At 50.0% G+C, this 70,151-nt stretch overlaps 2 protein-coding genes and 1 non-coding gene across 5 annotated transcripts; all 3 read left to right on the plus strand.

Moving 5' to 3' along the window:
• Positions 1 to 3,693: 3,693 nt before the first annotated feature.
• NT5C1A (5'-nucleotidase, cytosolic IA) lies at positions 3,694 to 16,394 on the plus strand. Its single transcript, XM_006219431.4, has 6 exons — positions 3,694 to 3,819; positions 10,519 to 10,686; positions 11,146 to 11,275; positions 12,808 to 12,930; positions 14,273 to 14,457; positions 16,029 to 16,394. Exons 1-6 carry the CDS (start codon positions 3,694 to 3,696, stop codon positions 16,392 to 16,394), a joined length of 1,098 nt encoding a protein of 365 aa, XP_006219493.1.
• Positions 16,395 to 36,085: 19,691 nt separating this feature from the next.
• On the plus strand, positions 36,086 to 50,111 carry HEYL (hes related family bHLH transcription factor with YRPW motif like). 3 transcript variants are annotated; one of them, XM_072974702.1, is made up of 6 exons: positions 36,086 to 36,635; positions 42,603 to 42,669; positions 43,647 to 43,730; positions 44,991 to 45,072; positions 47,512 to 47,587; positions 47,663 to 50,111. In XM_072974702.1, the coding sequence occupies exons 1-6, from the start codon at positions 36,556 to 36,558 to the stop codon at positions 48,186 to 48,188; spliced, it is 915 nt and encodes a 304-aa protein (XP_072830803.1). In that variant the 5' UTR covers positions 36,086 to 36,555; the 3' UTR covers positions 48,189 to 50,111. The 3 variants fall into 3 exon arrangements, with proteins under 3 accessions (XP_072830803.1, XP_072830804.1, XP_072830805.1); XM_072974703.1 differs by having other exon boundaries at positions 36,092 to 36,635; positions 42,607 to 42,669; positions 47,512 to 50,111; XM_072974704.1 differs by having other exon boundaries at positions 36,146 to 36,635; positions 47,512 to 50,111.
• A 2,794-nt stretch (positions 50,112 to 52,905) lies between these two features.
• On the plus strand, positions 52,906 to 53,027 carry LOC116283020 (small nucleolar RNA SNORA26). Its single transcript, XR_004192565.1, has one exon. It is a non-coding gene; the product is annotated as a small nucleolar RNA SNORA26 (small nucleolar RNA).
• Positions 53,028 to 70,151: the final 17,124 nt, after the last annotated feature.

Here is a 70,151-nt window from a genome sequence, read left to right on the forward strand (position 1 = left end):
GGCACTGCTTCCTGCAGAGAGTTGAGGGCAGCAGCAGCTGGAGATGCCTGTTTCCTCCTGAAACGCTCAATTACTTTTACAAAGGTTTTCTCAAGGACGCTTGGAGGGGGCCAGCCCCCTTGGCAGGAAGCAATTAGGACACAGGAAGGAGGCTGACCTGGCCTCAGGGCAACCATGAACCTAACGAGGTGACTCAGAACCCAGAGAACTGGGGGCTGCTATTTCCAGCTGAAGCCACACTCAGGGGAGGGGGAGTCGTGTTCCTGCCTATCTTGAGGCTCCAGGTCAGTCCACCTCCTTCTTTCAGGCTTGTCCTCTGTGCCATCTGCCCCTGAGGAACCAGAGTGATCTTCCTAAAGCACAAATCTGACCATGTCAACTCTCCCAAGACTCCCCTCTTCCTCAGCGCAATAAGCCCCTTTAAAGTCCCTCATGGCCCTGCATGATCTGGCACCTGCTGACTGCAGAAGTCTGCTCTGTCTTGCACTTGAGTCACCCTGAATTGCCCTCCATTTCCCTGAAGGATCTCTTAGGCTTCTGTGCTTGTGCACAAACCATTGCCTCTCCCTGGGCCAGCCAGTCCCCTGTCTCAGTGATCTCCTTCTCTCTGAAGCCCTCCTAGACCTCAAACAGTTGGCCCCATGTGTGTACACAGTCCATCACAGTTATCAAACAGCTTCCCAGGTGATTCTCAGTCAGCTGAGCCGAACACACATTTAAGTCTCTGGTTTTTGTTTTTGTTTTTGTTTTCTAAAAAGAGAATGATAAGGCAGGAACTTGAACTCGTCTCCTAACTTCATGGCCACAGCTTATTGTGCTTTCTCATTCATGGGAGTGAATCCAAATCAGAGTATGAATAAGGAGGTAACAAACCCAGAGCTCTCGGTTTCAGAGGACGGAGGGTCTCTCCTGGGAGGCCATGAAGGAGGCAAGCAAAGGATGAAGGGAGGCTTCATGTAGGAGGTGGCTTCCACCCCTGGACTTGCTGAAGACTAGCCAACAGGGCTGTCTAGGCTGTCTAGCCCTCTGCAGATGGGCTTCTCCCACACTCTTTCACCTGCCACAGGGAAAGATGGGTTCTCAGCTCACATTGTCCCAAATTAATAACCCCAAAGGAGAAAGAGCCAAATCTCCCAGCACCCCTATATAAGAGTGTGGGAAAGAGGCCCAGTTGAGGCCACATGCCCATCCCTGGCTCAATCACTGGGTCCAGGGAAATAGGGTTCTACAACGGGGCAGATCTAGACACCAGAGAGGCAGGGAGGCAGGGCTTGTTACTAGAAGAAGAGGGTGGGAAAGGTTGCCAGTCAAGCAAATCCAATAGCCACCAACTTTATGAGAGTCATTTGTTGAAGCGATGTGGAGACTCTCACGGAAATTTAGAGATGGGCACTGTAGCCAGACTTTATCTAGGACTTGGGAAACTGTCAGGACCAACAGCAGCTCCCTCTCATGGCAGCACAGTTTTTCTCTCTTGAGGTCTCTGCTGCCCTCTGCACATCTTTCCCATCTTTGTCTGTTGATGGGCTCGTTCGGCTCACAGAGTTTCTACCCCCTCTTAGCTTTATGTTGCATATACCTGCAGGTTGCTACAGCTCATCCAGGTCTCTTGGAAGCCAACTGTATTTCACAGCCTCCTTAGTGCCTGTTCCCATGGTTGACTTCCCAGTCCTGGTTTCCCAATTCGAAATTCCCGAGAAAGAGGAATCTGATCGGCTCATCATCTTTTCAAACCAGGCTACACAGGTCAAAGGTCACTGGACAGCATGGAGATGGTTCACCTTTGTGTCAGATGCTCACACCCATCCAAATAATGACTCTATATACATTCTCACTGGGTGACCTCTTCCTCTGCCTCCTCAATGAGGCACCTGAGAATAACTGAACCCTCCTACAGTTTCATTATTTATTGCTGTGTAACAAGCCACCCCAAAACTTAATGTTTAAAACAACAAAAATGCATCATTTTTCATGATTCTGTGGGATTAGCTGGGCTCAGCTGGGTGGTTTTAGTGCTTCATGTGCTGTTGGCTGGGATCACTTACCCAGTTGCATCCCACTGGGAACTGGGCTGGGGCTGGGACAGTAAGATGGCCTCATTTATATGTCTGGTAATTGATGCTGACAGTCGCCTGGGAAACCACTGTTCTCCACTGGCTTCTTACCCTCCGGGGTCTCTCTGCCTCACCATGTGGCCTTTCCAGGGGGACAGTCTAGACTTCTTTACATAGTAGCTGGCTCCCAAGAGGGCAAAAATGAAATCTAAAAGGCCTCTTAAGGCTTAAGCTTGGAAACTGCATAGCATTACTTCTACAGCATTCTATTATAACCAAAGCAAGTCAAAGGAAGACACTGGGTCAACTCAGATTCACCTCCACTTCTGGATGGGAGGTGTCCAAGTCACACTGCCAAAGGGTAGGCAGGATTGGAGAGAGTTTGGGGCCATCTATGGAAACAATCTACCAAGCCTGGAGAAGTGCAAGTCTAAATGCACTCCCCCAATTCTAAAACTTTTTATTATTATTATTTCCCCTTTCCTCCCAAATAAGGTTTGGTTAGTTCCTCCCAGGACACAGTGGAGGCTAGGCAGATCTTCCCACTCTGTACCCCAATCCCAGTGAGATATCCTCCAGGCTAAGCCAGTATTTTCTCCTGCTGCTCCCACCTACCTGTGCACACTTCTAGGCACACACAGAGATGCCCCATGTGGGCTTCATGGCCTGTACCTTGGAATAGGTGGCATTAGTGCCTGCACTCCAGACTTTAAGCCAAAGAGGACAATGCCCTAGAACTCCAAGATGGTGGTCCGAGATTCTTTAGTTTCCCTGCTCTTTTTCTACCTACCTTCAGTTTAGCCACTTCATGGCCTGTAAACTAACCATGCTTAGCAGGTGGGACCTGGGAGTGCGCGCCACCTATTGGCCATCAAGGGGCCAGCAGGAACGAGGATTCAGAGTCCTCGAGAGTCCCTGAGGGTCTCTCTGGTCTGGGTCCCCCGCCACGCGGAGGGGAGTCTGCTCTTGCCACCGACTTTAAGGGCCCCTCCACCTTGGTGGGGAAGAGTTGCCCGGCTGGGCCCTCCCCTGTGCCCCCGGCTAGAAGCAGGCTCTTGCTAGTGGATGGAGCTGTCCATTCAGCTCTTTCCCCTCAGCGAATGGACTAGGGTCTGAAGGAAGGGGACGCCGCTCAGTCTCAGGGTCCTGGGATCAGAGGGGAAAGACGAGGGGTAGCTTTTGTTTTGGGAGCAGGGGCGGTGGCGGCTAGCTTTTCATTTTCTCCTTTGGAGATCACCACCCTGGGGAAAAATTTGTCAAGCTTCCTCTCTCTCGGTGCCCTGGAGGGCCTGCTAAGAACACGATCCCCGCAATCTCGAGTCCACTGCAGCCCGCAGGTCGGGCTTCAGGCCCCCTCCTCCTGCGAGCCCCCATTCACTTCGAGCGTGGGCGGGTCGGAGCTCAGCTGTTCCGAAATACACACCCACCGGCAACAGCAGCAACACACCGGCGAACGACACGGCGAGTTGAGCACCCCAGCGCCCCCCCACCCCGCCCTCCGGCCGGCCCGCACGCGCACTCTCCCCGCCGCTGCCCGCCCCCTTCTCACTGCCGGGACGCGCCTCCCTCCCGCAGACCAGCCCCGCTGCTCCGCCGTCCGCCGACTCCTGCTCCGGCCCGGCCGAGTCAGAGCCGGAGCATGGAACCCGAGGAGCCCCGGGAGACCCGAGAGGCCGGGCCGGGCGCAGAGAGCACCGCGGCCCCGCGCTGGGAGGAAGCCAAGACTTTCTACGACAACCTCGCGCCCAAGAAGAAACCCAAATCGGTAAAGGCAGAGCATGGGTATGGGGGAAGGCTGGTGGGATGATCACCGGGAGAGGGGTCGTCAGCCCTCTGGAGAGGGACCCGTGGTGCCCCTCCGAGAAGGGCACCTCTGCAGCACAAGAATACACCAGGCCGTTGGCGCTGGCTTGGGTTTATTCTGGGAGCTCCGCTCGGGTGTTTTTTCCCCCGGGGTTCGGGTTCCACGCCAGATCCCCCTCCCCCACACTGTCATCAGGGCCCAGCTCCGGGCCGCGGCCCAGCCCCTCCCCGCTCGGGCAGCCTGGAGCGCACGGACAGCACTTGTTGGCAAAGCCGGTCCGCTGCGCCTGCGGGAGCGCCCTGGGCTCAGGTAACCCGACTCTGAAGACCCGGCTCCTTGCTGTGCGCTCCGATGTCTGCCATCCGGGCACCAGGCTTCGGACCCGAGCATCTGCGTTTGGGGACTCGGAGTCCTACCCTCCCCATATCTTAAGGAAAAAACAAAAACAAAAGCAAAAAACAACTGCACTGGGATCTGCGCTCAGGGCTCTGCGTCCCTGGTTCTGGGTTCCCAACGCTGGACTATATGCTCCAGCTCCGGGCTCTGCTCCCCTCGTAGGCTCGCTGACATCAACGTTTCCGCCACCCGCGTGGTCGTCTCAGTCCTCCGGTACTCACACAGAGCAGAAATCTCCTGTCCCCATTGGACAAGTTCATGATGCCCTGGTTGGTCCCTGGGCCTTGCTCACTCCAGCTTCCCAGATCTCAGAGCCTGGGATAGGGACGGAGGATAGAAGCTGGCTCTGAGCATCCTCCATTGACCTTAAAGCATCCTGCTGCTTCTGTCAAAGACCCTTCCCATGAGGCCCACCTTGTCAACAGTCATTCCCTGCAACATCTGCAGGCCTGCTTAGCACTGGGGATTGAGAGATGAATTAGGCTGAGTCCCTGCCTCAGGAGCTCACAGAGACCCTGGACGTGGAGAGTGCTCAGGTGAAAGAGAGTGCTAGTGGGAGCTTAAGGGAGGGAGTGGCTGTCAACTAAGGAAGGCTTTTAAAGGTGGTGTTTGAGCTGACCTTAAAGCCTGAATAGGCAGGCTTTCCAAGGCAGAGAGGGAAACAGGATGGGTAAAAGGCACGATGATGTCTTTGAAACTGAGTGAGAGAATGCAGGATCTTTAGGAGAAGGGCTGGAGAGAATGCCGGTGACCCACAGAAGGCCTTGAGTGCCACGGTAAGGAGTCTGGACCTTATTCAGTAGGGTCACAGGTCTTAAAACTAGGCTCCATGAAGCCCCATGTTTCAGGGGGTCTGCACACATGTGAAGTCAATTCATTTTCTTTCTTCCCCAAACTATTTTAAAAAATTATTTATTTATTTAGTGGGGGGTTTTCTTGGGGGGGGAGGTAATTAGGTTATTCATTTAACTTTTTTTTTTATAGAGGTACTGGGAATTGAATCCAGGATCTCACGCATACTAAGCATGTGCTCTACCACTGAGCTATATCTTCCCCCCTCAAACTATGTTTTAACAAGTAAAAATATGTAATAAAACTCAACTCACTCAAAGGTGTTATTGGACATTTTAGCACCTTGGAGACTTCTAACATATTAACTAATGCTACAAGTTGATTTTTTATTTTATTAGCAAACCTCAGTATAAAGCTTTTCCTGTGATTTATTTTAATAGAAGAGTAGTATCTTGAGATTGCCGAAAATTGTTGCTGTGTCTCCTGAAACTTGTAGTTTAAAATAGAACAAAACAAAAAACCTCTTACCATTTGCAACCACTTATTGGTGTGAATCAGGGTGTTCTCGATGCTATGCAAAAACCAACAAACGCAGAAACAAATTGACTAGACGATGAAGCTTAAATCTGCCCTGGCCTCCTAAACCCCTAGTTTCAAATTTGTTATCACCCAAACAACTGTGTTGTTTTCTTTGGTTGACATTACAATAAACATATTGTAAACATGTAATACATTTGAATTTGTAAAGTAAATTTATACCAGTAAAATATAGTACTATATGGTTTACATATTGGGGTTCCCCTCAGTTCATTTGCATAAAATGTCAACCTACTTTAAAAAATATATGAAAACTATTATGGAGCTATTGTAAGATTTTTCAGCAAAGGATTAACTTGGTCCATTTTACCAAGGGTGTGTGGTGGATGAATGGGTTGGAGAGGGCGCATCTGGCAGCAGGCAGATCAATGAAGAGGCTGGTCCCTGCCTGAGAAGGAAGCTGGGCTAATGTCACCACCTGGGGGATGGAAAGGAGGGTTTGGATGATGGGGACGAGGGTGGTGAGTGGAGCACAGGAATCTGTTTCCTCCCCAAGCACCAAGGAACCTGGGGGCTCGGGCCCAATCATCAGTTATGACCGCTCGGTCCGCCCCTGACCCTGGCTGTTCTCTGGAAGGCAAGGAGACTGGCGGCTGCCCAGCCCCTACTCCTTCCTGCAGTAACCCCTCCCCCCACAGGCTATTTCAGGGTCTTTGGGCCTCCTGGGCCCCATTAGGGCCTGGCCTAGGGTTATTCTCATCCCCAGGAGCCTGAGTGAAATATTTAGCCTCTGAAGGCCTATAAGAGGCCCTCACCTCAAGAGGTCAGGTGACTTTTTCAGTCTAGACCTGTCTGGTTCCTCTCTCCTCCAGCAGCCCTTCTCCCTTTAAGTCCTTCTAGAAATAATAGCTTTTGGCTATGCTCCTATCTTGGGCCCAATACTAGAATCATGTCAGCCTAAATGAGAGCTCCCCAGGCAGGCTGGGTGGGGCTAGACTGCCCTCCATTATCCTTCCACCCCTGTCCCCTAAACCAGAATAATACCTGGGCCCCCCAACCCAGCCAAGTGGAAGCAGAGAGAGCTGGCAGGACCCTGGCTCCCTGGAGCCCAGTGTTCCCAGGCTGAGTCCCTGGTCCGGGGTAAGTGGCTTTCTGACCAAAGACTCAGTCTGGCATCTGGGCTTCTTTCTGATTTCTGAGGAACTGGTGGCCCCATCTGCAGTGAGGTCCAAGGGGGTCTCTAAGTGCCTGGCTTCTCCCCAGTTCTGACCAGCCCCTTTCGCCTGTTCTTCGCCTCTGCCTGGAGCCAGGACAGGCCTCTCCTCTCTCCCAGCTGGGATCCGTATTTCCCACAGCAGCTGACTCCCTCCATGCCCTTAGACTCCTCTTCACTCGTACAGTGTCAGAGCAGGCTGAGCGGGGAAGCAGGGTCCTTCCTGAGGACCTCCATTCTTGGGGGAAATGTGAGCCCTGCCCTTAGAACCTCAGTCTGAGGACATGGTGCCCCTCACCATTTTTCCCAAATCTGGAAAGGAAGGGCCATGTGTAGGGGGAGTGTCCCAGGGCACTACCTGAAGTAGCAGGGGTTGAGGTCTTCTGGGAGTGATTGGAGGGGTATATGGTGGTGGTGGGGGTTCTACTGTGTAGACAGAGACCAGACTAGAGGCCGGAGACTTGAGATCCTATCCTGGCTTTGCCTTGACTTTCCTGTATGACCTAGAGTAATACTCAGCCCCTCTCTGGGCCTATTTCCCCATCTGTAAACAGGAAAGTGGAGACTCCTGGGACCAAGGCAGCTGGGATAGTTTTCTCACAATGGCCAGAGGTGGGATGGGATGGGGTCTGGGCAGGTCAGCCAGAGAAGGCCCAGAACGAGGCAGTGTGGCAGGGACTGTGGGACAGAAAGTGAGAAGCGAGACCTTGGCTGGCTGCCTGGGCTGGAGCGGCCGGCTTGGGAACCTGCCTGAAGGGGTTGGGAGGGTAGTTGGCTCTCTGTCCTTGAAGAGGTGATGGGCCTGTCCCTGGGGCAATAACCCAGGGGAGCGAGGCAAGCTCAGCTCCTGCTCTGAAGGCCAACAGGCTTCCTGGGTTTATAAGAGTGGGTCTGCCCACTCCTCCAACCATACCCTTAGCATCCCTGGCCATCCCTCTACACCCCTTTTCTTTAACTTTCCCTTGCTTTCTTCCTCCTCACAGTGGCTGAGGGGGTTGGATGGTACCCAGCCCAAGGATACACAGACACATGGGGGTGCTTGGCAGCTGGGAGAGGCACTTGGGCTGAGCCCCAGAGGACAGACACCTGTTCTGCCAATGCCTTATCCTCACCCTGCTGGCCCTACACACCATCTTGATTGGAGTAAACGTCAAATGCGAACTGAGGTCTGCCTCATGAACTTGGGGACTCTTTGGTCTTCCATTCTTACTTTGAAATTCTAAAGTTTCATTAGCCACTAGCCATTCATAGATACTAAAATTTAAATTGATTAAAATTAAATACAATTAAAAATTCAGTTCCTTTGTCTCACTGGGTCACATTTAAGTAGCTCCCTAGTCACATGCAGCCACATGGAGAGACGGAGAGCACCAGGCATTTCTGTTATCACAGAAAGGTCTGTTGGACTGTGATCTTCAAAAGGATGCACAAATCTCTGCCTTGGGGGTACATCACAAGCCCCATAGGGGCAGGGATCACACCTGTATGGTTTCCTGCCATGTCCCCAGCATAGTGCCTGTCACGTAATAATCACTCAATGTTGTCAACTGATCAGGACCCAGGCTTGACTCTAGAGAGGCAATGGGGTTGAGTGTATGGTCCGCAGGTCTCTCAGGAGCAGGCCTGAATGTGAGGTCCATTTTTGAGTCCTGCCCCCAACTTGAGCCCATTTCCTCATCTGTAAAGTGGGAACCGTGGTCCCAGGGCTGCTCAAGTCACAGACATGTGGTGGGACTCCGAGTGTCTGTGAGGCCCTTGGGGACCCGCATTCTGGTCTTCCCCAGGGATTATGAAGAGTCCAGCTGCTGCCAGTGTTGGCGTTCCCCTCTCCTCATTCCACTGGAGGTGCTGAAGGAGTTCTGAGTGCCCCCTGGGGCCCTGAAAGGCCTTCTACAATCTAGCACCTGCCTACTCTTCCAAACTCAACTGTACTTATATCCCCAAAGCTCTGCTCACCTTTGTGAAGGCCCAGTGCATGTGCACACCCCCTCATGCCTTCCTTCATCCTGCTGCTCCTTCAAGGCTCTGCTGAAATGCCTCCCTCTCCCATGACAACTTCCTCTGAGCCCTGGACATTGAGACTTTGCTTTCACTTGTGTTCTAGCACTCATTTCAGTCCCCTTTGCCTCTCTGCTTACCCATCTTTCTCCTCTATCAGCCTGTGACTCTGAGGTCAAGAGCCAAGTCTCTACCAGGACCATTCCCAGGCAGAGCCCAGGTGCTGAGCACAAAGAACCAATGAATGTTTGTCAAATTTGCATCAATGAAAACAATATTCTCTGAGCACGTACTGTATATATCAAGCAATTGAACAGTTGAGGGCACTGCAGTGGAGTTTCTAGTTCATGTTAAATTTGTTATGGCAAATACTGTTTCTCATTAAAATACATTATTTAAAATGTTCAGAGACATTAACTATTTACTGAGCACTTACTATGTACTAGACAGAGTTCTGAGCACTAGAGATACAATAAATGAACAGGATCGTCCTGGTGCCTGCTCCCTGAGAGCTTAAGCCTGGCCCCTGCCTCCAGAACTCTGTCTGGAAATACAAGTAGTTAAGTAAACCATTATAATTTAGTGTTAAATTTTACTAAAAAAGAAATCCAAAGGAAAGGTAGCAAGCCCATGACTACAGGTAAGAGAAGGCTTCCTAGGGATGGCATTAGTTTGAGACCTGAAGGTTGGCTAGAAGTTAGGTGGATGGAGAGTCAGGGAAAGAGCAGATCACGTAGAGGAAACGTCATGTGTAGAAGCTCAGAGAAGGAGGGGAGGGTGTGCTTAGACGTGAGAAAGTTCAGATAGAGCAAAGTGGGTTAATAGGAAGGGGAGAGTGGAGAGAGAGGTAGGGGTCTGTTATAAAGGGCTTCCTGTTTCATACTCAAGGCTGCCGACCAAAGTGTGAGAAGAGTGGGCACCATTGAAAGAGGGTAAGAAGGGGCATGATCAGATCTGAGCTTGAGAAAAATCCCCTGACAACTATAGAGACCCCAGATTGGTGGGGATGAGAGATGGTGATGGACTGGACCATGGTAGGGAAGACAGAAAGAAGTGGATGCATTCTAATGGAGTTGATAGGTTTTGGTGATTGAATGATGGGGGAAGGGAGTTGAGGAGGAAGGAAGACTTGAGGTTGAATTCTGGGCCTCTGGCCTAGGTGATGAGTGGATGGTGAGCATAAGGAAGTGGGGAGGGAAGCAGGTTTGGGGGTGGAGAGAATGCTGGGACTTCAGCCTTGGGCATGATGAGTTTGAGTTTCTGTTAGTCAACTGGGGCAGTTAGATATATGAGTCCGGAGCTCAGGAGAAAGATCGGTGCTGGAGACAGATGTTCTTACATAATGGTCATGTTTCTAGGAACATTTCTTCCTCAGGACGTGTAGCTCTCATTTTATAATGGAAACCATCTTGAGCATCAGTCATACTTTGGGTGTATACACTATGTTCATTTTCCTGTTATGTCCAGACGGCCCAGGAGATTGCAAACGCCCCAGGGGCATGTGCCTCCTGTCAGATTGTCCTCCTCAGTAGGGAGCCATCATCTTCCTCATTTCCCAGCTGGGGCCTCCACAAAGGGTCCTGATCTAGGTCTGTCTCTGCCCAAGGTGGAGCTCCTTAGGCCAGAGGCTGGATCTGGGTCTTCTCCCTGTCCCCAGTCCCCAGAGAGACTGGCACATGAGACCTGCCTCCTGAGGGATGGCCCTTTCCCCTGCACCCCTGCAGCCCAAGCCTCAGAATGCGGTCACCATTGCCGTGTCCTCCCGAGCCTTGTTCCGCATGGACGAGGAGCAGCGGATCTACACGGAGCAGGGCGTGGAGGAGTATGTGCGCTACCAGCTGGAACATGAGAACGAGCCCTTCAGCCCCGGGCCGGCCTTCCCCTTCGTGAAGGTGAGGCGCCGTTCCACCACTGGCCACACAGCGCCTTCGTGGGCATTAGATTAAAGCGCCCCCACGGGTGTTTGAGTAAGGACAGGGGGTCCCCTCTGAGTAGATGCCCCAGGAGCACAGCTTGGTGAGGGGGCAGCCATCGTGGGAAGACAGGGTCACCCCACCCTCTGGATTGATGCAGCCCCACGCCAGGGGACCAGCTTGGTATATGGAACATGGGCTGGATTTTGGCTCCCACTCACTCATTTAGTGCCGCAGCCCTGGGCAATAATTAACTCACACGACGGCAGAGATTAGGAGATAGTTCGTGTCCACTGATCTTACCCCGAGCCTGGCCCCTGACCTCCCCTCTTGTCCCCGCTGTTGGATCCCAGCTTACCCTTCCTCCCCAACCCTGGATCCCAACTCCAGGCATCAGTCCCTGGGGGTCTGAGCTGGAGGGTCCACTCTTCCATCCAGGCTCTGGAGGCTGTGAACAAGCGGCTGCGGGAGCTGTACCCCGAGAGTGAGGATGTCTTTGACATCGTCCTTGTGACCAACAACCACGCTCAAGTGGGGGTCCGTCTCATCAACAGCATCAACCACTACGGTGAGCATGCGGGTCTGGCCATGGCATGGCCCCTGCCGGACTCCCCGAGCGGGGTCCTCACCTCTGCAGGATGCAGGTATACCCACGAACCTCAAGCCCAGCCAGATGCTAGTAAACTGGCTCTTTCAAGAAAAACAAACAAACAAACAAACCAAAGAGCCCTGATTGTAGCACTGCTATCTTCAGGGTGTAAATATTCCAACCATAGCTGATGTCAAGCTACCCACAATTGAACACTAACTGGCTCCAAAAGTCCCTGGAAGTTTAACATCTGGCTCTTGCAAGCTAGTGCAAGAACTGATATTTTTAACTTTCTTTCGGATATTTCATTGTTAGTGTAAAGAAATGCAACAGATTTTTGTGTGTTAATCTTGTACCCTGAATTCATTCATCAGTTCTAATAGCTTTTGTGTGGAATCTTTAGGGTTTTCTGTATAGGGTAATATGTCATCTGCATATGATGACAATTTTACCTCTTCCCTTCCAATCTGAATACCTTCTATCTCTTTTTCTTGTCTGATTGCTGTGGTTAGGACTTCCAATACTAGGTTGAATAGAAGTGGTGAGAGTGGGCATCCTTGTCTTGTCCCAGACCTTAGCAGGAAGGCTCTCAGCTTTTCACTGTTGAGTATTATGTTGGCTGTGGGTTTGTCATAAATAGCTTTTATTATGTTGAGCTATATTCCCTCTACACACACTTTGGTGAGAGTCTTTATCATCAATGGATGTTGAATTTTATCAGATGTTTTTTCTGCATCTATTGGGATGATCATGCGGTTTTTGTCTTTGCTTTTGTTGATGTGGTGTATCACATTGATTAAGTTGTGTATGAACCATCCTTGTGACCCTGGGATGAATCCAACCTGACTATGGTGTATGATCTTTTTTATGGGTTGTAAGATTTGGTTTGCCAGTTGGCATGTTTTAATCCTAATTGCTGGCAACAGGGATGATATTCAAAATATTTAACCCCCTTGTGACATAGGTGCCGAGGAATCAGGACAGGCACCACCTATGGTCCTGGGGCAGGGTCCTGACGGGCTCCCGCTGTGCCCTTCTATTGTGGATCCTCCTGAGTGAAGAGCTGGGGTAGAAATAGGGTGACTCAGTGGGCTCAGAGAAGCAGCCATTTACCAACAAACTACATTTTACAGCCTGCACAGACATGGATACGAGGTGACTATCAGTCCAGGCTGGGAGAGAATCCGGTTGGTCCAGCTTGGGTCAGGTGCCTGCCCCTGTCCAATTAGCCATGGCCAGGAGGGACCACAAGTCATGACTGGGGACTCACTTTTGTAGTACTGTGATTCCCTGACAAGGGGATATTACTGGGAGCCAGGCAGTCCCTCCAGAGTATAAGGGATGGAGGGGCTCAGAGAGGGAGAATGCTGGCCTAAAACCACTCAGAGAATCACTCTGCTGCCCCACCAACACTCAGAACCAAGATGGCGTCCATCGGACACGGAGAAACCACTCTGAGGTGCTGTGGGTTGACCCAGGCATCACCTGGGTACTCTCTACCTCCTCCCCAGATCTGTTCATTGAGAGGTTCTGCATGACAGGCGGGAACAGCCCCATCTGCTACCTCAAGGCCTACCACACCAACCTCTACTTGTCGGCTGATGCAGAAAAAGTGCAGGAAGCCATTGATGAAGGTGAGTCAAACTGGGGAAGGAGAGTGGGGAGTCTGGCAAAGGGATTCCAGAGATGGGAGGCCTGGTCCTAAATCTCTGAGCAGGTGCTAGGGGTTGCCATAGTAACTGGAAGGGGGGTACCTTCCTTAATTCCTGCAACCTGCCCTATAAATTCTGAGAACCCCAAGATGAATGCTACTGGCAGGTTTCTTTATCAACCAACAATATATTCACTTTTCTCTTCCTCTTTCATGAGGTCTTCTGACTAGAAGCCTGGCCTTTCTCCCCGCTGATGCCTTATTTCCCTGAGCTGCTTGGGGCTCCAAGGGGCTCTCCTTCTTATTCTTCTTCTTTTTTTTTTTTTTTTTTGGAGCGGGAGGTAATTAGGATGTATTTATCTATTTATGTATTTTAATGGAAGTACTAGAGAGTACTCGTGCATCCTAAGCATGCACTCTACCACTGAGCTATATCCTCCCAGCTCCAAGAGGTTTTCTCTAACCAGGAACCAGAAGCCATTTCCCTAGACAGATATGCCCTCTGGTCAGGGCCTTGGCACTGGCCTGCATGTGTGCCTCTATATGTCTATAGTTTAAGCTCAGGCTAGGGAGCAGGGGATGGTCAGGAGGGAGGTCCAGCCCAGGGTCAGGTGGTTCTGGTTTATATTCGCTTGGTTCAGAGCTGAGGAGGTGCCTAGCCTGATGCCTAGGGCTTGGGCCTAATTATAGCACCCTTAGGCTAGCGAGGTTTCTGTGAGGCTGGCCACCGTTCATTTTATCTTGGTGCAGAGAAAGTGAGTGACTTGCCAGAATCAACAGCAAGAGATTAACTGAGGACCAGCCAAGGTTGGGGCTCTTTCCTGGCTCCTCTGTAGATCTACATTGAGGGCCCGTGAGGAACTCCTGGAAGGACAGCAGTGGCCATGGGGACCCTTCCTTCCAGCTGGGACTGACATTCAACTGGTCCATAACAGCATAACCTCCCTAGATATTAAGCTATTGAAATTCCTCCGTACTGATTGTTAAATAGCTCCTGCCCTGAGTGCTTTGAGTGCCCCTCTGTTCCCTGGGATTCCCTCCCCTCCCAGATCTTCCCTCAAAGCAGCAACTAAACAGGAAACCCTGGCATAGGCCTGGGCCCTCAGAGCCTTACTCAAAGCAAAAGCCACTGCCCATTCTTGTTGGTCAATTTTGAAATATTCTGAATATTAGCCCTCATTAGCCTGGCCCTGAGTCCTGGGTGAGGTAGGTGGGGCAAGGACAGCCTGAGATAGCCCTCTCTTGGCCCGCAGGCAGCTGAGGCGCATGTCTGGGGACCCCATTACCTATATGGAGGCAGACAATGCTTGCCTCTCTCTGCCCAGGGATTGCAGCCGCCACCATCTTCAGCCCCAGCAGGGACGTGGCTGTATCCCAGAGTCAGCTGCGCGTGGCCTTCGACGGAGATGCTGTGCTCTTCTCGGATGAGTCGGAGCGCATCGTGAAGGCCCATGGGCTGGACAGGTTCTTTGAGCATGAGAAAGCCCACGAGAACAAACCTTTGGCCCAGGTGCTACACACACTTCCGGGACCCCTTGGGTGGAGCAAGATTTCTCCTCAGAACCTGCCCTTGGCTGGAACCTGCAGTCCAGAACCAAACCCCAAATTGGACCCAGAATCCAGCCAGGTCCCCTCCTTAGACCTCCAGCCCTCCTCCCTCTCACCTGACCCCTCAGTGAGCTTCTACCCTGACTTTGAGCCCCCATCCCCCTCACTGCAGTCCTACCTGCCTCCTCTGTGAAGCCCCCATCCTCTCTCTAAGCTCGCATCCTCTCTCAAAGCCTCCACCCTCTTTCTGAGGTCTCCATCACTTCTCTAAAGTCCCCATCCCTTTCTGAAGGCCTCACCCTCTCTTTCTGAAGCTGCCATCCTCTCTGGAACCCTGCCCACTCTCTGGGATTTCCCCCACCACTCTGAGAGCGTTCCCACCCTCTCAAGAAGCCCGTGTTTCCCTCACTGGAGAAAAGGAAGGGCTGAGCTGGCACACCTTATCGGGGCAGGGAGACCAGCTGGTGTGGGGGCCGGGAGAGCCCTCTGTTTTGGGCAACACCAGCACTTCCCACTTCCTGCCATCCATCCTTTGGCCGGAGGCGCAGGGACCCTCGCTCCCCCTCAAACTGCTCGGAGTCTCCCTGAGAGCAGAATACATCCTAGCCTGGTGGAAATTCCCTGAGGTGGGACCTGCTGGGATTCTCCAGCCCTCCTGGGAGCCCTATCTGTGCTTTTAACAAAAATCTCGGTGCTCAGTAACCCAGAGCCCCTCTCTGCCAGAACTCAGCTGGCTTCACGTGTGACCCCTCAGTATTCATTTCACTTCTCTCATTGGCTCCCTCCGAAATCCTTGGGAACCCAGAGCAAAACAGTTTTTCCACCAAGTGGTAGGCAGAGCCCCAGGGGATTGTTGCTGGCTCCAGGTCACCCAGCAAGTGAGGGGTCTCCAAGATTAGAAGCCCACACTTCCTGATTTCCAGCTGCCATTACTGTGTTCTTCCTCATCACCTGGTTCTTTAGTCACATGACCTCATGACGCTTCATTGTTCCGGGCACCATAGAAAGTAAATCCTTTCCCTGGCCCTGCAGAGCTGGAGCACGACACCCTGAGCCACCTGTGTGCCCCCAGGGCAAGCTCGATACTCGGCAGTGACACATTGGTCTATCTGTCCCAGTTGTTTGCAGCTGGAGTCCATTCTGATGGAAGGGCGCCCAAGCCAGAGTCACTAAATATTTTTAATATCCTCCCTGCTGACGAACACAAAGGCCACAGTTACAGAGCTGCAGGGCAGTCACCCATGGACCTGTCCTGGTGGGCTGCTGTAGTAACAGTGGCCCTGGTATGGTTATTCTGACACAGGCATACCCAGTCACAGCTGTATGACACCCAGACCGTCCCAAGTGCCTACATTCTCATGGATGCACAATGGGGCCCAAATAGGCATAGCAGACCTGAGAGGTGAAGGGATCCGGAGAAGTTCCCTCATCCTACACAGCAAGACACTAGCACTTTGGGGAGGAGCCCAGCTGGAGAGGGGGGACATGTTTGGGAGAATGGTGAGTTCATGGTGTTCCTTTGCCTTCCCGTAGGGCCCCTTAAAGGGTTTTCTGGAAGCACTGGGTAGGCTGCAGAAGAAGTTCTACTCCAAAGGCCTGCGGCTGGAGTGTCCCATCCGCACCTACTTGGTGACGGCTCGCAGTGCAGCCAGTTCTGGGGCCCGGGCTCTCAAGACCCTGCGCAGCTGGGGCCTGGAGACGGATGAGGCCCTGTTCCTGGCGGGAGCACCCAAGGGCCCCCTCCTGGAGAAGATCCGCCCACACATCTTCTTTGATGACCAGATGTTCCATGTGGCTGGGGCTCAGGAGATGGGCACAGTGGCCGCCCATGTGCCTTACGGCGTGGCACAGACACCCCGGCGGACTGCACCTCCAAAGCAAGCCCCATCTGCCCAGTAACTGGGCCACCAGCTTCACTGGCCCACGTTGCTCCCTGTCTTCCATGTCACCACCCTGCCCTCCTGCATGTCTGCCCTCATCCCTGGGATTGAGGTACTTGTAGGAAAGTATGCAGACAGGGCCAGCATTCTCACCGGCCCTCCTTTTGGGCAAACACTGTGCCATGCTCCTGGCGAGGGAAATAGACAGCAGAGTGGCTGGGTTGCAGGGGGAAGCTGATGGGGCTGATGAGACTGAGAGTGGGAGGGGCAGAGCAGCCAAGATGCTTCAAAACAGGCTTGGGCTCAAACTAGCTCAGTGTGATGCAAGAACACTGCTTTGAGAGATAAGGGATCTAGCTTCTAAGCTCCGTCCTGGCATTGACTGCATGACTTCCCTTCATGGGCCTCAGTTTCTCCATCTTTTAGGTAGGTTTTCAACTCTTCTTTAGCTAAAGAAGCTTGGTTTTATAAGGTCACACTCTTTGAAGGAAGCATTCTGTGCCAGGGCTGCTACTGGGAGATGTGACACCTTTTACACAAATTCCAGAAGTATGCTGTCTCTAGAATGAATCATGAAAAGACAGGCCTTTGTCTGGGCTGACCCAGACCACGCTGGGGTACACAGCTTGCTTAGCAGGATGTAGGCAGGATTTCAGCCCCCACTGGCTCCTCAGCCCAGAGGCCTTTGTCAAATGGGCAAGATGCACAATCATCCACAGCAGCCGTACCTATAATTTTACGCATTTGGAGACCCCTGGACAAGATGACCTATCCGCTTCCTGCGATCCCCTAATCTGAGTCATCAAGATCAGATTTCTGGTGCAGGGTTAGTGAACGGAGCGAAGGAGTGACTTTAACCTGCCCGCAAACTCTCTTCCGGCCAGCAGGGGGCACTGCAGGCTCTCCCTGGGAAGGAGCTGTAGTGGGCCTGCGCAGCACTTCCTGTAATTTTTGCTTTTTAGCCAAAGTTCAGTTGTTCCTGCCTGCCAAACCCCTCACCTCAACCCTCACTCCCTCAATTATTGCATCCTGCTGGGCTGCCAGGCAGCCCCTGCTAGAGGGGGAGAGGTGGAGAATTGGTGTTTACTGTCGTGAGCTCAAATGCAGGGAAGACAGTTCAGTGGCTGAGGTGGGATATGGCCCAGGCTGAGCCGGAGGGAAGGCCTGCATGGAGTGATGCAGGACGTGTGCGGAGGTCTGGTCTGGGGCAGTGACCAGATAGAGAGGAAGGAGCTGAAAGGTGCACTAGCAAGATTCTCCAGCTACAGGACTGTGAGCGGAGGTAATGAGCTCTCCGTCACTAGGAGGCTGCGCAGGGGACTCCAGGATGAGGTGACCTCCCCCTGCGGTGCACTAATGAACTAACTCTCCGTCCTTGCAGGAGCCCCTGCAGCCTCTTTGTCACCACTTCCAAGGGAGCACTCTCACTGCTTGGTGAGTCAGCCTCCTCCTTTGCTGACCAGCCTGGCTCTCTCCGGAGGAGGGTGGGAGCTCCAATGGCTGGTCCCTCAGGAAGACCCAGAGGGGTGAGCAGACGCAGTGATGGGGACTGATCGCCCTGCTCCCTGAGGCGGGGTGTGTGTGTGTGTGTGTGTGTGTGTGTGGAATCCTACCTGTAAGCAAGCACTTTATGAAGAAAGCCAAAGGTATTGTCAATGAAAAATTAATCAGTCGGTCTAAGAAAGAAATGGAAAAATCTTATTTGAGCCAAATTTGAAGATGATAACCTGGGAAGCATCTCAGAAAGCTCTGAGAACTGTCCTGCCGGTTAGAAATCAAGGCACAGTTTTAAAAGTTTTTTGAGAGACAGGGCTGTACATCCAATGATGTATTATTGACAGTTTACATAATCCAACTCTAAGCATCATCCTGGCGTGTCATGTGACCCCTTACAAGATCAAGAAGGAATGTTATCTTTTAAGGAGTTGTCCTGTTCATGCTGGGAGAATGTTGCTCTTTATGGCTGAGCAGGCATTCCTGCTGGTGGGGAGGTTTGGTCAAAAATGCATAATGCAGACACGTAAGGCACAGTGTTGGGGAAGAGGAGGCCAAAAGGCAGAGAAAACATTTTTATGTTTAAATTTTTCTTGTCTCATCATAAAATATGAAATTTACTTTGCAGTATCATCAGAGGGGGCAGGAGCCTGGAGGTGTGTGCAGGAGAGCTGGAACGCTTGTTGGGTCAGGAAAGGGGGTGACAGGCCACCTGGGGTCTGACCTTTGTCCTTGTGAGGACTCAGCCCAAGGTTTGATTGGGCAAAGGTTCTGGGCAGTGTAATGCCGGGTAATAGTGTCAGAAAGATAATCCAGAAGGAAAAACAAAGTGAGAAGACTGAGATGGTTCTGGAAATGAACAACAGTTTGGGTCAGAAGAGTCTGGGCTGGGCTTTCCCTGTCAGTGCTGGAGCCGCCAAGGGGCAGGTCCAGAGGAGGAAAGCAAGACTGCGTGGGTGGCTGGGCAGAGGCGGCACTGCTGTTATCAGGGGAGGGCATGTGATGAGGACATCTTTGCACAAGGTCATTCCCATCCACAGCCAGGAGCCTTCTGGCAAGAAAGGAGGCCTCAGGGCAGAACCAAAGCTCCCAGCCCAGCCAGATATACTGAATTTCCTAAGAAAATCCTGGAGGAAACAAAGAGGAAGTGAGAGAGGGAACTTAATCCCAGTCACCCTTGATTTTGGCTGAGCCACACAAAGGCCTTCTGCCTCCCCTCCCCCTGGGGTCAGAATCACCCCTGGGCTGAGCCTCCAGGGCTCACAGAGCCAGCTGGTAGCCATAAGATGCCTGCAAGACTAGGCACAGCCAAGGCTCACTGCATGGCATCAGGCTGCATGACTGGCATGGACAGGAGCCCTGGTAGGGCAGCACCAGATGTCACCTCGTTAAGATGAACCCCAGGGATTCTGAGACCAAGAGGTCCTGCCCCCAGGGCCTGGCGATAAACACTGCTGATTCTTCCGGGTCTCTCAGGAAGCAGGAAAATATGATGTGAGAAGCAGCAAGATACAAGTCGTGGATTTCACTGGAACATCATTAATAGACCTGGACAGCCCTGGGCAAGGAGAGACTCTATGGTCCAAATTCTATTATTGAAACCATAAAAGAGCATTTCAGGCCTGGAAGACAGCTCTCAGTGGCTGGAATAAAAGTCCAGAAGTCCTGGGGGCAGGCTTAGGCAACTGCCAGACACACCTTCGGATTGTTTGAAGTGGTCAGGAGACATCCTGGGGACAAGAGTGTTGTTTATAGTATCACCAGGCAAATTATAAAGCCAAGTGAGCACTTAAGCCACAGACCCAACCGTGGCCTGCAGCGCCAGGGCAGAGGCCCGGCTCCTGACACGCTGAACCAGAAGCATCGCAGCACAACGAGCCCTGCAGAACAAACACGTCCCAGGAGATGCTTGCCAACAAAGTCCCAGGCCCAATGGAAACTGCCACTTAGGAAAACAGAAGCCCGGTTACTAGGCGCTGGGACTGCTAAGGTCCCTACGAAACAGCCCCCCCCTTCCTGAGATCCCAATCAGAATGAGGGGGATGCAGCGGAAAACACCAGAAGTCAAAGCCAACAAGAAGTTTAAATCCAAGATGAATCCAGCGTTCATGATATTCAACTGGCGTGCACCAGTCCAGCCGAACTGGTGATTAAAATACTGAAATGCTGCCATATGGTTGTCAACAGCGCTGGCCTGAGCCCCTGAGATCCCCTCTCCCCACCCCTGCCACGGTCTCAGCTGCCCCCTGGTCGCTCCATCTTCCCACGATCCAGCAAAAAGGGCCTCTGGGAGGTTGTGCCAGCATGATGGTCAGTGTCCACTCACTTTGGTCTAAAGGTGAAGTTAGTTGTCCAAATTCATACAACTAGTAAGTGGCAGCGGGAAGACTCAAGCTCATGTCTGTCTGACTCTGGGACTCAGGCTCGTAACTGTTTTGCCGTATGACCCATACACGTGCGTAGAAAACAGCAAGAGAAGCTTCAGAGCAAAGGCATTCACCTGACAGTCTGTTAACATGTTGACCCCCTGCATGTTAAAATGCTGTGATAGACTTGAGTGGGTACATCTTTACTATAGCTTCCTAAATTGCTAAGAGGAATTTAAATTAGGGCCAAACATTTGCATAGCCGAAGCACCTCTTGACAACCTCAAGTTCTGTGGAACCCAGTTTGTATTGGGCTAACACTGGATTTGGCAAACTACGGTTCCTTAAGCCCAGTCTAGTCCACCACCTGCTCTGTAAAGTAACTTATTGGAATACAGCCATACCCATTTGCTTACGTATGTCTTTGACTTTTGATCTACAGCAACAGAGTTGAATTGTTTCAACAGAGGCCAAGGAGCTGAAAATATTTCTCTGGCTCTTTGTGGAAAGAGTTTGCCAACCCCTGGGTTAAGGCATACATCCCTGGCCTGCTCCTCAGTGGAACAGACCAGCCTATGTTCATCCACGCATTTGGAGGTAGAGGCTGGCTGGGGTGCAGAGCAGGCAGCAGGAGGGTGCTTCGTGCCCACTGGCAGGCATCTTCAGGGGTTGCAGGCACTAACTGAGAACCTTGATGCTAAACACAGCAGACCCTTGGCATCTGAGGACTGAAGATTTCAAGTTTTGACTATCTTTGAGTGACTCATGGCCGGTTGTAATATGAAATGTTGATGCACACGTTTGACTGGGGTGTGCTCTCCCAAGCTTCTGGGTGAGGGGCCAGGAGCAGGACCCCTGGCTAGGGCTGAGCCCAGCTGGCTGTCCAGCATCTGCTCAGCATGGCTCTGTTTTTGTCAGCTCGTCGTTGCCCTCATGGGGCCTCTTGGAAACTGATAAGTGCCCTTAGATGGACGGACCTTAGCTGAATATTAGTTTTGGATGAACTGAAGTGACTTAAGTACTCAGATCTAACAAGTCATCCATATACTCTGTGGAAGCAAGAACATACTCTTCACGAAGGTGGTCCCAGCGAGGATTTTAGCTGGCCCAGAAGTTATTGATCAAGTCAGAGGTGAAACTCTGGTGCAAGTTGGAATGGCAGTTTTCTTGTGGTATGAAGGTGTGAGCAACAAACACACATACCCTCATGATGGAATTGTGGGTCAGGAGAAATCTGCAGGTTTAGGGACTGGCAACTGTGGCAGTAGTCCTACCTACAGCATGATTGCTGGCACTGTCCCACTGTGACACTCTTCTAGGCTAAGCCTAGATTTGGCTTCAGAATTCTTCTCAACCCAGCATTTCAGGCAGCACTGCTGGTGGCTTGGAGTTGGCATGAAAGATGGAACACCTATTTTGCCATCCCTATTGGAGTTGGATATTGCTTTCCAAGGGGCATGCAAGGCTCTGAATGTTCATTCTCTGATGCTCTGATGCAACTCTGAGGATGCCAGGGTCTCACCCCACTCAAGCAGAACACAAAGAGGAGAGAGAATGGCATTCTATGCTGGCAGCTTCCTTAGAAGGGGTGCCTGAGAAGCAGTGTCCAAGGTTTCACCTGGTCTTCAAAGTACAAATACCCTTTCCACCACTAGGTGGCACTGCAGGCCAACACTCAGTTGCTGGTGATAGTTCATGGTTTTATTCACTGGTTACTTTTCTCTCCTTCCACGTTCCTTGGTGCTGTCCTGGACTCTTGCAGGTAGCTTAGCCAAAAGGGACTTCAGGTGCTCCAAAAATGTTTGCTCAGCAGACCTGGGTGACGAGCTGATTGCTGTTACCAACAACCACTGTGACTGCATGTATGGACACACACGTATGAGTGTGCAACAGAATAAAAACTGCATGTATGTTTATGTGGGTGTGTGTAATGGGGCAGATAACTCTGCTGATGACTCTGTGTGTGTGTGTGTGTGTGTGTGTACAGGATGGTTATCTCTGTTAACTATAGGTTCTGGGCCCCACATACTGGCTGCCAGCCCTGCTTCCAGGGACTAGTTCTGGCCCTTCCCATCATCTCATGGGCATTTGCACATGTGCAGCATGTGGGCCTCTGAGGCCAGGCCCCTTATCTATCTCTCCAGCTTCTAGCCTCTGGCCAAACAAGGTCTTGACTCCTAAACCTCTGCCTTCCACTCCTTATCTCTGCGGCCTTGGGGACAAAGTGGTAGAATTGGGGTTACCCCTTTTGGCTGCACTTGCCTCACCATCTCCATTTGTTTCTTCCTTCTCCTTGACAGTCGCAAGGCCAACACGTACAGTTGGGCAGATTGTGCACTGCATAAATGCAGGTGGAGCCATTCATATCATGAGTGGTACCTCTTAAACACGTGTAAAACCTGCCAACTGTATGCAGCTGCCCTGATCATCTCATGGCCATGGCTAGGGAAGCTGCTTTCTTCCCTTTCCTCCTGGCCCAGGCCAGCCTAGACGGGGAGTACTTCCTTTGCTTGGACGTTCTAGTCTGGCCCTTGGCCTTGATCAGGAAGTATCTTCCTGATAGGACATCCCCAACACTTTGGGACTCAAGTTATGAAAGTGAAATATGGCTGGTGAATTTTCAGTTACTGTGAAACAAACCAAAACTCTACAGATGGGGTCACTGACTCCCACACTCCAGGCGAGCAGGTGAATACACCTTCATGGGCCAGAATTAGGGCAAAGCCCTCAAGACTAGGCTTGTAGCTGCACCAGGTAGAAAATCAAGAGGTCACCATAGACTGGAGGCCTGGGTCACAAATCCCCACACCTCTAAAGATCAGGCAGGAACCTTCAGTGAGCAAAGAGGATAAGGCAAGGTGTGTGTGAAACGGTGAACACATATGCTGTCGTCTGACACGGTTGCTGCCGTGTGGGAGTGTGGGCTGCTCTCTCTGGATATTCCACACCATTTTTCAAGAGAAGCTAGAAATTTTGACTTTCAAATGTTGGCAGCTATTTTGAATTAGAAAACACTGTGCAGGCCAAGGAAAACATATTCTGCAGGCTAAATCTGGCCTTGGAGTTTCCAGTTTGCACCCTCCAGCCCAGGCCCAGTGAATTGGGTGTTTTAGAACTGAGTAACTGAAAGTGTAAGGAAGTTAAACTTAGACTCAGAGAATTTTAGGTCTTCAAGAGACTTTAGAGATAACCTAATTTGTCTCTTGTATGTTTAATTTTTTTAATTTAAAAATTTTGTTTTGCAACACCTTTAAATTTTAATGAAAAGGTAACCTATTTTTAATTACAAATTCAATTAAAATTTCAAGAAAAAAGATGTATCTATATACTGACTTTACATACTTACAGAAAAACTGGACTTTGAAGCCCTAATGTTTCAAAAGTATTCATTTTCCTCCATACAAACCTAGTATTACTCGGCAACAGTACTACTGATTTTAAAAATAGAGACTGGATACACTTTCCAGATGCAATGCATTATCTGTCATTTGTACAACTCACCAAGGTTGTTTTCATTCTCAGCACCTGTCCGTGCTGTGTTTTAAACTATGTACACACAAATTTCTTTATTAACTTAACAGCATACATATCATAAATTTCTAGTTTCTACATAAGAGCATCTTGGTACCCACAATTTAGAATAAGATTTTTAAATGAAGCTTCTATACATAGTGTGCTTGTATCTGTCTGTCAGAAGCCCTGTTTTAGACCATCTGCTTTATGATAGCTCTACTTCTGTCTTTTGCAAACATGGGCTGCCCTGGTCTTCCTTATAACCTAACTTCTCTGCTTTCCATGGTAAACCGCTAAGTGCCTCCTTAAATGGTTGGAGCCTGTGCTTCTTTGTCTGTGGGACTTCCCTTCTCTGAGGATGAGGCTGCTCATGCTTTCCCCAGCTTGGCCCCTCCATGGTCCGCCAACAGCCCTCCGCGGGCCCCGGCTCTGTCTGGCTCTGCATCCCTCACCCAGTCACTTGATAAAGGGTGCTACGAGCTTGTCCGTGTGGATCCCTCTGACTGCTCATGCTTGTTCTGTACCCAAGGTTATAGTGGCCTTTCACTTCTTAAAAGCCATTTGAATAAATAGAAGCCCTTTAAAATAAGCTAATGTGGCCTTGTTCTTCCCCTTCACAATTGTATTCACAAACTGTATTAGGGTCCCTTCAAGAAATGCCAGTGGGGACACATGGAGTGAGCAGACCTGGGATCAGTTCCATCCATGGGTGCCAGTGTCTCTCTGTAGACCCTCCCCACCCACAGGAAGACCACCTTCAGAGATTCTTTTATGGGCAGTAGCCTGAGCCCATCAGAAGACAAGATTCTTCATCAGAGCTCTTGGTGTGGACTCAATGTCCCCATCTGGAACTATCTGGTTGGGGGTTGGGGGGGAGAATAGAGTGGGAGGAAAAAGAGGAGCTAAGAAATCAGGGGAGGTGGAGGAGGAAGCGGGTACCTCAGACTCCAGCCTCAGCCCTCACATCATCCTTCCTTCTGCACCTCAGCCCCATTCCACAGCCCACCCAGCCCAGGGCCAATACCTCTGTTCTATTCTGTCCACCACCTTCATTCCTCCTGAGGTCCCCTTCACCTCTGTCTGCTGAGGTCCCCTCCAGGCATCTCAAACACAACTTCCTCAGCTAGGCCCCCTCAAAGCCATATATCATGAGAGACCGATCACATCCTCCCTTGAACAATATTTAGGTCTACGATTCTTTCTCCCACAGCCCAATGGAGTATCTCCAGCTTTATTTCGGTGTCCCCCAGCCTCAGTGGCTGTCAATCATTCCTGTAATTGAATGATTGAATTCGGGACTAATAGGATGGGGCCAGCTGTTAGCAGCCAATGTCATTTCTGAACTGATTGTGAAGTATTTTGAATACATCTCCTAAAAAGGAAACCAGAGGCATGGAAGTCTTATGATGTATTAGTTATCTATTGCTATGTAACAAATTACCCCAACACTTAGCTGCTTAAAGCAACAAACATTTATTATCTCACAGCCTCTGTGGGGCAAGAATCCAGGAGCAGCTTAGCCAGGTGGTTCTGGCTCAGAGTGTCTCATGAGGTTGTCATCAAGCTGCCATCTGGGGCTGCAGTCATCTGAAGATTGGACTGGGGCTGGAGGATCTGCTTCCAAGAAGGCACATTCACATGGCTATTGGCAGGTAGCTTCAGTTCCTTGTCACAGGGTAGCCTGAGCTTCCCCCAGAGTAATCCAAGAGAGAGCAAGACAGACTTGCTTTAAAAAACTGTCTTTTCTGATCTAGCCTCGGAAGTGACATATTCTCGCTTCTGCCATATTTTATTGATCACAAAGACCAACCTGATACGGTGTGAGAGGGGACTACCCAAGGCTGTGAAACGCCAGGAAGTGGAGATAACCGAAGCCCATCTTGGAGGTTGGCTCCCACATATTACTATACCCCCATCAGCCTGGTATCACTGGGGGTTTATTTTAATCAATCCTTTGTCTCTAGACCCAAATGCAAATAACAACAACAACAACAACAATAATAATAATAAAAAGAAAACTAAAAAAAAAAAAGACTACCTCCATGATTCTGCAACCCAAAGGCCCCCACTTTCCACCCAGTCACCAGGGATAAGGAGAAATGTGACTCCTCGCCTGCTCCCTTCCTTATACCTCCCATCCAGCAGATTCTTCTGGGGGCCTGGGGTCACCTACTTGGGAACGTCATGGAAACTTTGTGTTCTGAGATGTCATGGTCTCACTGTGAAGTTTTTATTATGTCTGTAAGGCCAGCGGTACCAGGGCTGCTTACACTGGTTTGTAGCCAGTGGACCATGTCTAAGGTGAAGGAAAGAGCAGGGGTGGTGGCCCGACACCCTTTCCTGTCCGGACCTTGGATGAACGGACTGAACCCTCTGGTGCCATAACTGAATATTGTATTTTCTGACATGACCAAATCTTGGACTGAATTTGAGAGCAAAAACCCTGTAACAGAGTGGGGATGTGACTGTGACTTAGAGCAGAAAAAAAAGGAGCAACAGGACAGAGGTGGGGACTTTCTCCTCCTCTGTGCCCTCCCTTTTTCACTTGCAAAGCTCTTCCAGGACCTGAGAGCTATGCTTTTTCTTTCTTTGTCTTTTTTTTTTTTTGCTTTTGCTTATTGTTGGCCAGTTTTACTTGCCCACAAATCATTTTTAAAAATTTGTATTTTTAAAATCAGGTAACTCAAGAAATAAAATTACAAATTCACATCATAACAGTGAAGAGAATAGACTGTTCTAAACACATAATCCAAATCAATTCATTCCATCCTCCCAATCACTCTAGGAAGCACCTACCATTGTTATCCTCATTTTACAGATGAGGAAACTGAGGACCAGAGAGGTAAGCTAACTCACATGGGGTCCACGGTAAGTCACAGAGCTTGATTTAAACTCACTATGTCTGGGGGAACGTGATAGCTCAGTGATAGAGCACATGAAGTGTGAGGTCCTGGGTTCAGTCCCCACTACCTCCATTAGAAAATAATTTTAAAAAATAGAATTATAAACTCAAGTTGTCTGGCTCCAGACTGTGTATCTTACGTGCTACGGTACTGACTCTCTCGTGTATATTTTAAGATTAAACACACATAAGAAACTATGAACTGACATTGCTAGTTTAAGGTACGCCCCCCTGAACCGCAGGGGTGGTACAAATAATTTTCTGCCGTTTGGGTTACTCCAAGGGAAAAGCTTGAGGAGTGGCCTTTAATGGGTACTTCATAAGAAGCAGAACCGTCTTTCCAGAGATAAAACTACTGGTTCCCCTTGGCCCATTGTTTTTGGATCTGGGCAGAAGAGGCATGGGTGAGATGTTTTCATCCACGTCTTGAAAAAATGAAAACAAAGTCTTAAAGACAGGGAGCAGCGTGTCCAAGGGCACACACCAGTAAATGCAAAAAGGAAATGGAATGCCAGGCAGTTGCTCCAAATTCAGTGCCGTTCCCTCTGAAATGCTGCAATTTCACCCAACTTCATCTGAATCTTCATGCTTTCATTCATCTCGCAAAGTCCTCCTTAGAAGCCCTGTGAAGATCCAAAGGGTTTAAAGCTCGCCCCAATGTTGGGATGGTGCAGCTACAGCTGGGCATGTGAACCTGTCACCTGCTCGCCGGGCTGGGTGACCTGCAAAGCATGAACCAACCCTCTGTAGCTGCTGGGAGGATATATCACTCGTATCTGCCTTCAAGGCAACTGGTTGCAGCAGGGAGGGAAATAGCTCAGTGGTAAAGTGCATGCTTAGCATGCACATGGTCCTTGGTTCAATCCACAGTCCCTCCATTAAAACAGAGAGAGACAGAGAGACAGAGGACTGGCTGCAAGGAGTGTATTGGCCCCTTCAGCTGCTGCACCTGCGGGCCTGCAGATAGTACGCGTTCCCGGGCTGCTCCCCGTCACTGACTGGGCATGGTGGGGATACTAGAGCCAGACTCTTTCTGCCCTACGTGGGGCTCCTCTAAAGGACAGCCTTTACCCTGGGCCTGAACAAGACTTTCTCAGAACTGCATCGCCGTCTGAGGCTCTTCCTACCCAACCCTCCCTTCGCGGATGTCAGACCTCCATCATGGTCAGAAGGCTCTTCCTGCCTCCTCCCTTCATCCTTATGAGTGGTTTCCTCAGTAAATCTCTTGCATTTCTGACTTATCCTAGCATCTGTCTCCTCGAAGGCCTGAATGACACACCCTCTGTGGACCACAGGCCCTGCGCCACCACCCATCTGCCCCTCAGGATAGCTTTAAGTCCTATGGTCTTAAAATTCTCCATCATTAACTAAGTGGTAGAATAGAAGTGTGGTTTCCCTTCACCACCAGGGAATATGGTGGAATCCAATTCCTGCCACAGCCAGAGGTGAGGAACAGCTGCTTTCCCAGTCTGGGGCTCCCGCCTGACCCGTGCCCTGCCTCAACCCTATCATCACTTCCCAGCCACCACCCAGGAGGGATGCTGGCGTAGGAAAAAACGCCTCAGGGCTTTGGGCTGGGGTAGGAGCCCTGGTGTCTAATCCAGTCTCTACTGCTAGCTTTGCTTCTCTGGGCTTCAGGTTTCCCCATCTGTATAGTGGGACTTCAGCTTGGCTGGCCTGGGTTGGGGAAGGGGGACAGTGGCTGTTTTCTGGTGGGACTAAGCTACTTCTGCCTGTGAAGACCAGCCTAGAGGGTACAGGCGGGAAGCTCTACCTGGTAGTACCAGGGCAGGGGCCAGGCCTAGAGCCATGTCCTGATTGTGCTCTGATACCACAGGTTTTGGGGTGCTATGCCTGGATTCCTGCGGGTGGCTTTCCACCCCAGGAAGGACAGCTCCCCGAGGAGCCACAATCGGAAGGTAAGCAGACAGTAGTGGTGTGGAGAGGTCTAGCTGCCATGCAGGGCACCACGGAAGTACATGGAGGCAGCACCAGCACCCAAGGGAGACTGGACAAGATTCCTGGAGAGGGACTTTTATGCTGGGCTTTGAAGGCTGAGTATGAGCTTTCCAGATATAAAAGGAAAAGGCTTTTAAGATGAACAGAAGACAAAGACTCAGAAGCATAAACCTAAGTTATCTGTTCTAGAACATATGAGAAATGGCAGGACTGGAGTGGAAGTCAGGGAAGGGATGAGAGAGTGAGTTGTGTCCAGACCATGAAGGGCCTCCAGCAAGGCTGGGATTCTACCACTTGTATATTATACTTAGAAGGTAGACGCTTGTCTTACCTCCATTGTACAGATGAGGACACTGTGGCCCCAGAGATGTTGAGGGGCTCTGACAGGAACGCACTGGGCAGTGTCAGGGCCCAGTCAGGCTTGGGAGCCAGAGGCCAAGTCTCCCAGTCCTTATGGGGTTGGCAATACCAAAGATCAGTCTCCCCACTCCCACCCCGTCACGGCCACCTGACTTCAGGGAGCTTGGTGTCCTCAGTCCCTCCCCACCTCCAGTCCCAGTGTCCCTGTCCTGCTGACATCATGTACACATGGAAGAGAACTCTGTGGAGATCCCAGAAAGGCCAGAGTGTGGGAACCGGCACAGATGCTGCTGGCGCTGCCTGAGGGCTGCGACTCCTCGGGAGCCTCTGGGCGCTGGACTCTGGAATGCGGCCGGGCCTGCGGCTTCCTCTGTTGCAGGCACCCCCCCCCCCCGGGGCCTGGGAAAGCTGGGAAGGCTCTGATCACCCAGCTGGCCATCCTGGCCCCAGGCAGCCTCTGCGGAGCTTTGGGCAGTCGGCACAGCGGCTTGGGGAGCGTATGGGCATCAAGACAGCTGAGCCAGCCCAGCCTGTCTGCTCTCAGGGATCCCGAGCTGAGGCCGCTGGACCCCCATAAGTAGAGCAAGACCCTGGTGTACCCTGCAGCCCAAGGATGGGGAAGGGAACCAAAGCAATACTGTTCACCACCTTCCCTGGAAAAGGAGCTGTGGAGTGTGTGAGTGAGTGTATGTGTTGCTGGCAGACAGACAGACACAGACAGATGGTCCCACCCCGCCCCCCACCCCTGCTGGCCCCAGGGGTGGCTGCACACCGCCTGTTCTGCACATGTGGCTCCCAGCAGCTGTACATTCCGTCAGGGACCAGCTGTGGCGGCAGCTGGGGAGGTGGGGAGTGAGCACTGATGGGTCCCAGGGGAGCAGGGGAGGAGGGCAAGGGAAGGACAGGAAGAGCCTGGGAGGAGCTGGGGTCAGGGAGTGGGTGAGGCCAGGAGGCTCAGATTGTTCTCAGGATGGAATGGCAAGCAGGAAAGTGGTGATGGGGATGCCTGACATCTTGCCTGGAGGCCCTGTAGATGTGGGCTTTGGCAAAGAGAGCCTGGGGGAGACCCAGGGCTGGCCCGCAACACCCGGCTAGGACTTGGCACATAGGTGGACCAACTTGAGTGTAAGGAGAAGGACAGTACAGTTGGATATGTGGATCTGAAGCTCAGAAAAAAGTGGTCTGCATTAGAGACACGAATTTGGAAATCATTGGCTTATAGGTAAAGGTATAAAGCCATGGGTGTGGATGACTTACCGAGGGATAAAATGCATAGAGACAGAGGCTGAGCACAAGGCTAACATTACCAAGCACTCACTCTAAACACCAGGCACTGTTCTATGCATCTTACCTCATCTAATCCTCACAACAAGCCTATGGACATGTGAACTTGTACAATTTTAGTCGACTTCAAGTACACATCTTGCTGAACATGAGATACAAGAATAACCACCCTCCACCCCATTCCTTCCTAGCACATGTAAGAACATGGGGGTTTTATCAGAGCTGGACTTCATAAAATTTTGCTTAAATATCTAGACTTTAAATCAGTGTTATCAATTTCAAAAAAAATTCCAAAAATAAATGCCTTGAAGATAAACATAATTCAAAAAAAAAAAAACAAGCCTATGGAGTGAGCAGCTGTTATCATCCCATTTTAAAGAGAAGGCTAAGGCACAGGAAGTCCTCTCTTATCCTGGCTCACCTCTCACCTCACTGTGTGGCCCTAGGGATGTTTCTGCCCCTCTCTGCGTCTCAGTGTCCACAGACACAAGGAGAGGGGCAAGGGCCTCAGAGGGAGGGCTGAGTGGTACCCAGATACTCCAGCTACTCTCCCACCCACTACCTCTCCCCAAGGCCCATTGTGACCCTGGTGTTTTCCTGGGGAGCTGGATCCTGCCTCCTCCACTTAGAAGGCAGAAGCCTTCAGGAGCCCCCCAGCTCCCCTCCCCATCACTAGTCACTTGGCCAATATTTACCAAGCACCTACTATGTGCCAGACACTGTGGAGAGCCAAGGTGAGCAAACAGCCTGGTTTTAGCCTTTATGTCCCAGAGACAGACATAAATTATTGCACAGTTAATAACTGTGAGCCGCTGCCCTGAGCATCTCTTTGATGACCATCCTCCCCTCCGGGACTCTCGATACCTCTACCATCTGGCAGTTAGAGGCTCAGCGTCTAGCCCAGCAAAAGGTTCTCGAACCATGTTCCAGCATATGGCCCACGTGCAACCCAACCATTGGAGCCCAGGCTATGTCAGTCTAGTAGTCTGAACACCAGTCCTGAGAGAAGACAGGGGCTGACACAGTGTGTGATCAGGGATTGAGAAAGTGTCACTAGAGCTGAGACCTGCCCCTGAAAATCTTCCCCTGCTCTCTCCACTCTGGGGCAGGGGGCAGGGGAAGTGGAGAGGGTAGAGGTCCTTTCTCTGTCTCCCTCCCTTTGGACTGAGGCTAGTTGCCCTCTGCATCTCTCTGGCCCCCTCTCCATCAGCAAGCAAACTCCTCCTAAGGACCTGCCGGCCTCTGGAGTTGCCTGTGCTGCCCTCTCTTATCAACCTGCCCCTTCTTTAAACCTGCTTCTGTATCCTCCACAGAACTTCCGGATCCGTGAGGTATGGCTCCTGCCTCTGCCTCCTCTATTTTGGCCAAAGCCTCTGTGACCTCGTATTTGCACATCTTCTTCTTAGAGCCCCTGGACTGGCCACCGAGCCTTTGTTTTCAGCCCTCTCTGACCTTGGCCCCAGATGCTCATTGTTGTTCAATCTTCTTCCTCCTCTCAGAGTTTCTCTGGCTGTTGCTCCCAGGGTTCTATGCTAGGTTCTCCTCCTTCTTGTTCTGCACTAGCTCCTTGAGACGTCTCATGTACTCCGTGGCTTCAGCTACCAGCCCCCAAATCTCTACTCCAGCCCAGATGTCTCCTCAGGTTCTCCTCCTAGGTGTCCCATGGGTCTTGTGAACAGCATGACCACACTGAACTTCTCACTTTCTCCTGTGTTTCCCATTGGTGCCCACCACCTTCACCACTCAATCACTCAGACAGGAGCCCAGCATCATGGGAATCTGTTCTGTCTTCTTCCCCCTCTAAACCAGTCTTATTGTCGGGCCTACCATAGGAGGCTTCTGATTGGTCCACCCCAGTCTAATGCATGATGCAGTGGTTACCAGCAAGAATTCTGGTGCCAACCTGCCTGGGTAGATTCCCAGCTCTACCACTTGCTAGCTGTGTGATCTTGGATAAAATACTTAACTTGCTTATGTCCTAGTGAAATGGGATTAACATAATAGTAGCTTCTTTCATAGTGTTGTTGTAAGGTTTAAATGAGTTAATATATGTCCAATAGTATAGTGCCTGGCACATGGTGAGTGGACGAAAAATGCATTTTATTATGGTTATTATTATCATTTATTTATTTCACAACAATTTTAGATGCTTACTATGTGCTAGACAATTTACTATGTACTAAGGGACAGAATAATGAACAACACAAAGGATTCCCACCCCCAAGAACTTTACAGTCAGAGTGGAAGCCTTTCCGTAAAAGTCCCACGGAGGGATGGTTTCCTGCTACTTGAGCCATGTCCTACTCAATTCCATCTTAAAACAAAACAAAAGCAAAAAGCAAACAAACCCTGAGTCCACATCTCCCTCCAGCTATTGCCCTCGCTTACTTTCCCATCAGAGTCAAGCTGCTCAAATGAGTTTATTCTACCAGCAAGAGTTTATTGCACACCTACTACATGCCAGGCACTGTGCTTGGTGCTGGAGGGTCAGCACAGAACAGCAGAGATAAGTCTCTACCCTCCAGGAGCTTGTCTTCTGCTGGAGGACATACTACCAGTTGTATAAACAGACATATCAACTTATATGATAAAACGTCAGTGAGATTAATAGATGCCATCAAGTAAGATGATGTGAGTCAGGGGACACAGAGTGACTGAGGTATCAGTTCCCTCTTTGGAAAGGGGCCAGGAGAGTCCTCTCTGAGGATGTAACATTTGAGCCAAGACCTGAATGGAGTGAGCTAATATGAGATGATCGGGGGAACAGGATTCCAGGTAGACGGAACAACAGACGTGAAGTCCTGCAGCAGCAACAAGCATGAAGTATCAGAGGAAGTGCAAGAAGGGCTCTCGTGGCTGAGTGAGCAAGGCAGAGGCAAGGCCCAGAGCTTGGGTGGCCATACACCCGGACGCCCCGGACTGTCCTGGCATAGTTTGTACTGTGGCCTCCTTTCACTCTCTAAGGCATCCCTGGCTTAGATGATAAATGATATGGTCACCCAATGTACAGGCCATGGTAAGCTGTTGGCATTTTGTTCTGAATGCAATGGGATGCTTATGGATGGTTTTGAGCAGGATGAGACATGGCCTGACTGACATTTTAAATGATCTTGACCAAGGACTTGAAACAATCCCTGGCCCCTGTGATACCGCCTCTTGGCTCTCCTCCACCTCCCAGCTGTTCCTGCTCAGTCTCCTCAGGCAGCTCTCTCTCTCTCTCTCTCTTCTGCTCAACATCGAAATCTTGGAATGTCTCTAGACCAGTGGTTCTCCACCAAGGGAGATTTCTTCCTCCAGGCACATTTGCTATTATCTAGAGTCATTTTTCTTTTTAAAAAAATTTTTGGCGGGGAAGGTAATTAGGTTTAACTACTTACTTATTTTTAGAGGAGGTACTGGGGATTGAACCCAGGACCTTATGCACGCTAAGCATGTGCACTACCACTGAACTGTATACCCTCCCCCGACTAGAGACATTTTTCATTGTCATGACTGGGGCAGGTATTACAGGCAGGAGCCAGGGTTGCTAAGCCTTCTACACTGCACAGAACAGCCCCACACAATAAAGAATTTTCCAGCCCCACATGTCAGTGGGACTGAGGTCCAGAAACCCTGTACTACATTAGCACTGTCCAATAAAAATATAATGGGAGTGGCATATACAATTAAATACTTTCTAGCAGCCACATTAAAAAAAACTAAAAAGAAAACAAGTGAAGTTAGTTTTAATATTTTATTTAATCCTATGTGTAAAAAGTATTATCATTTCAACATGTTATCAATATCAACAATATGAATGAGATTTCCTTCCTTCCTTTCTTTTTTTAATTTTATTTTTTATTGAAGTATAGTTGATTTATAATGTTAGTTTCAGGTGTACAGCAAAGTGGTTCAGTTACACATATGCATACATACTTTTTTTTCAGATTCTTTTCCATTATAGCTTATTATGAGAAATTGAATATATTTCCCTGCGCTATGGTTTCTTCCTTCCTGCAGGCCTTTCTTTCTTTCATCTCACACTTACTACACAAAGCAATTTGGACCAGACACATTTCAAGTGCTTAGTAGCCGCATGTGTCTCATGGCTGCTGTATTGATGGCACAGCTCTAAGCTCAGTACTAGATAATGTAATATATTAATAGCCTGATGTTTAAGAGCTGTATAGGAAATAAAGCCTCATGGTTTGGCTCTGGAAACAAACTGAGTTATGGAATTCCAGCTCTTCCATTTACCCTTTGTCCATCTTGGGTTGTTTTTGTTTTTGTTTTTGTTTTTGGGGGTAATAGATTTGTTTACTTAGTTATTGGAGGCACTGGGGATTGAACCCAGGACCTTGTGCATGCTAGGCACACACTCTACCACTGAGCTAGACCTTCCACCCTGCTACCCTCTGTCCCTCTTGACTAGAGTTACTCCACCTCTCTGTTCCTTAGTTTCCCACTTGTAAAGTAGGGATGATAATACTATTACTACTTTATAGAGTTGTTGAGGATGAAGTGAGTTAACACTTAACAAAACAGTTTCAGGTGTTATAATAAGTGTTTGCCAAATGTTAACCCCTCCTCTGTCTCTATCCACATTTTCCAAGTAATCCCTCTACCCCTATAGCATTAAGTGCCACCTATTACCTAATGACTTCCAACTTTATATATCCAACTTAGCCCCTTTTTCTGAGCTTCAGACCCCCTTTTCATCTGTGCACTCCATTTTGATGACCTGGGGCATCCCACATGAACATACCTATAGCAGAGCCCTTCACCTTCCCTTGCAAATCTGCTCCACTGCCAGTCCCTGTGACCTGAGTCGTTACATAGGGCGGATCTCTAGGTGGCAAGGTTGATTTCTGCCTTTCCATGGAATGTGTGGTGCATGGATTGCACAATTTCTGTGTTGGTTGAGGTTTCCACTCCACTAGTTCGTGCTCACAGAAGTTATGTAAGCGCTGAGGGCATCTGGAAGAAGAGTCCATAGGTGTGGCTGGGGTGACCACCAGGGCCTCCTGAGGAAGCAGAGGCTGCAGGTTCTGACTGCACATGCCAGCCACATGTGTCTGTCTGCATATGTGTATTCAGCCACATGGTAGTGTCTGTGGACATGTGCGGAAGAGGGCACAGGACTGTTCCTTCCCACCACCATTATCCAGTGTCCCCAAGCAGGTCTTGTTGTGGGGGTGAAAGTGCAATTATTCTCAGATGACCAATTCCATTGTCCCAAGTGAGGAGGTGGCTTCCTCTGCGTCCTGATGGGTGAGTCAAAGGGAAAGACTTCGCTGGTGTCTGGCCCACCACATCAATCTGCTTTCCCATCTCCCCCTCCCTGCTCATGAAGTCCACCTTCTAGGATGCCCCCCTTCCATTTCCTTCTGAGCCTTGGGGGGCCCCTCTGAGGTTGTGGCCCACAAGGATGATAAATGAATCTGAGACTCTTCCTTGAGTCTCCTTCCCTAGGGGCAGGGCAGCTGGAGGCCCTACTGAGCGAACAGTTTGGTTTATTGTTGGGGAGGGGGTCTGAGGAAGAGAGGCTGGAGGATGTCTCCCCACGCCCTTTTGAGGCCCTGCCACAGCCTCAGGAATGGGCCCTCTCCGGAAGCTCTTGGCCTCCCAGAACAGCTCTGCCTCTGGTGAACTGGGACTCAATTCCCAGTAACACCCACCACACCCACCACACCCACCACCAAGACAGGTCCTCAGGCAACTTGGCCAGAGCTGGTCCTGCTCAGGTGGTGCAGCTACAACTTCGGCCATCCCTTTGGGGGAGGGCAGCTCCCTCTCATACACATTCCACTTACTCTCCACCCTTTTGGGAGAAGCTGGAGGATTCTTGCTGAGGATGAGGCCATTGCCACCACCACCAACCTCCCCAAAGCGGACGTGTCTGCCGTCCCCAGAACCCCAGGAGGCTGGAGCTGTGGGTGGACCTCTGTAGAAGCTGGGGCATCGTGGAGCCGCGCCTCCACAGGCTGGCAGCGCCCCGGGGCGAACCAGGGACAGTAGGGGACCCCCGGCTTCCCCGGAGGCCTCCAAGGGCACCTGCCCAAGGCCACCCAGCGCGTGGCGGCCAAGATGGCCAGCAGAGCCGGACCTCCCAGCCGTCGGCGGGGGCGGCGACCGCCCGGGGCCTTCCCACGGCTCGGCCAGCGCGTCACGGCGGGGGCGAGGGGGCGCCCGGGGCTGCGGCGCAGGAAAGGGCCCTGGGAAAGGGCGGCGGCGGCGCCCCCGGGGCGGGGCCGGGGCGGGGCCCGACTTCCCGGCTCGCCGCCCGCAGCGCCCGGCGGAGACCCGCGCAGCCCGCGCTCGCCATGAAGCGGCCCCGGGAGCCGATCGGCTCCGACAGCGAATCCGAAGGACCCATTGACGTGGGCCGCGAGGGCGAGCTGAGGTAAGGCGGGCTGGGGGCACGGGACGCGCCGGGGCGAGCGGGCTGGGGAGCGGCCAGACGGGCGGCGAGCGCGGAGCTTATACTTGGGGCGGCCCGGGAGACGCAGGTGTGGCGCCACGGTTACGCACACGAGTGCCGGGGATCCGGTGCGCTCTCGGCCCTTTAGGGCTCGGGATGCTGGGATGGAGGAAGAGTTCAGGTCGAAGTCTGAGGTCCAACTGGCGATCTCTTTCCGTCCAAGTGCCAGGTGAGGCTACCGGAGAGGACTTTTCCGTGAAAATCTTAGGAAACCCCCATGGACTGTTGGAATCCCACCCTCTTGGCTGGACTATACTGACTATTCAGAGTAACCATACTCTCTTAATTTTACCCTAGCACTTTTCATATCGTCACACACACACACACACACACACACACACACACACACACACACGAGGCGGGGGGTGGGGAAGACTTCCAGGGGAAGAACATCTTCCTTGAGCAAATTGCACTTGAGAATTAAGGTTTTAGTATTGCAGAAAATAGTAGCTGATTTGCCCATGGTCAGTGCAGGGTCCTAGTCTCCAATTCCAGTGCACTTTCCACTGAACCACCCTGTTGCCAATGTCTTTCAGCCCTTGATACATTTTCTGACCCTGTTTCAAACCTGTGGAATAAACTGGATTTATATAGTTCTGCTACTTCCCAGTTCTGTGAATAATCAAAGCTTCAGTTTCCTCATCTGCAAAACGGGTCTAAATAAGAGAACCGATCTCATAGGATTATTAGGAAAATCAAATGAGGTAACCTGTGTCAAGGGTTTAGCACAGAGCTTAGCACATTAGTGTCAGGGACCCAGAACACTTAAAAAAGCAGCAGGGACTGACTAGGAGTCTGCAGGCCTGGGTCCCTGCCCCAAGTCTGCCACCAGCTCACTGTGACCTTGGGCTACTGCTTTCCCTTTGTGAGCCAGTCTCCTCATCAGTAAAATAAAAGACAGTGAGTGGGAAAGGGAGGCCTATCTGGTCTCTCCTGGCTCATTCAAACTTGACTCTAGAATAGATTTGGAAGGGGGATTCAGTTCATTCTTAGGGGTGTTTTTGAGGGTATTTCATAATTTCAGTGATCTCCAGTTTTCTGAGACCAGGGGGTCCTGCCTCAATCACAAGCCCAAGTAAACTGCCACCTGCTTCCAGTTATTTCTGCTTTATAATAGGAGGTAATGTCCAGTGCATTAGGTTTGGGGGTATACAGTACAATTTCCTGTGCAACTTATTAGCCTTTTAAAATTATTTAGCAGAAACTGCTATTTAGAGAATCAATTCCTTGAGTCTGTGCCTGCTAGGAGCAGGGGAAGGGCCCAACACCATGTGGTGGTGGTAGTGTCTCAAATTCAGTGTCATTGGGTCTTCATGAATCAGAGGCATGAAATTGGTGTCAGAGAGCTAGGCTGATCAGAGCTGGCTTCTGTCCTCCAAGAATTTGCAGCCTGGTCAGTGACCTGCCAGATCACACAAAAACCATGGACAAAATGGAAAATGGAAGGAGAGACCGACTGTGGGCTGTGAGAGAGCAACCTAAGGAGGGACAGATCACTCACAACCAAATGTGGCAAGGAAGGCTTCCTGAAGGTGGTGGCATTTGGACTATGGCATAAAGGATCAGTGGGCAGTCTTTTTCCTATACTACATTTTGTCCTTTCAACCAACCCAGAGCCCATTTTTTGAAGACTATCTAGATTCTTAGACAAGCAGACCCCCCACCCCCGCTAAGAAGAGAGAAAGCAGTTGGACATCTGGCAGAAGCTGACTTATTAGACCCCTCTTTGTAGCACTCACCAAAGTGCCCTCCCCCCAGCAAATATCAATGCTTCAATTCAGGGAGCGCTGAATGCTGCCTGCTGTGGCCCAGACCCTGGGCTGGGCGTGGGGGGCCCAGATGTATCCTGCTCAGCCTCTGCCCTCAGGGATCTCTCACAGAAGAGCTTCATGCACAAAGAAAGCCAGATAAACAGTGGCAGGGGCCACGGGACTGAAGCAGCCAGCCTCCCCAGGGTCAGAGGCAGGGCGCAAATCCCCCACACTCAGAGATGTAAAAATAAAGAGCAGGGTGCCGCTGTCACTGTGGGCATCTGCCTGGTGGTGGTATCCGGCCCCACATGTGGGAATCACCCTCAGAGCTTCTATCTAACCCAGCCCCCTGACACATGTGGGTCTGAACTGAGAATATAGCATCTCCCATCCCCCTCTGCAAAAATTTAATGAGCATCTGCTACATATCAGGCATTGGGTCAGGGTCGGCGGGTCGTTCCTGGTACCCTTTGAAGTCAGAGAGACCTGAGCGTAACTCTTACTACCATTAACTTGGACACGTAACTACCTCAGTTTTCTCCTCTGCAAAATGGGGATGTTAATAAAAGCCTCACAGGGTAAGGCTTTGATGAGGTAATGGACCTAAGGCACACAGCTCCCTGCTTTGGCACAAGGTAACTTCCAATTAATGCTGCTCCTTAAGGGGTCCCCATTCGGTAGAGGGTGCTATGTTCTTGAGGCAGCATGGTCTAATGAAAAGCCAGAAGTCTGAAGACTGACTTTGTGTCTCTATCACTCCAGCTATAAAATGATTATTTTTCCTAAATGGGAAATGGCCCCAATACTACCCTCACAGGGCTATTGCACAATAAATGGGACAAGTGAACACAGAAGTGCTGTCTAGAGCAAAAAGTACTGGCTATGAAATATACCATGACGGGACAATGACGATATGGGGTGCACTGGGGAGAGCACTGGATTAAAAGCCAGTAGACTTGGCTCCAGTTCTGGAATTTCCTCTAATTTGCTGTGTGGCCTGAAGCAGATCCTTCCCCCTCTCTGAGTTTCCTTATTTTACCAGTGGGCTCAGTGCTCTCTGAGAGCCCTTCATTGGAGACATTGTGATTCTGCCTCTGGATGATGGGAAATGAGTGGGGTCACCTGCCAGGGCTTCATGGGGGAGTTCCCAAAAAGGAACTGAGGGTGAGCGCTGAGGGTGGTCAGGACTGGCCGCCAGACCACCTAGAAAGCTGCCCCTCCCCCCAGGAGACCACCCCAGAATTCTGGCTAGGGACCCCTCGAGGCCCATGGAACAGATCCTGGGGGTCAACATATCTTCCCTGGGTCCTTGAAAATCTGCCTTATTTTCAGACTCTCAGACAAGAAGCTCTCACACCTCCTTCCAGTGTTAGGGCCAGATCACAGCCTGGGAGCGAGCAAGGTCTGGCTGAGCTCTTGGGAGCTTTAAGGTTGGGGGGACTGGAGGGCTATTCAGACAGACAGGAAATAGGAATTAGGAGGGAAAACAATGCTGACTTTGGAGCCAGAAGACACGGATTCCCATGCTGGCTTTGCTCCTCAGCAGCTGCGTAGGCTGGGCAAGCTGCCTTAGCCCCCCCAGTGCTCAGCATCCTCATCTGTGAAATGGGGCTTTCCCTCAAAGGAGGGAAATGTATGTAGCAATGCCAAGGAAGCTGTGAAGTGAGGTTTGCCTGTGGGATGTGGGAGTGGAGGAAGAGGGACAATACTGCAGAGAACCAGGAGAGTGGGTAAAGGGATAGCCAGACTGCTGTGCCCTGAAAAGGGTGTGTCAGTCTTCGACAGATGGTCCCTGAGGAGGGATCAGACTGAGAGGCAGTGACGTGGGCAGTGCTAACCCAATACCCCTAGAGAGGCCTTATCCAGCCTAGGGGGACAAAGGCCGTGTTTCTTAGTCTACCTTGGCTCTTGTGGCTTGTCCAGAGTGAAGCTTTGTAAACAAGCTGCCCTACAGATGTCAGGATCTGGCCGTCTGAGCCCTAGACCTAGCTTGCCGAGCCGTCCCTCCCAGTAACTTTCGCAGACCCTTACATTCTTGTCCAGATGTTTGGATGGAGACATCCTTTTACAGATGTAGCTGGAAAAAGCCAGGGGCATAGCAGTAGGTTTGACAAATGTTGATCTGGTCTCCCCAGCAATCTTCTCTCTTTGAGCAGTTGATCAAAATGATCCAAACTCTACTGCCAGCAGGGTCATCATGTGGGCTGGGACCCTCCGGGTGAGCCAAGCCACATATACCTCTGTTCCACAAAGGGCTAAGCCACAGATTCTATGGCATTACCTCTGTGTTCTCTGTCATGTTCCAAGCACTTGCTGAGTACTGGGTACAACTGTGAGTGAGACAGATATGGTTCATGGCCTCATGGAGCTTACAGCCTTGATGGAGAAATAGACATTAATCAAATAATCATATAAATATAAAACAACAGATGGGCATAAATGCTATGAATGCAGGATGTCAGGAGAGTGTAGAGCACGGGTTGTCTGGTGGGAGGGGTGACGTCAGAAAAGACTCCCCCAGGAAGGTGACATCTGAGTTGAGATCTGAAGGGTGGTAGAAGTTACTACGCAAAGGGGCTGGGGTTTAGGGGGCGGGGAGAGGATGCTAGGCTAGGGGAGCAGTATGTGCACCACAGGAAGGACTCAGTGCATTCCCAGGCTGGAGCACACAAAACAAAAAAGAGTTGAGTCTAGGAGGTGACAGAGGCCAGCTGGGTTACCTGAAAGATGGTGGCTTTGATCCTAAAAGCATTGGAAAGCCCTTGATGAGTTTTAAGAGAGTGACATGATCAGATTTGCATTTAGATGATCACTCTGCCTGCTTGTAGGAGGTAGACCCAGCAACAGACTCCTGCAGTGGATGGTCCAGCCATGTGGACTTGGTCCTGAGATGGACAGTGGAGATAAAAGGGACAGATTGGAGGTGTATTTTCGACTTGGAATGGGCAGGTTTTGATGGGGTGGGTGAGGACAGAGGAGGAATCAAAGATGGTGGCCGAGTGTCCACCTTGTAGAAGTGGGAGATGGGTGCCTTCGCTGAGATGGAAACTCAGGGCGAAGAGGAGACATATTCCATGGAGGCAAGCTCCTGGGTTCCTGTTCTGATGTGTGACATTTTGCTTTCTGAAATAGCAGGGGAGTCACCTTGTCTAAAGTTGTTTGTGGCTGAGGTGTCTCCAGTGGGAGCTGGGCTCTGGTCCAGCTCGGAGACTGCGTGGGGCCTCTGGCATGTTGGTCAAACGTATGTTCCTCAGTGCAACCCAGCGAATCCCCTCCACTTCGAGAGCCTCTGAAGCAGGAAACCATTAAGAGGGCGAAGCAGTTGGGTTGAAGAGGATTTCAGTCTGTCTGGGCAGGAAAAGCCCCGGTGGGCTGAACTTCTTCCTTGCGATGGGAACTCCCAGGGTGCGAGCAAATATCCATTTTTCAGGCCCGCGGAGTGCAATGGAGCGGAGGCCCGGCATGCGCGGCGGGGCTGGGGCCTTCTGGGGAGGCCGGGCCGTGTCTCGAGAGTCCGCGAGGGGCCTGTGACCCAGATGCCGCCTCCCCCTCGCCCCGGCCGCGCAGCGTGGGAGGAGGCGGCAGCTGCAGGCCGGGTGGAGGGCGGGCGGCCGGCGCGCCCGGCCCGTGGGAAGCGGCGGCATCTGTTCTTTCCACGCTCGTTCCCAGCGGCTCCCTCTGAAACCCAACCCGCCCGCCCGGCCCCGCCGCCGCCCGTGCCCTCGCCTGCCCCGCCCGCGGGATCGGGTTGCAGGAGCCGAGCGGCCGGGCTGCGGTTCCCCCGACGCCCGCGAGGGTCGCAGCGAGGGCGAGGGCGAGGGCGAGGGGCAGGGAGCGAGGGGCATGGGGCTGGGCCGAGCAGGTCAGGTCCGGGCAAGAGCCAAGCCCCCGACCCGTGGCCCTCGCCGCCGGCGACTCTAGGGCAGGAAACCCAGTGTAGGGGAAGACGTGTGCCCGGGAGAAATGAGCCTCCGGGGAGAAGGGGAGATAGGGCATCCCCACCCACGCCTGCCCTGCGCCTCTTCCCGGCCTACTGGGAGGGGGGCAGTGCCTGCCCACAGTCCAGCCTCCGAGGTCAGCCCAGGCCAGGGAGGTGGTCCTTGAGCTCTGAGAAATCAGCCTTTCTCTTCCTCTCCAGCCAGATGGCCCGGCCTCTGTCCACTCCCAGTCCTTCGCAGATGCAAGCCAGGAAGAAACGCAGAGGGGTGAGTGTCTCAACAGAGTTGCCTGACAGAGGTTTTCCCTGAGTACCCAGGGGCCTGGCCCAGAGAACCCTGGTCAGAAACACCACCTGGAAACTACAGTGCCTCAGTTCAAGTCCCGGCTCCGCCAGTAGCTAGCAGGGTGACTTTGGGCAAGCCGCTGAACTTCTCTGTCTTCTCTGTCCTTGTCTCATCTGTGTAACTGAAATAATGATGGTACCTACCTCAAACGGTTATTTCAAGATTAAGTGAATTAATATAATGCACTTGGAACAATACCTGGCACAATTAGGCACCAGCCTCCCCCTGCTTCTCTCTGAGCCCAGAGCTTTCATTCTTTCTCAGTGTGCTGAGGGGTGGGGAAAGGGGACAGAAGACGGAGGCACCTCTCCTTTCTCTTGGCTCCACATTCTCCCATGATATAGCTATACTTCTGCACTGAGACCCAGGATCTGACAGAGACCAGCCCTGCCCCTCACTAACCAAGAGACCTTAGCAAACCACTTCCATCCAGCCCTCTTTCTCTTTATCAGTAAAATGGGGGTTGTGATTTCTGTCCTGCTACCAGTATTGTGAGGTGAGAATGAGCTAGTGGGTATGAAAGTCCTTCCTAGCTGGAGAAAGTAATGCCTAGGACTCCTAGATTTCATGACCCAGCAACTGAAGGGGTCTACGTGGCCTAGCAGGGTTTTCAGGGCCTGCTCCAGTGCTGTTCTCATTGGTTGGTGCCCTGCTGTACCAGTGGCTGAGCATTTTGAACAGCATCCCTCAGATCAAGATGAAAGATCTGAGTTCTAGTCCCAGCCTTGCAACTTCTTTGCTGTGTGACCTTAAGCAAATCACTGTCCCTCTCTGAGCCTCCTCCATAATGTAAGAATGGATTTATCTACCTCACAGAAATATTGTGAAGGAAAATATGAGTCAGTGTCCATCAAGCGTGTTGGAAACTGTGATGAAGTGTGTACATCATTGTGTTTTAGATCATAGAGAAACGGCGCCGAGACCGCATTAACAGCAGCCTTTCTGAACTGCGGCGCTTGGTTCCTACTGCCTTTGAGAAGCAGGTATGTGACATTGCTGATTGTGCATTGTGATAAGGTTCACCTTTCGAGGCATCATCTCTTAATGATTGGTGGCAGCTGCCTTAAGTTCTGTGATGTCATTTACTGATATCTGTCCATGGACAGGAATAAGGGAATGGAATTTTATATTTATGGAGGTGGCTCGGGGGTTGCAGCTTTATGTCCATCATCCCGTGGAATTGAATCCTCAGAATGTCCCTGAAGGGGAGGGATTATTATGCCCATTGCACAGGTAAGGAAACTGAAGCACAGAGAGGTGAAGTAACTTAACACCAGATCACACAACTAGTAAATAGCAGAGTGAAGTGGAACACAGACTCTGTGATCCTACAGTGCCTTCTCCCTCTGCGCTACTGACATTTCCAGAACTATTTGAGAGTAGAACAGGCTCCTTGGGGAGTGAGCTCTCTGTCACTGAACATTCTGGGATGGAAGGACTCTAGTGGGGTGTTAGTTGAATCAAGCAGACAACCTCAAAGATTGTCACCGTGTGTGCCAAGGCACGGTCAAGGGGCCTGTGCTTTCCTGTATGCTGGGGGGAATGAGTCAGTCACTCCACAGACATTCACTGAAACCTTCACAAGCCCAGCCATGAACTAGACCTGGTACCTACCTTCAAGGGACTCACGTGGAGAGTCCAATCCTCAGGTTTCACCTGGAAGACCAGGTGATGCTGAAGGCTTTGGAAACATTCCCCAAGAGAGAGAATGCAGAGAAAGCAAGTGCTTTGGGGTAAGACAGTGAGCTCAATCTTGTGTGGGAGTGTGTGTGTGAGTGTGAAGGTGGATTCCTGGTAAAGCTAGTCTAGGAGGCAAGTGGGTGTGCAGGAGTGACATTCTAGTGATGGTGCATGAAGCCACAGAGGTAGAGGAGTCTCCCCGGGGAGAGTGCACAAAGTGAGAAAAGTGAGCCGTCACCCCCTGGAAACACCACTGTTTTAACTGGCAGTTAGAGCCACAAGCAAGGTAGAAGAAGAACCCAGAAAAAGCGTTGTCATGGAAGGCAGGGGAGGAGGGCTTTCAGGAAGGATGGTCAGTAGTGTGGTGGACAGGCGGGCTGAAATGAGAACTGAAGAGGATCTATTAGATCTGGAGGCCTTGATCAAAGCAGAAGGCCAATTTCAAGCCGTGGTGGAGCAGGAGGAGGAGAAAATTGAGGCAGCGAGTGCGCATCGGCATGTGGAGGAGGTGAGCGGTAGAGGTCCACTGAAGGCCGTCACTCTTTTATCTTCTGTACACACAGGGCTCCTCCAAGCTGGAGAAAGCCGAGGTCCTGCAGATGACAGTAGATCACTTGAAGATGCTCCACGCCACCGGCGGGACAGGTACTGATGCTCTATTCTCTTAGACTCATTTGTACAGCCAATATTTGGGGGCTGGGCCTGGGAATACATTGGTGAGCAAAGTAGACGTGGTCCCTGCCCTCATGGAGCTCACTGTCTACAGAGGGGCTGAAGCAGATCCAGGAGGAACATTTGCAAAGCTTGCCTCTGCTCTTGGCATTGCCCTCTCCTCTTTCATTGTCTCCGTGTGTCCTGGCCCTTTCCTTAATTCCACTCCTTCCACTACTGGTCCCCCCGCCCCCAGGGCCTCCTTAAGCATCAGCCTGAATGAGCTTGTTCCCACTGGGACCCCAGTTCCAGGCAGGGTGGGGCCTGCCTGAGAATTTTAGCCACAGCAGTTCACTGGTGTGCTGACCCACTGGGCTAGGCTTCTGGGCTGTTGCGTCCTTGGCAGTGCTGGGAGGCTGTGTCGCGCTCACAGTTGAAAACTAGTCACAGGATTGTAGTAGGATGCAAATGGAGCTCATTCTGTTATTTTGAGCGAGTCCATTACAATAAAGTCACGGAACTGTGGCTTTTAAAAGACTTCTGGACAAACGGAAATTTTGTCTGCCTGAAGCCTTTCTGTGTGTTTTGGCGATTTCACAATTGGGAAACCGTGAAAGCTCCACAGACATTGGCCACAAAGACTTAAATCCTCAAACCTTGTCTTGCCGCCCCTCCAGGGGATAGTAGCATTTTAAGTGGCCCACCCTGGTGCCTGTCAAGCCTCAGTGGGCAGCAGTGTCATGTGGGGACAGGCAGCGTCGTGGGTCACGTCCCAGAGATCCTGAAGCAGTAGGTGTGGACTGGAGTGTGAGTGTTTAGCAAGCATGCCCGGTGACCCTGATATAGGTGGTCACTCCAAGAACTTCTGCCAAAAGTATGCACCGCCGACAGTGAAAACTTCTGTCTCTAATCAACCAATGAGGGAGAGGTTTCATGCTACATTTATATTTCTCCAATTAAAAGAAAAATAGTGACTAATATTTGGGCAGCATTTTATAGTTTTCAAAATGCTTCCACGAATGTTATCTCATTTGATTCTCACGAGAGCCTCGAGGGTGGGGGTTGTCCTCACCATTTTCTGGCTAAGGGCTGGTGGGAAGACAGAGAACTGTGGCTTGGAGCCCTGGCTTTGGCTTCGAACCCTGGCTTTACTACTTACTAGCTTTCTGTCCTTGGACAAATGGTTTATTCTCAGACAAATTATTTATTCTCAAATGATTTAACCTCTTTATTCCTTGGTTTCCTGATCTCTAAAATGGGAATAACAATAGGTTTTTATGAGGTTTAAATTGGCTAATGCAAATTAAGTGCTTAGGAAGAACTCAGCAATTGTTAATTAACAACCAGTGACAGAAAAGTGATGGGATTTGCTCAAAGTTGCACAACTAAATATACAGTGGAGCCAGGCCTCACCAGGAAGGAGGCCTGACTCCAAACATCGTCTCCTACCAAGCTGTCCCTCTGTGGGGCCTCAGCCATGAACCGGGGACCTGATATTTACTGCCATGATCATGAGGCCAGTGCTCACTGAGGCCCTTCTATCTTTGCCCAGAAGGTTGCTGAGAAAGGGGCAGATGCGGAGAGGCAGTGAGAGTGTGACTACTTCTGCGGGCAGTCCCCGGGTCATCCCACACCGAAATCAGGTCAGAAACAGGGTCCTGGGCCTGAGCACAGTCGCTGAGGACCGGAGTAGGATCCTGCTTTCTGGACTGCCCTTTGGGCTGGGGAACAAACTCGAATGCCCATGGGGACCTAGCCAGTCATATAAACGATAGCTAACTTTTCACTTCTTGAGCATTTCTGTGCACCATTTCATTTTGCCCCCAAGCCCCTATGTGGCAGGTACTTTTGGGGGGGGGCAGGTACTTTTATATACCCATTTCACAGCTAGGGAAATTGAGGCATGTCCATATTCAGGGAGCTAGTGAAGTCTATGGTCAAGCAGCTGGCCTCCAAGGTGACCTCATGCTTCACCGCTACGCTCTGGCCTCCTCTCCAAGGGGTCTACCAGCTCTAATGGCTGCTGCCACCACCTCCCAGCATCTGCCCCCATCAGCAGGCAGGGTTGTCCTACACTTCCATGTGAGCAGCCATTTCATACCTGGCAAGGGTCTACTTAAGTGCAGTTATCTTGGCCACAGAGTTTCTTTTTTGAGTTTATCATGAATTGTGATGAAACCCATATTTTACATTTTATAATGCTTTATAGTTTAGTGAGCTCATTTGATCCTCATAGCCCACCTCCTCACCCCCAGGTAGGAATGATTATTCCCACTTTGCAGATGGGGAGACTGGGGCTCAGAGAGGTGAAGTGATGTGCCCAAGGTCACATAGGGGTGAGTGGGGAAGGCAGGTCCAGAACTCAGACAGTCTGACTCCAGGCTCAGTGCTTGTCCCCCACCTGGCATGCCCTCATCACGCCTCACTTTGCAGGATTCTTTGATGCCCGAGCTCTGGCAGTCGACTTCAGGAGCATCGGTTTTCGGGAGTGCCTCACCGAGGTCATCAGGTACCTGGGGGTCCTGGAAGGGCCCAGCAGCCGTGCGGACCCTGTGAGGATTCGCCTTCTTTCCCACCTCAACAGCTATGCAGCCGAGATGGAGCCTTCACCCACGCCCGCTGGCCCCCTGGCCTTCCCTGCCTGGCCCTGGTCCTTCTTCCATAGCTGTCCAGGGCTGCCTGCCCCAAGCAACCAGCTCGCCATCCTCGGAAGAGTGCCCGGCCCCATCCTCCCCAGCGCCTCCTCTCTTGCTTACCCCATCCCAGCCTTCCGAACCACTCCCTTGCGCAGAGCCACTGGCACCCCCATTCTGCCAGCCCGGAGGAGTTGGCTGCCCAGTCGAGGGGCATCTTCTACCCGGAGGGCCCGCCCTCTGGAGAGGCCAGCTGCCCCTCTGCCTGTGGCCCCCAGTGGCAGGGCTACGAGGAGCAGCCATGTGGCCCCTCTCCTGCGGTCTTCTTCCCCTGCCCCTCCTGGTGTTGTGGGGTCTCCTGCTTATGTGGCTGTCCCTGCCCCCAGGCCCTCTTCCCCAGGGCCAGCTGGGAGGCCAGCAGGAGCTGTGCTTTGCCACCCCTGGGTCTCTGAAATCACTGAAATCGGGGCTTTCTGAGCTGGCTTTGCCCGCAGGAGTGAGGAGAGTTCTTTATCCAGGAGCTCTAAAAATGGCGTTGCCTTTTCTGTTCTGCTTCCTGGACTGGTTCATATATGAAGGTGTCTTCTTCATCCATCAGAGGCCCCCTCCTCCTTTGGCCCATCTCCCGTCCTTACTGCTTGTTCCAGCTTCTCCCGGAGCTGAATGCTGAGTCTTGGTCTCATTTCTTCCCTGGATAGATGAGTCCCGGGGGAGCCCCTGAGAGCTGTGCCCAGACCCCTCTCCTGCCCAAGCACACATGGGGCAGTAGGCTTTAATCTCAAGTCTGGGAACAATGCTTTCACTTAAAACACATAATGGCCTAAGACACGCTGCTTCCCTGGGGATCAGACCCCAATCAGGAGCAGTGACTGACTGGCCCACGGCGCCAGAACACAGAGTCTGTCTCGCTTCCTGAGACAGTAACTGCACAGACGTCTCCTGGGAACCTTGTCTTCCCAGCCCCCCTGTCTCCCACCCACCCCATCACAGTGAACCCCAGGATAGACCTGCTGTCCACTATGGCCAAGGCTGAAGATCGGGATCCCAGCAGGGCCGGTTCCTGCCCTCTTCCCAGCTGCAGACACCCACCCTCCAGCTGACCAACAGTTCCTCTCACACAGCTGGGAGGTGACAGGGTGTCCTCATCACCAGGCTTCAGATGGCACCCCTAGACAGGAACCAGGATTGAGAGACAGGGAACCCAGCTCCCTGCCTCTCGCAGGGTCACCGCGTCCTCCAGGCGTGTGGTCCCGTTGGATACACAGTGCGGAGGACCATGTTCCCACGTGATGGCGCCCAGAGAGGAATCCTCTTGGGATTCAGCCCCAGACGTTTGTGCTGCCTGGTTTGCATCCGGCTCACGGAGCCCAGACTGCTGGGACCGCCAAGGGCTGTCAGGCTGGACAAAAATAACTGCGAGGAGGGGCGAGAGGAAGGAGAGTCAGAGGCGGTTCGGCCCTTCAAGGTCACACAGTGGGTCGAGGGCCTGAGATCCTGTTCACCCGGGATTCCACGCAGCTGGCTCTGCTCAAAGGCCATTCATTACCCAGCTCCAGCCCAGGCCACTTTTCCTCTAATGGAGGGAACAATGGCCCAGAGACCACTCCCAGTGGAACAGCAGAGCCCGGACAAGACAGGCAGACCAGGACTGACATACAACTGGCCCAGTGTTGCCAGATAGTTCTTAAAATGTAGAAACACTTCTGTGCTCGTTGACAAATACCTGCTTTCCTTGCATGCCTCCAAGTGCCGCCACCACATGGCTTTCCTCGCAGGACTCCGTGCTGATTGAGGCCCGGCAGACCCAAGGCTGTGGTGTCCTCCAGCTGGCAATGCATTGGTGCTTATTCTGCACTGGTTATTAAATGCTTCCTACGTCACCCCCTGGAAGAATCTCCCACCCTCACCCTTCGGTGGAACTGCCCTCCCCAGAGGCTGAATTGAGGAGACTCCCTGGGCTCAAAAGTAGAGTTTGCAAAAGCCCTGGGGAAAATGGGCCCTTTCAGAGAAGTGGGTAGAAGGGCAGAGATCATTTAAATGACCCAGAAAGCTCTTTTGAGAAGGCAAATTCCTCAAGGAGGGATAAAGAACTAAAGTAATCCCTTCACTCTTCACTGTGAGTTATTTGGATCAGATACTGCGGTCCTCCTGGACCCATCTGTGATGGAAGACAGTGAGGAGAGAGGCATCATTTCTGGGAGGGGATCACGGGCCAGCAGTGCTCCTGAGGGAGACAGAGATAGAGGGAGATAGAGAGGGAGGGCAGGGCGGTCAGCGGGCTCCCAGGAGTTGGGAGAGGGGGACAGAGGGAGGTAGCAGAAGGCGAAGACTAACTGCCTTTCTCACAAGGGGCGGGGGAAGAATTTATCCTCTCCCTCCTCCTCCCCCTCCTCCCCCACCTCCCCCTCCTCCCCCCACCTCCTCCCCTTCTCCCTTCTCTCCTTCTCTCCCTCTTCCCCTCTCCTCTCATCCCCTTCCCCCTCCTCCCCTACTCCTCCTCCCTGGCCACCCCAGCTCACTGCTCCCAGGTCACTAGGTCAGTGCTCCGGTGCTGCAGTTTGGCCACTTCTTAGCCCAAGAATCCAACATTTACTCGTGGTGGGACAGTGGGAAACACATTTTCATGTTGCAAAAACCCAACTCCAAAAGAACCATCTGACACCGTTGAATGAAGTGGAAATGGCCCAGAACTTCCATCATCTTAGTTGCTCTTGGGTTTATTCTCCCTGGGAGATTGTCGGGGGAAGGTGACTGTGTGTGTTGGTTTTGGTGCTTGAGGGCACATATCTCGGTTTTTATGCCCAAGTCTTTCTGGTACCCCTGACTCCCACCCCATTGCTGGGGTTGTCGCAGATATTCAATAAAGTTTTGGGGGTTTTTTTAGCTCTTCTGGACACCTCTGCCAGGTTCTTAAATATCTCTGGAGTCCACCCACTTCTCTGAACACACAGTCTTCACCCTGATCTGGCCACATCCCCTCTCTCCAAATTACTGACCTCCAAAATGTTGACCTGCTTTGCCAGTCAGTTCTCAACACAACCAGAGCTTTAAATGTGCAGACCACATCATATCAACTTTGGTTTCAGATCCTTACTCTACTACCCTGTTGTTCTAAGGGTAAATCCAAACTCTTCCTCTTCTGGTCCCAAGCTCACTTCCAGCCTTATTTCTTGCCAGTCCCAATCTTGTTCCCTGGTTTGCCACCATGGCCTTCCTCCATTTCCTCCACATTCCAACCGCATTCCCACCTCCAGGACTTCACATATGCTGTTCACTTTGCCCAGAATGCTCTTCCTCTACGCCTTGAAGGCTGAGCTCTTCATACCCTCAGGCCTTGGCTTAAATGTCACCTCCTCAGAGAGGCCTTCCCTGATTACTGTGCTTGAATAGTTAATCTATCTCAAAGCCCCCTACTCTTTTCTTCTCATATGAAATGTACCATTGCACATCTGTTTGTGTGTTTACCTGCTCATTGACTGTCTCCCCCGCCAGCACATAAGCTCTGTGAGGCCAGGGACCATGCCTGGTTTGCCCTCCACCCTGTATCCGGTGCCAAGCATAGTGCCTGGCTCAAAGGCAGGGTTCAATAAATTTTTGTTGAATAAATGAACTAGGGGTGGTGAGGAATCTTCTGGACATATGTTGCTGGATGGTACAGGCTCTTCTAGGGGTGAATCCCCTGCTGGCTAACTTTGAGGGGTGGCTGGAGAGCAAAATGAGAGCCAGGGCCAGGGGACTGGAAGTTCTGGCAAATGCTGAAGGAACTCTGGCCCAAGAAAAGCACGAGTGTGCCTGCTCTGGAGTGCACCCTGACAGCTGAGAACAGGCAGGCCGGCCCTGCCAGAAGGTCTTGTTCTCCACTCTTGGCCCGGCTCTCTCTGATGGATTTGGCTTGCAACAAATCCAGCAAACATTTGCAAAGGTCTGCTCCGTGCCAGGCCAGGCGTGACAGAGCCAGAGGTGACGAGGACGCGGTCGCCCTTGGGGGGTGCACCCTGTCTCAGTGACAGCTGGGTAGGATCAGAGTGGAGAGAGGTCTGCAGAGAAGGCTGAGGGGTGTCTGCCTTGGCCTAGGGGGGTGGCCATGGAGGAGGGGCGCGCTGGGAGGAAGCCTTCCTGGAGGAGGACAAAGGGAGGCGTTCTAACCACGGAGGGAAGCTCTTCAAGGGCCGCTCTGGAAGCTGGCCTGAGGTGAGCACCTGCCTTCAGTGACAGAGTGAAAGGCAGGCTAGTCTGGGCACTGAAGCCAGACTTCCTGGGTTCAGGCCCCATCTCTGTTCACTTATTAGGGCTGTGGCCTCGGGCAAGTTACTTAACACCCCTGAACCTGAACCTTCTCATCTAAAGAACAGGGATGATGCTGTAAGAGCTACTGTTAGCTGAGCGGTAACTACACGCCAGACACTGTGCCAGATGCTTTCTTGGAATGCCCCCATTTTACAATAAGGAAACTGGGCCAAGACACAGTTGCCTAAGGTTAGGTGACAACTGGAATGGGATGACACCTGGAGAGCTCTTGGTAGAATGCCTGGGCCGTATGAAACGCTCAGTGCACCTTAGCCACGAGTGTCATTATAGAAAGAGGCTGGTTCCAGATTGTGAGAGGCCTCCAGTGCCATGCAGAGTGTGGGCTTCAGCCTGTCAGCAGTGGAAGCCGTGGAAAGTTTTGCCCGGTGAATGCCAAGGTCAGCCCTTATTTAAGAAACTCCTGTTTGGGGTGGTGTGGGCGACAGGGAGGAGTAGTACTCAGGCTCAGTTCCACCTGTTCATTGGCCACACCAAGAGGATATTTTGATATTTTGAAAAATATCAGTGTCCAGGCCCCAGAGAGGATGATTTAACCTATCTGCGGTGGGGCTCGGCATCCCCTAAGGAGGTATGAAGAGCTAGGATTTCTTTCCTAGTCAAGGTAAATTTCAGTTCAATAGGTGAACTGGACTCCAGCTTGTGAGCCTGAAAAGGCTGATGTTTTCTGAGAAGTGAAGTAGGAATGAAGTTCCACAAGAGCATCTCCGTCCTGCGGCCCCATCTAGTCCCCAGCCCAGAGCAGGTGCTTAAGAAACATGATGTGTTGAAAGCTTTAGGGACTTGTGCAGTCAGCCCTCTGTATCTGTGGCTTCCACATTTGCAGATGCAACCAACCATGTATTGAAAATATTTTTTTTAAATTTCCAGAAAATTCCCGCCCTTTCCTGTGCCCTCTTAAGGCTGACACAGTGCCTTGAGAGGCCAACACAGAAGGGTAAAGTAAGTCTCCATAACACCCAGGGAAGAGACTGAGGAACTCCTCTTTGGTTCCTGCCTGAAGTCACAGCTGAAAAAAAGTTCCAGGAAGTTCCAAAAAACAAAACTAGAATTTACCCCAGCCAGCAATTATTTACGTAACATTTGCATTGAATCAGGTACTATAAATAATCTAGAGATGATTTAAAGCATATGGAAGGGTGTGGGTAGATTATATGCCTATCTTACACCATTTTATAGAAGGGAGTTGAACATCTGTGGATCTTGGTATCCACGGGGGGTCCTGGAACCAATCCCTGATGGATACTGAGGGTTGACTGTAATTCATTCAAGAGTCACTTATAGGGGAGAGTATAGCTCAGTGGTAGAGCACATGCTTAGCATGCACAAGGTCCTAAGTTCAATCCCCAGTACCTCCACTAAATAATAATAATAATAATAAAAAGATACATAAATAAACCTAATTATCTCCCCTCTCCAAAAACAAAACAAAACAAAAAAACAGTCAGTGACTATTTTATGACTTTGTGGAAAACTCAAGACATTAGCTTCCTTCCCTCCTTCCTGGGGAAAGAGGGCAGGGAAAATCAGGTCTGCATATCACTTCATCCCATTAATAACAGCAAGTGTTTTCGAGCCCTTGACCTACATTATCTCATTATTTCATATAATAGTAGATATTCTTATCCCATTTTAGGGAAGAAGAAATTGAGACTCGATTTGTTAGTGAAAGCACCCAAAGTTCACAACACTAATGAATGTTCTAGCTAAAATTAAAACCTAGGTCTGTCTGATCCCATCTTAACCAATACAGTGCACGACATCCTTCCCCAGCTACCTCTTGTAATACAAACCCAAAGACATTCAGTGGTGGGACATACAGGACTGGTGGGCTGGGCTGTTGTGTTAGCCTGGGCAGTCTTCAGCTCGACCACGCTCTTTTCCCCTGTGCTAGTCAGAGTAAGGCTCGGCTGCTGTAACAAAGAGGCCCAACAATAACTCAGCAGATGAAAGAAGAGTTTATTTATCTCTCATTTAACTGCCTGGTGAGCTTTCCAGGTGAGCAAGCAGCTCTAGTCAATGCAGGTATGGTAGGGCCCAGACCCCTTCCCCATCATGATTCCCTGACATCCTGTATTGTCCCAGCGTGGCTGAAGCTAGGTCTCCATGGATTCAAGCCAGCAAGAGGGGAAACAGAGCTTGGTGGAGAAGGACCACAGTCTTAAAGCCTAGGCCCTGAAGTAGCACATATTTGTCCAGTCCATCCACATTCCCCTGGTGAGAACTTTGATGAATGGCCACATCAAACTGCAAAGAAGGCCGGGAAATGCATTTTCGCTCCGTTCTCTGAAATAAGTGTGAGTGATAGTCTCTACCACTTCACTCTTACCTCCCAGCCTGGGAGATTGAGGGGAATGAACAAGGCCATCAGAAGCTACTACCTGGGTTGTGAGTGTGTGTGTGTGTGTGTGTGTGTGTGTGTGCACGCACGTGCGCGCTTGCCTGTGTGTGTACATGATCTGGAGGGCAATTTACTTTGAGTTGGAGGAGTCAGGTATAGAGGCTCCACCTACCACTCTCTCAATCACAGGGTTAGGTTGGATACCCCTGAGCAGAGCTGTGTCTGTATTGGACCCATCTTTCTGGAGAACTCCCCCAGGAAACACAGTGTAGGAAAGGAGGGTGTGTTGCTCTAGGCTGACCAGTGGGCCCCCGGCTGACTGATAATCAGCATCACCTGAAGGGACTGTGTACCACGCGGCACCCTGAGGGCCTTTCACCATCCTCACTCTCACCTGGGGAGGTGGCACTGATGGACGCTCACACCTTCCCTGACCTGGATGGCTGTCATGTTTTCTTGTCTTCCCAGCTGCTGAGGACACAACCAGCCCAGGAGTCCTGGGCCTCACAGGGCTGGGAGTTCTGTTTGTCAAAGTTGAGCCTCTCATGAATAGGGCTGCTGAGATGCCCTCGTTAGCTGCTGGCAGGTGAAAAGGGGCCAGATGTTGGGTCTCCGAAGACAGACACCAGCCTCTCTGGACTGTTCTTTTTGCTTCACGTAGAAGTGAAAAGAAGCAAGGCTGTTGTTCAGCCCATACGTCTCAGAAAGCAGGCTGGTTAACCAATGCCGCCCTGAGCCCAAGGGCCACTTAAATTCACACTTGGTGAAAGCCTTTGGGCAAAATCTGGATCCCCCTGCCCTGTTCAAGTCCAGTGTGGCAGCACCCCGACCCGGGCACCCCAGATGTTCTGTGGGAGCCTCTGAACAGTAACAAACCACCCATTGCCTACAACTCCAGCAACCCTGAAAGGAACCAGTCCACAAGCACGGGAATTAATAACGCTTTACGTCGTACAGCAACAGAGCACTTCCAAGTGCTTTCATGTGTGTCACCTCGCTCACACCTCTCAACAGTTAAGCCAAGGGAGTCAGGGTAGGAGTTATTATCTCCATTATGCAGGTGAGAAACTGAATCTCATTTCATGTAAAATGATCTGCCCCAGATCAGAAGCATAGTAAATAGCAAAGCTTGTGTGGGGAGTAGTGGAAAGTCACAGACTGTGAGCAGGTGCAGAGAAATAATATACCATTATCCAATCACTACTGAGCACGCGCCATCTACAGGCCCTGTACCAAGTGCTTTACATGCAGAGTATGGATTTATCTGTGCAACTCCATGATTTAGGTTTTGGTTCTGTCATTATCTCCATTTTACAGATGAAGAAACAGAGGCTCAGAGAGATTAAGTAAGTTGCCCGAGGTAACACAGCTGTTAAGTGGTAGAGCTCTTAACTGCCAAGCTCCACAGCCTACCAAGTGCTATATCTTCTGTGTCCACCCCTTCCAGACAGAGGGGGTACCCAGGCCCCCACAACAGCTCCCGGCTTACACCTCAAAGCTTTGGCCTCAGACCCCTCAGTATCAACTCAGCCACCCCTCAGGACACACAAACCAGTTCTGTCTGCCTTCATAACAAATGCACACGTTAAAGTGCATTTATAAATGAATAGATTTTATTTCCTTTTTCAGTACCTCACTTATGGGATATAAACAAAATCTTCCTAAAGATTCAGTTATAAATCCAATTTATAAATATAGTGAACCTTAAGTTCTCTTAAGAATCTGTTTATATAAAAAGCTAAATGTATGGAGATTTCTTCTTTAAACAGAAATATTGACTCAAGTTTAAATTCTTGGTTTAGCATGCTGTATGTAATCCTAAATCTGCCTGAGGTTAAATTGTATACCCACGTCAGGTACTCACTAAGGAAGAAATTTCTATCCAGGTAGGAGAACTTTAATTCTTCATCTTCCTATGATTGAAAGATGTGTTTCTGCTAAAGAAAAGAAAAGAAAAGAAAAGAAAAAAAAAGAAAAGGAAAGGAAAAGACCACAGCTCCCCTATTCATTGAGGGCACCTGTCCACTAAGAAAGACATCTGTGTGGCTGTGGTCACCAGCCACTTCCTCACCAGGACCCCAAATTCTGTTTGTGTAGTTGAAAATCTGATTCAACCCAAAGGGCTACTGAGAAGCCCTCATTGTATAGCTGGTGAGGTGAGTGGAACAGTGATGGGGTTGGCTTTGGGGACTCTTTCTGTTTGATTCAAGCAGGACTGAAAGCTTCTAACTCAACCTGAGACTCTCAGGAAGCTGGCTGATTGGCCACACTGCAGGAGCCCCAAAAGGCCCTTTCAAGCAAAACCCTATGAGTATTTACATGAAGATTAAGAATAACAAACATCTGGCACCTGAGCAACCACTTCATGATCCTGTTCCCATGGCAGACATTGCTAATCAATTACCCCCCCATTTCCCCCTGTTAAGAAAGCACTACCCAGAGCCAAACCTAATTAATTGAGGTTGGCATGTAACATACCTTCCCTGGACTAACCAGCTCTGCTGAGAAAATGAGGCCTGTCCACTTGGCCCTTGCTCAGGGCTGGGTTAATGGGTAACTGGGTGTGGGGTTTTTTTCCTGTTTTCTGGGAATAACTGGCCTGCAGTGCAATGACCCAGTGCAGTGAACGGAGGTGAGGAGGCCCGGGTGTTCCCCACCCTGCCTCAGGCACGGAGGCTGGTGCTCCTGTTGGGAGACAGTCCACGTGGGGAGGGGCAGGGGCTGCAGCATGCTCCCTAGGACACAACCCACGCTTGAGGTGCTGAGTGGAGAACACGGGTCGGAGTCCTGGGCAGAGCGCCCCCACCTCCCCGCTGCCTCCCTGTGTGGTCGTGGGCGAGGCCAGCTCAAAGCTGCCAAAGTTACATCTCCAGCCCAGGCCCCCGAAGTCCAGATTTGGATATCCAGCAGCCAAATCTCTAAGAGGCATCCAAAACTAACAGGCCCCAAACCAAACTCCTGATTATTCCCACTTCCCGCCTTCCTGACACTCTCCTCCCTGAATCCTCATGGTCTCAGGAAGTGACAGCTCTGTCCTGCTAGTTGCTCAGGCTGAAAAAGCCCTGGAGTTGTCCTTGACACTCTCTCACAGCCCACATTGGGTCTGTCAGCAAATCGTACCAGCTCTGTCTTCAAAATAGATCCAGAATCTGGCTATTTGTCATCACCAGCATCTTTATTCTCCAGTCTAAGCCCTTAGCACGTCTCCATCTCTCCCCCAGAGTCCTTCAGTGGCCTCCTCACTGGGCTCCCTGCCTCCACGTGCCCTGCAGTCCCTTCCTCTCACAGCAGCTGGAGGGAGCTTTGAATACATGTCAGATGAGGTCACCCTTTTGCTCAGAATCTTCCAATGACTTATTAGCCCACATAAAAGCCAAAGCATCCCAGGCTACGAGGCCTTACACCATTGGCTCCCTAATTCCATGCCTCACCTCTGGCCCCATTTTATAGTATTTGCCATCATTATCCACCCTTTCTGCTACCCTGGCCTCTTGGCCACTCCTGGAAGGTAGGCACCAACCAGTCTCTGGGCCTTTACCCATATGCTTCTCTCCGCCCCAGTAATCGACTCCTGGACATCCACATGACTCTTGTCTATCTGGAAGTTCATTCCGTCTCTGGTTTTTGCTGGCTCTCTCTTCAGTAAAGCCTTCTCTGACGGCCCTATTTGAAATGACAAGTTCTCTTCCAGCCCTGTCCCTCTTCCATGCTCTATTTTTGGCTGTCTTCATTACTTATACTAAGAAAAATGCACACTTTTTCTTATTTTGTTTATTGTCGACCTCCCTCTTTGGAGTGTAAGATGCAGGAGGCAAGGAGTCTGTGTGTGTGTGTGTGTGTGTGTGTGTGTGTGTTTGTCCCATCCCCAGTAGCCACAATGGTGATATCAGAACACAGGAGCCACTTAATAAATATTGGTTTACTTAACAATAACAATAGCCCAAATGTATTAAGTACTTACCAGGTGCCACATGCTGTTCCAAAAAGATTTTTCACGTATCATCTCCTTTCATTTTTGCAATAGTTTTATGAGGGGAATCCTAATATCCCCATAGACAGAACTAGGTTAAAATTCCAGATTATCTATGTACTGGAATATAATATTTGGATACATTTCTTGCTTCTCTAAATCTCAGGATCCTTATGGGCAAAAAGGGGAAAATCTAATTTTTTTATCTACCAAATAGCTGTTTCAGACATTTATTATGTTGTACCTGTTTTTTGATCAATTACTGTCCTCTAGTGGTCAGTTAAAATAACAACTCGTACCTGCTATGTGAAATACAAAGTCCCTAAATGGTAAGCCCCAAACCCAGCAGCTTCTGCAAATAAAATAGCTCAGGGTTCTCAGTTCCTTTAGTCTCCTGGATCTTAGTAGTCTTCAGTGGAGATCAAGCTTCTTCAACGGGAAACAGGAAGGACTAGCCCAGGTGGGTCCCTGAAGGGCAGAATGTCTCTAAGGAAGTGATCTTCATGAAAAATAAGTTACTCAGCCTCCCCAACCAAACAAACACACACACAAGGATGACAGGCTCGGTAGGTTTCACAGTTGAGTTTTCCAGACCTTTCAAGAACATATTCTCCTTAGGTGAAGGTAAATTTTATGTGTTACCTTGACTGGGCCACAGGATACCTAGAAATTTGGTCAGACATTATTCTGGGTGTGTCTATGAGAGTATTTTTGGATGAGATTAACATTTGAATTGGTAGACTGAGTCAGGAGATTGCTCTACATATTATGGGTGGGCCTCATCCAATCAGCTTAAGGCCTGACTAGAACAAAAGGCTGAGTGAGGGGGAACTTGGCCTGCCTGACAGTTGGGCTAGGACATTGGCCTTTTTTTGGCCCCTAGACTCAAACTAAAATGTCAGATCTTTCTGGGTCTCAGCCAGCTGGCTTTTGGACAGGAACTTACACTATTGATTTTTCTGATTCTCAGGCCTTCAGGCCCAGGGTGGAACTACCCCTGTGGCTCTGCTAGGTCTCCTGCTTTCTAACTGTAGGTCTTAGGACCTCTCAGGCTCCATAATCATGTAAGCCAGTTCCTTCTAATAAATCTCTTTTTATTTCTCTCTGTATAGATAGATAAATAGACAGATAGACAGATAAAGGAAACTGCATGGAAAGTATTAAAACAAATAGTATTTAGCATGATTGTTAATTACTAGATCATCCTACATAAATCAAGGACATTCTTATTGAATACTTACTAGCTTGGCAATGGGAAACAAGAAAATATCATCCAAAGGATACCATTTCCAATAGCAACAAAAATTACAAGGCATCTAGAAATACATAAACAAAAGATTTCTAGATGTTTTCTTAGAAAACTGTAAAACGTTTTTTTTCAATGTAAAGGAATAGAAAACTAAACACAATCTTACCATATGATTAACAATTGTGCTCCTTGTTATTTACCCAAATCAGTTGAAAAGATGTCCACACAAAAACCTGCACACAGATGCTTATAGCAGCTTTATTCATAATTGCCAATGTTTGGAAATAACCAAGATGTTCTTCGGTAGGTGCATGGATAAACCGTGATACATCCAGACAATGGAGTATTATTCAGCAATAAAAAGAAATGAGCTGTCAAGCCATGAAAAGACTTAAATGCATGGTATTAACAAGTGAAAGAAGTTAATTTGAAAAGGCTGTGTGATTCCACACAAAGCAAAGGCAATGCACGTGCCAGCACAGGTAAAACTATGAAGACAGTAAACAGATCAGTGATTGCCAGGGGTTGCGGGGAGGAGGGGATGGGGAGAGACAGCATACAGAGGTTTTTGGGGGCAGTGAAGCTATCCTGTATAATACTATATGACAATGGTGGATACATGTTGCTGTACTTTTGTCAAAGTCCGTAAAATGTACAACACCAAGAGTGAACCCTAATGTAAACTATGGATTTTGTATGATAATGATGTGTCAGTATAGGTCCATTGATTGTAGCAAACGTACCACTCTGGTGTGGGATGTGCAGATGTGCGGGATGTTGATACTGGAGGAAGCTGTGGGTGTAGGGGGTCGGGGGGGTGGGAACTCTCTGTACTTTACATACAGTTTTGTAGTGAATCTAAAATTTCTCTAAAAATAGTCTATTATAAGAAGTGAAGGAAGACCTACATAAATAGAAATATATCCTTTGTTCATGGTTGGATACACTCATTTACTAACGATGCCAAGTAACCTGCGAATAAATCTATGCTCTCAAAACTATTCCAATAAAAAAATCTAACAGGGTTCTTCATGGAACCAGACATATTGATTCCAAATCCATATGGAAGTATAAAGATCCAAGAATAGTCAAGAAAATACCAAAAAGGAAAGGAAAAGGAAACAAGGAAGGAAGGAAAAACAAAAGAAAAAATAACTAGAAACAGAGGAAATATCAACACAAATTAAAACTGCACAACCATCAGATGGGTAAAAATCAAAGTCTGATCATAACAAGTGCCAGTGGTAGGGACCTGTGGAAACTCGCAAGCTGCCAATGGGAGTGTAATTGATACCACCACTTGGAAAGCAATTTGACGATATTGTGAAAAGTTATATTCCGTACAACAATTATATACCCCAGAGAAATTCTCCCCAAATATGCCCCAGGAGACATTGTCAAGGCTGTTCATGGCAGCATGGCTGGTAGAGAAAAATTCTATCACCTACAATGCCCACAAGTAGAAAAATAAACCATGGCATGTTCCTCCAATAAAAGATAATTAAGCAGTTAAAATAAATGAACCAGATCTACACCTATCAATATCATGCTGAGTGAGTAAACAAGGTGAAGAAATATATCTGCAGCATGAAAGAACTTAGGAAAATATTTTAAAATCACATTCCATTTTTTTTTTACTACCGAGATCAAATTCACATAACAAAACTCACCATTTTAACCATTTTAAGGTGAACATTCAGTGGTTTTAATTTTATTTACAGAGTTAGGCAACCATTACCACCATCTAGTTCCAGAACATTTTTATTACCCCCAAAATAAGCTCCACATCCACTGAGAAGTCATTTGGCAGGGATGGTGGGTATAGTACAGTGGTAGAATGTGCACTTGGCGTGCCTGAGGTCCGGGGTTCAATCCCCAGTGCCTCCGTGAAGGGAAAAAGTAATAATTAAAAAAAAGTCATTTGTCACTCCTCTTTCCTCCCCAACCAGCCTCTTGCCACCACTAATCTCTTTTCTGTATTTATGGATTTGCTTGTAGATGTGAAATTATATAATATGTGGCCTTTTGTGTCTGGCTTCTTTCTTTTTTTTAATTAAAATTTTATTTTTTATTTTTTGGGGGAGAGGTAATTAGGTTTATTTTTTTTTTTAACTTAGTTTTTTTTTTTTTTTTAACGGAGGTCCTGGGTTCAGTCCATGTACTCTATCATTGAGCTGTACCCTACCCACCCCCTCCCCGTGTCTGGCTTCTTTCACTTGTGATGTTTTCAAGGCTAGTCTGCATTAGCATGGTACCACTGCATTTCTTTTTATTGCTTAATAATTTTCCATTATATGGACGTACCACATTTTGTTTATTCGTTCATCCGTTGATGGGTATATGGATTGTTTCCACTTTTTGGCTATTGTGACTAGTTCTGCTATAAGCACACATTCTGTTTTGTGCATAGATTAGAAGGATACACATCAGATTAATAATAACAACTGTGCCTGGGAATGAAAGGAAAGGCAAGGAATTGGACTGGGAAGAGGAACAAAGCAACCTTCAGCTTTATCTGTGATGTTTTATTTATTTTATATAAAAAATACATCTGGAGCAAAAATGTTGATAGTTGATTATCCTGGGTGATGAGCACATGAGTGTTTGGTATATTATTCTCAATGTCCTCACGTCCCAATTTCCTCAACCCTCTGATCAGGACCTGCTATGGAGTTAGTGAGGCTCAGTGCATAATGAAAAGTGGGCCCCCTTGTTCAAAGGCTGAGGTGATTCTTGTCCCCATAGGGGCAGTCCAGGCTGGGCGGTGTCAGCATGCAGGAGCCTCTAAGTCGAGTCTCTAGATTCATTCCTTCGCTCGTGCCTTCTTTCGTTCAGATGAGTGCTTAGTCCAGCCTGGCACTGTGTTAGGTGCTGGGCTCACAGTGGTGAGCAAGACACAGGGGGGCCTTGGATTTAATCCCAGACATAAAATAGATCATCACAGACTGCAGGAAGTGCTGAGAAGGACAAGTGAGGGGGCCTGAGAGATAAACCCAGGGGCCCCTGACCATGCACTACCCATCACGAGAAAGTGATGCGGGAGTGAAGGTCTGAAGGATGAGTCTATATTATCTTAGCAAGTGATGGGGGCAGTGGTGCGGGGGTGAGGCTGGGGAGAACATTTCAGAACACTCCTGGCAGATGAGTAGGTGACATCTTCAAGGACCTGCAAACCAGCTAGAGCCAGGGAGGGAGGGGTGGGGAGACCCAGATGAGACTGAAGAGGGGGCCTAGAGACCGAGCACCCCCGTCATGGGCCCCCCTCCTTGTACTCTCATTGCCTTACATTTTTTCGTTAAGTTGGCTCCCTTTGTATCCTTACCCTAAGCAAAAATATTCCTGAGATCCAAGAATTGGCAGAGCACATGTTTTTTCTTAATACACAGTTAAAATTTTTTTAAAATGTTCCTCCATGCCCCACCTAAAATCATCCCCCTTCCCACCTCAGTTTGGAAGAGACGGTTTTATTGTCGGCTCTATCTTCAGAGCCATGGGAAACCTTAACAGGATTGCAGCTTGGTGAGGCCAGTGACATGGCCTCATTTACATTTTTGAAAAGGATTCTGGCTGCCAAGTGCAGGGTGGTTGGGGGGGCGGGGCCTCATCCATGGGAGATGGATGAGGAAGAGGCTGTTGCTGGCATCCAGGGATGAGCCATGGAGATCTGTGGGGAGAGGGAACATGAGCCCCACCCTCCTCCCAAACCAAAATCTCCTTTCTTTTATCTCCCTGTGCCTGTTCAAGGTGTTTCCAGATAAGCAGATTCTTCTATGATCCCCGTATCTCAGTGTCGGCCCCAGGAGTGTCTGGTGTAACCATGAGAACCCAGCTTCCTGGGCCAGTTAAGGCTGATCACAGCTGGGACATTTGGGTCACATCTAATCAGGTCCTGTAGTCTCCAGTCCAGCAACAAGGGCTCCCGTGACTGACCACTCTGCGCATGCTCAGAAACTAAGTGGCGTCCATGGTTTCTATCACCTGTATGCTGCCGACTTGTCAGCGTATGTTGCCCAAAGGCCCCCTTTCTTAACCACTGGATGTACTGCTTCACGCATCCTCATGACCCACCCTCCGTGGCCTGCCCCCTCCCAAGCCTTCTACTTTCTGAAAGGCTCGACTCCCTCTGCCGGTGCCTCCCTGAGGGCCCCATCCTCCCATCTCCCACTAGAAGCGGCCCTTCCCCACCATGGCTACTGGTAAACCATTACTCCTGCACTCTCCTGCGAAACAACAAAATCCCTCTGCATTTCAGACTCCTGCAAAACTGCCCTCCACGCCTCCAGTTCACTAGCTATTTGATGAAGGAGTTGGGGAGGAAGCTCCGTGCAGCCTTGTGCTAAATACCAGGGATACGGATGGGGAGCTAGACTGACAATCTGACACCCCCGGGTGCTGGGAAAGGAGGCCTTTCCAGTACAGCCACACAAGGGAAGGGAGAGATTTCTGAGCTGAGGGTTTCAAAAAGTCTGGAACTGGAAGGTGAGGGGCAGGGATATGGATCAAGAGGGAAGGGAAAATGGAGGCAAGCTTTGGGAAACATTTGTTAAGACATTTAAAGTTTGTTCTAAAGGTCGAGAAGTGTTGCCTGAGGGGGTGAGCAGGGGAAAGGTAGGACTGATTTGCACTTTGGAGAGAGCTGTGTGCAGAGAATGGGAGGGATGGAGAAGAGACCCAGGCTGAGAGCCCAGCTGGAGTGGAAGGGAGGATGGGTAGGTCTGGAGCTACTACTAGGTGGGACCAGGATCTAGGACTTGGCGGTTGGCTGGAGGTGGTTGGGGGAGTGGGGTGAGAAAAGAACCAGACTGAAGCTCACGTTCTTCTGGTTTGTGCAGCTGGGTGAGCAGTAAGCGGGGTTGGCACCGGCTCTATGCGAGGAACTGAAGATACAAGTGTGAGCAAGACCTTCCAGGCCTGCCTCACAGAGCCCACCCTCCAGATAAATGAGTGTTTTTTAGACTGCCATGCGTTCTGGGATGGCCATAAGCAGAGTGCCAGGACAGAGCGTCACAGAGGCACTGCCTAGTGAAGGTGGCCTCTCAGAGGAGGAGATGCCTGAGCTGAGAAAGGTGCCAGCCAGGGAAGGTGAGTCCCAGGAGAGACCCCAGCGAAAGCAAAGGTCCTGAAGGGCGGAAGGGCCAGTGCAGCTGAGGTGCATGTAGGAACCAGCGAGGAGTGCTTCCAGGAGAGCCTGATGGGGAACCCTGTCCTCTCCTCCCAAGGAGGGAGAACAGAGGGGATCCCACTTCCCTGTCCTGGCCTAATCCCTCCACCAGAGCCCCAGATCACATGCCCTCCTCATGCCTTGGGGACCTTATCTCTTGAGTCTTCACTCCCCCTGGGGTTTTCTATCTCTTCTAAGGGCTCATCTACTTCACTAAGGAACCCCTCCAGTCACCGTCATCTTAGGAAGCCTCCTTGGATGGATTTGTGGTTTGAAATCCTATCCAGCAAGCACCACCGTCACTGTTCCCACCTCTCTAGATCCTCCTCCATCTCCTTCACCGCCCCTTCAGTGTGGCCGTTCCCCAGGACTTTAACATCCTCCCTTCTCCCCTCCACTGACCTCCTCCATCACACCCAGGCTGATGACTCACAAATCTATATGGCCATTTGCTCATTCACGCAAGTGCATGGAAGCCATAGGATGGTGAGCAAGACAGACGTAGTTCCTTGACTTGGTGCAGGTTATGGTCTAGTAAGAATTGACAGACAATGACATGGGATGTGAAGGAAGTTGGCAGAGTAAAGTGGTGGCGACGCTGCCTTAGACAGGGTGATCACCGAGGGCTTTTGTGGGGAGGTGATATTTAAAGGGGCACCTAAAGAATGTGAATGAGCCAGGCAGGGAGGCATGAGGGGAAGAGGCTTCCGAGACAAGGGGAGAGGAAGTGCAACAGCCCCCAAAATGGTAAGGGTTCAAGGAAGAGAAAAAAGGGCCGTGTGGTGAGAGCAGCTTAAACAAGGCAGAAAGCGAAATGAGATTGGAGAGAAAGGCAGCAATTAGCTTGGGCAAGGCCTTGTAAGCCAAGGCAAAGAGTCTGGATGTTATTTTAAGAACCATGAGAAACCTCGTAGGGTTTTATGAAGGAGAGAGGAGTTTTTAAAATCTACTCTGGCTGCTGTATGAAAAGTGGATTGCAAAGTAACGAAAGCTCAAGCAGGCAGCCAACTAGGAAGCTACTGCGTTGATCCAGGTGTCAAATGTTGGCCTGCAAACTCTCTTCCAGGGGCCACCTAGGCTTGTGCACCCAGCTCTTTCCTGACATCTACCCCTCCCTCCTGAGTCCTCATCTATCCAGTACCCTAAGCTGGAAGTCTGGGCGTGCCTTGATCTCCCTCATCTTCCTTTGCAACTGTAAGGGAAGAAAAATCACTTTCTTTCTACCCTTCTGAATTCCTGGCTGAGACCCCTATAATAAAAGACAGGTTAAAAAGGGAAAAATAGATGAGTTTATTAACTTGTATACCTCATGTACACATGGGAGATACCCAGGGGAAAATGAGTAACTCCCTGAAGTGGCTTAGAATTCAGGCTCAAATACCATCTTAATAGGGAAAGAGGAGGGGCAATGTAGGCCTCTTAGAAGAGAGAAAAATATTTCTAGGAAAAATGAATGGGCCCTTAGAAGATGGGGGGTACACAGTTTGTGACAAAGTGTGTCTGGGTGTGGCATTGACGTCTAGTCTCTTCTCCTGTGATAAGAGGCAACTTTCCTGGGTAATGAAATGTCCAGGGAGCGGGTTTTTGACCATTCAGTTCCTTTTGGAGATCTGTCTGTAGGCAGATAAGGGGAGTTCCAAGAAAGCCTCTCCCTGCATTTGCTATTTTTCAAGTGCCTACAGCTCAAAATAACCAAGATGCCAAAGTGGCATACTCTGTCACCCTTCAAATCCAAACACCAACTCCTGTTGACTTGACTTCCTACATTTCTCTAGGAAACATCCATTTTTGTCTGTCCCTGTGGCCACTGTTTTCATGGGGGCTCCATTAAATAGCCTCTTCATGACTAACTTTTTCCCCATCTCTATGGGTTGAATTGCGCCCCCCGCAAAAAGCTATGTTGAAGTCCTACTCTTTTCAGAAGGTGACCTTGTTTGGAAATAGGGTCATTGCAGTTGGAATTAGTTAAGACGTAGTCATGCTGGAGTAGGCTGGGACCCTAATCCCATATCGCTGATGTCCTTATGAGAAGAGATGATGTGAAGGTGGAAACACAAGAAAACGCCATGTGAGGACAGGATTGAAGGGACACATCTGTAAGCCAAGGAACACCAAAGACTGTAGGCAAACAGCCAGAAGCTAGGAAGAGGCAAAGATAGATTCCCCAACAGGTTTCAGAGGGAGCATGGCCTGATGACAACTTGATTTTGGACTTGTAGCCTCCAGAACTGGGAGACAAAAAATGTCTGTGTTTTCATGCCGTCCAGTCTGTTGTACTTATGGCAGCCTGAGACTAATTCACTGACCATTTCAAACTCCACACCAGCCACCTAGGTGAGGTGGCTCTCCCACCTAGGGGGTGAAGTCTAAGGTCCCTAGGGGTATGGCACGAAGACACTTCAGGATCAGGCTCTCCGTCCTTCACTGCTGGTGGGCGTGTAGTTTGGTGCAGCCACTATGGGGACAATATGGGGATCCCTCAAAAAACTAAAAACAGACTTATTCTGTGATCCAGCAATCCCACTCCTGGGCATATGTCCAGAGGAAAATATAATTAGAAAAGACACATGCACCCCAGTGGTCATAGCAGCACTATTTACAATAGCCAAGACACAGAAACAACCCAAATGTCCAACGACAGATGACTGGATAAAGAAGTTGTGGTGTATTTATACAATGCAATACTCCTCAGCCATGAAAAAAGAATAAAATAATGCCATGTGCAGCAACATGGGTGGACCTGGAGATTGTCATTCTAAGTGAAGTAAGTCAGAAACAGAAAGAAAAATACCTTATAATATCACTTATATGTGGAATCTAGATAGAAGGACACAAATGAACTTACCTACAAAACATAAAAAGACTCACAGACATAGAGAACAAACTTATGGTTCCTGGGGATAAAAGGGGTGGGAAGGGGTAAATGGGGATTTCCAAATTTCCCTCACTCTCGAGGAGTGATGGAAATGTTAGCTATCTTGATTGTGGTGATGGTTTCATAGGTGTGTACCTTTATCAAAATTCATCAAATTGTACATCTGAAATATGTATAGTTTACTGTATAGGAATCAGACCACAATAAAAGTGGTAAATTTTTTAAAATTTTGCCTTTATTTTTATTCTCTTCCTAAGAGTTTGTCCTGTTTCAATAAGCAAACATTGCTTTTTGATTTGAATGGAAAAGTAAGTAATATTAGGGAAAAAGAGAAGGACCCACATGTTCCCTTTTGGAAAGAACTTTTCTGGCCTTTTCAGTTAGTTAATTACACACCTCCGCCTCCCCCAGACTGACACTGTGTCCTCTCCAAGGCATTTATCATGCTGATAGAACTCATACATTTGCATGCCTGCCTCCTATGCTATTCATCTCTGCTCCCCGTATCTGCGAAATGATACTTCTCTCTCTTACAATCTGCCCATCATGTTATCTGTACCTCATTTAGAGGTCATTGTCCATTCATTTCTGGAGTTTTGGTTTCTTATGCCTGTGTCATTTCTCTCACTAGATCATGAGTTAGCTACTCGAGGGTGGGGTCTGTGTCTGCTCCATGGTAGCTACTTTTACAGAGTCAGGGCTCTACATACATGATTTTATTGAGTCCTTGCAATAATTCTTTGAGGCAGACACTCTTATATATATACCAGCTTCACTGAAATGCAATTCACAAACCATACTATTCACCCATTTAAAATGTGCAATTCAACAGTTTTGAGTATATTCATAGAGTTGTGCAAACATCATCACAGTCAATTTTAGAACATTTTCATCACCCCAAAATGAAAGCCCCAACCACTGGCAGTCACTTCTTATTTCCTCCCAGCCTCCTTCCACCCCTAGCCCTAGGAACCACCAGTTTATTTTCTGTCTCTATGGATTTGCCTCTTTTGGTCATTTCATATAAACGGAACCCTACAATATGCTGTCTTTCGTGACTGATTTCTTTCACTTAGCATGATGTTTTCGAGGTTCGTTCATGTTGTAGTGTGTACCAGTATTTTTTTTATTTTTTATTAATTTTTTTATTTATTTTATTTGTTTTTTTATTTGTTATTTATTTGTTGAATAATATTGCACTGTATGTCTATCACAATTGTTTAGGGCCTGGGTAGAGCAGAGTGAGTGGTGGGTAGGGCACAACAGAATGGAGTTTCTTAAACTATATTGGGGACCTTGATAAAATGCAGATTCTAATTTGGCAGGTAAGGGGTGGGGCCTGAGGTGCTGTGTTGCTAAGAAGCTCCGAGGTGATGTTGAAAGATGCAAATGATTTCTACCAGAAGGGTAGGGAATAGGGGCTCTTTCTCATACAAGGCAGCCACCTGGCTTTAACCCTTGGCTAGCTGCCAAGGTCACCTCTTTCTGGGTGGGTAATTTCTTTCCAGACATGAGATTTCAAATGAGAAGTCAGCATGGTGAGTATGAATTAGAGCAAGGATAGCTGGCCACTTCTGAGGGATGATTTGGTCCAGCTGTAGGTGGAGCCTACTGAGGCTTCCTTCTCTCTGGGACTATTTCTGTGTCAGAGCCAGATCACAGGTCAGGAAGCTGAGCTGCCAGCCTGCAGAGCTACCCTGGGTGGCACACACATCCCCAGTCTTCCTGAGTGCCCATCTCCCTGCTAAGGGCCACCAAGCTCCTGTTCCGTGGTGCTCAGGCACAGGGTTGCTGAACGTGCTTCTAGTCGACATGAAATGAGTAAGTGAGCATCGACTGTTTTGTCAACCTCGAGGGTCATCCGTAAGAGGCAGGCTTGTTGAGAGTCTGTAGCACATGGTCGGTGTGTCAGTCCTTGGAGAAGCAGATGCCAAGATGGGATTAGGTGTGCAGGAGAATTATCAGGAAAATGCCAATGAAGGATAAAGGAGATGGGACCATAAGTAGGCAGGGAGAGCCTTCAGACCACGATGCAGCTCGAGGAGAGAGCTCGAGGAGGAGAGCTACACCTGCGAGGAGAACGGAAAGGAAGGGTGGGCAGGAAGAGCTTCACACTAAAGCACAGCTTTCAGAAAATCGAAGTGGATGGGGAGTCCTCAAGCTGAGGACATCCAGTAGAAGAGCCTCATGCCAGGCAGGAAGATGCCGGCACCTATACGTACACCATGCTCTTCATTGGCTGTGGCCCTTGGTGAACACAATGGTGGAGCCAAAGGAGCAGCAGCTGTCAGTCAAGTAACCCCCACAGCAGGCTCTCCTGAAGGAGTCAGGATGACACGTTTCCATGGCTCCCAGTGTCCCACCAGCTACCAGTGGTCAGGCCACGAACAAGCCACTCAGCCTCCTGAGCCTCAGTTCCCTCATCTGCAAAGTGATGATAGCACTGACTTTCCATGACTGTTGTGAGGATTAAATGTGTGTAAGCCTCAATAAACATTAGTTATCATTGTTAGTACAGGCAGACCTCAGAGATATTGCG

Source organism: Vicugna pacos, chromosome 13 (genome assembly GCF_048564905.1).
Source record: "Vicugna pacos chromosome 13, VicPac4, whole genome shotgun sequence".
In the NCBI taxonomy this organism is placed as follows: domain Eukaryota; kingdom Metazoa; phylum Chordata; class Mammalia; order Artiodactyla; family Camelidae; genus Vicugna; species Vicugna pacos.

Excerpts from the sequence above, each read along its gene's own strand:
- HEYL (XM_072974704.1), top strand. The coding sequence starts at position 36,556 with ATGAAGCGGCCCCGGGAGCCGATCGGCTCCGACAGCGAATCCGAAGGA. Across the intron at positions 36,636-42,602 it reads GGCCGCGAGGGCGAGCTGAG|CCAGATGGCCCGGCCTCTGT; the intron begins GTAAGGCGGGCT and ends CTTCCTCTCCAG. Across the intron at positions 45,073-47,511 it reads CCACGCCACCGGCGGGACAG|GATTCTTTGATGCCCGAGCT; the intron begins GTACTGATGCTC and ends CTCACTTTGCAG.
- NT5C1A (XM_006219431.4), top strand. The coding sequence starts at position 3,694 with ATGGAACCCGAGGAGCCCCGGGAGACCCGAGAGGCCGGGCCGGGCGCA. Across the intron at positions 3,820-10,518 it reads CCAAGAAGAAACCCAAATCG|CCCAAGCCTCAGAATGCGGT; the intron begins GTAAAGGCAGAG and ends GCACCCCTGCAG. Across the intron at positions 14,458-16,028 it reads AGAACAAACCTTTGGCCCAG|GGCCCCTTAAAGGGTTTTCT; the intron begins GTGCTACACACA and ends GCCTTCCCGTAG.